The sequence below is a fragment of the Camellia sinensis genome, chromosome 7 (assembly GCF_055761805.1).
Source record: "Camellia sinensis isolate YWXY chromosome 7, ASM5576180v1, whole genome shotgun sequence".
NCBI classification, from domain to species: domain Eukaryota; kingdom Viridiplantae; phylum Streptophyta; class Magnoliopsida; order Ericales; family Theaceae; genus Camellia; species Camellia sinensis.
Genome location: NC_138967.1, coordinates 16,909,306 through 16,981,394, shown reverse-complemented (window position 1 = coordinate 16,981,394; position 72,089 = coordinate 16,909,306). Strand labels below are relative to the sequence as shown.

Sequence of the window (72,089 nt, the reverse complement as noted above, 5' to 3'; positions counted from 1 at the left end):
AACTTGGTAAAACCATTAAAATGGTTAGAAGTGATAAGGATGGTAAATATGATGCACCTTTAAATGAATTTTGTGTACAACATGGCATTATTCACCAAATTATAGCACCCTATTCTCCACCGCAAAATGGGATTGCTGAAAGGAAAAATAGAACCCTTAGAAATGATGAATGTCATGTTACTAAGCTTAGGCTTACCACAGAACTTGTGGGGGGAAGCAATATTATCTGCTAATTATGTTCTTAACAGAATACCCCAAAAGAAAACAAATAGCACTCCCTATGAATTGTGGCAAGGTCGACCACCTTCCTACAAATATTTAAAAGTGTGGGGGTGTTTGGCAAAGGTAGAAGTTCCTATTCCGAAAAAGACTAAGATAAGACAAAAAACAGTGGATTGTGTGTTTATTGGTTATGCTCAGAATAGTAGTGCATATCAGTTTCTGACTTATAAATCAAAAATACCTGATATAAATGTGAACACCATTATAGAGTCAAGGAATGTTGTGTTTTTTAACATGTTTTTCCTTACAAGAAAGGATAGGAATTAAGTTTACATAAAAGAACTTATGATTATACACAAAGTCAAAAGACTAATGACAATCAAACACAAGAGACTAGTAATGGTCTCGACCAACAGGATTTAACTTATGATAAACCAAGATGAAGTAAGAGAGCGAGAATATCGAAATCCTTTGGTCCAGATTTTCTGACATACCTGTTAGAAAATGAACCTCAAAGCTTTAAAAAAGCAATGACAGGTCTTGAAGCACCTTTGTGAAAAGAGGCTGTTAATAATGAAAGAATTCATTATGTAAAATCATACTTGGGAATTGGTGGATCTTCCACCCGGTTCTAAACCTCTTGGATATAAATAGATATTGAAGAGAAAAATGAAAGCAGATGGTTCAATAGACAAGTATAAAGCAAGACTTATGGTAAAAGGTTACAGATAAAAGGAATTTCGAGACTATTTTGACACATATTCCCCTGTGACAAGAATAACATCCATCCGCATGCTTATTGCTATAGCAGCATTGTATAATCTAGAAATACATCAAATGGATGTCAAGACAGTTTTCTTAAACGGTGATCTAAATGAAGAGATCTATATGGAGCAACCCGAAGGGGTTGTAATGCTAGGGCAAGAAAAGAAAGTTTGTCAACTTGTAAAATCTCTTTATAGATTAAAACAAGCACCTAAGCAATGGTATGAAAAATTTGATCATGCTATGCTTACTAATAGGTTTAAGATAAACGAATGTGACAAGTACGTCTATGTTAAAAACACTTGCAAAGGTTATGTCATCGTTTGTCTTTATGTGGATGGCATGCTTATCATTGGAAGTAGTCAAAACATGATCAAATCAACCAAGCAAATGTTGAATAAAAGATTTGATATGAAAGATATGGGGGTCGCATATGTTATATTAGGAATGAAAATTACTAAAATATTTGATGGGTATGCATTATCTCAATCTCATTATATTGAGGAATTTCTTGGTAAATATATCAAGGATGATATGAATGTAGCAAGAACACCTATAAACATCAGTATTTATTTATTAAAAAATAAAGGTGATGCGGTGTCTCAGTTAAAATACTCCAAAATCATTGGAAGCCTAATGTACCTAATGAATTGCACTCATCCTGATAAAACTTATGCTGTCAATAATTTGATTAGGTACATTAGTAACCTCGGAGAAGACCATTGGAAAGCGATCATTCGGGTTCTTAGATATCTAAGATTTACCCGTGATCATGGTTTGAACTTTACTCAATATCCTATGGTACTGGAAGGCTATTGTGATGCAAATTGGATATCGGATACTAAAGATTAAAAATCCACTTGTGGATATGTCTTTACTCTGGGTGGCGATGTTGTTTCTTAGAAATCCATGAAACAAACATGCATTATACGATCCACAATGGAATCTGAGTTCATTGCTTTAGACAAAGCAAGAGAAAAAATAGAATGGTTTCACCACTTCTTAGAAGACGTTCCAATGTGGCCAAAACATGTGCCAGCTATCTGTATTCATTGTGATAGTCAATCTGCAATAGGCAGGGCACAGAGTCATATATATAATGGTACGTCACGACATATTCATCGTCGACATAATACTATAAGGAAATTGCTCTCAAATAGAATAATCTCAATAGATTATATAAAATCTAAAGAGAATATTGCGGATCCGTTAACAAAATGTTTGACTAAAGATCAAGTATATAGTTCATCAAAGGGGAAGTGATTAAAGCCTATTACACAAGAGTCATCATAATGGTAACCCTACTTAGACGACTGAAGATCCCAAGAACTAAGTTCAAAGGGACAACTAAGTTTTGTGTGGCTCGCCAGAAATCACCAAGGGATTAAAATTCCATGCTCATTCCTATGGTGAGAGTGATATCTGCAACATGTGTTGTATGTAGGGGTTTAAGGATAAGCTTCACTTTTAATGATTACTTATATCTTGATTTAGGCATAAAAACCAAGACGAGTATAAGAGATACTCACAATAAGAATCACCTATATGAGTGACGAATTGGGGCCAGTTCTATGAGAATAAAGAGGCTAAATTCTCTAGAAGCACTCATGAATAACCAGGAGCGTTTAAGGCCAAAACGAACACAACTGTGAGAACCACGATGTGTCAGAAAATATTTTGTGTGAAATATATTGTCTTGGACTACACAACGGCTAAACAATATAAGGCATCACGTCCATTGGTTAGCTAGTAAGTCCGATAGGTTATCACTAGGGAAGGTTCAAGGCTGAAAGTTACCTATCCTGATGCAAGACATTTTCAATTTATACTTTTTCGACAAATTCTACATATTGTTGCATTTCCGTTGTCATCAAATTCCATTCATGTGGGGGATTGTAAGAAATGATTTTGGAAAAATAGATTTTTCCTCAACTTTGGTCTATTTTTTAGGTGGGACCCATGGGCCAAAGTTGGCAAGTCTAAGTGGTAACGCGTTCTATGCCGCGTTGTGATTCACGTAGTATATTTGGTTGCTCAAAGTCATTATCGGGTGAATGGGAGATTGAAGCCAAAGTGAGCTTAATGAAAACAGTGTTTTGGTGAAATTTCCATAGAGGTTTGAGTTAAGGTTTGTCCCACATTGGTTTGGTAGACAAACTTTGTGTGGGTTTATAAGGCTTGGGTTTGGAACTTAGGGTAGGCCCCAAGGGGCACTTAAGTTTTGTAGAGGAGGAGGTTATGGGCAAAGTAGGCTAGACCCATTAGACCCAAAATAAACACACACGCGCGCGTCACGGCCGCCATCCCTCCGATCGGTCGGGCGGGCTAGGCTGGGCCTAGACACGGGTGCCTGGTGTGAGGTTGGGCTAGACTTGTCTAGTCCAATACTAATTCTTTTTGGGCCAAAAACATTTAAATTTATTTTTTAATTTTGGAAAATAAATTTTGACCGTTTGAATTCAAATTTCGGTTAGAAAATTCAATTTTGGCTTACACCTTTCTGTACATATTTTATATTTGTCCGAACAAATTCAGTTCAAAACCCTTACTTGTTTAATTTAAATTCAAACAGATTTGTATCTATTTAATTCAAACCGAACAAGTACTATACCTATTGAATTCAAATCTAAAAATCACCATTGCACCTATAAATATACAAGTCCTTCATTTGGTTTTACACTCAATTTTTGTCCTCAAATCTGCTATTGCTCTCTGCATTTTGCTACATTTAATTTTCTGTGAGAAAGAGTGTAAACACAAAGTGTGTTCGTTGTGTAAATAATTTGTAGTGCTGCTATTATTCGTTGTTGATCATTTTATCCTGGGAGATAGACATCTACAATCTGAAAGCATCGTGGAGAGGACGAATCTGTCTTAAGGACATAGTGTTAAACACTAGACTTGATCAAAAATTTATTTGAGAACATAATAACGTAAGTGCCCTGATTACTTTTCTGTTTAATTGTTTTTTCTATTTTAGATTTTGATTTTGTTTTTGTAATAAAATAAAAATTTGTTTGTTATTTTTTATTTTTATACACTGTTTTGGTTTTTGTAATCAAACAGTCTCTCTCATTTCCTTTATTTCTTCTGTGTTCTATTTGTTGTTAAGTACACAAACAAAATTTATTCTTAATACAGTGAAGATTGTCTAACATACCCATCAAAAGACAATATATATGTATGTACATTACATCCAATCATTTGCCAATATATATATGTATATTAAATAAAAAAAATAAGGGAAATTTATTGAAAAGTCCCAATTTGACAACTCTCGTACCATTTAATCCCGCGTTTGATATGTTTGATTGTGTAGTTCTCATTATGTGGAATGTCTTACCACGAAGTCCTTTTTCAAATTATGATGGCCATTGGTTGGACATATGCACCCTCATTAGTTATTTAGGGTAGGTATGTTATATTTTTGGAATATGCGGTCAGACGTTTGCGTAGAGCCGTCGAATTCAATTTGCGAAGGGGTTTGAGGGAGAATAGGGTTTTGGGTTTTGCTGTGTGTGAGGTGGGAGTGGGGTTTCTACAGTCGACATGATCAGCTTCCGCCGTGTTCAGGTATGGCACACTGTTTCTCTGTCCTGTTTAATGTATCATTTTGGGTTGACGGGATTCTGATCGTTTTGGTTTTCCTTACATTGAACCTTCCAGTTCATTTCATGTCAATACAGTAATCATTGTTGTATACAATTCTATTTATGTTACAAATGGACTACTTTTTCATGCTTTAATGTTGTTACCAATCCATCAATGTTACATACAAACTGCAACCGCCATATAACTTTTCCAAACTTGTCGATTTCGTATGTACCAAATACAATGGCCTGTCACCGAGGAAAGTGTTGTTCTACAAGATTTCGGGGTATAACAATTTTACCTTACAGAATGACGTTGACATGCAAAACATGGTATGCCTTGCCTAGTCATTCCGATTACAACTTGTTGATGTGGTTATTGAATACCACTGGGATGAGGGGGACAGTCCTCCTGTCGCTGAACATCCCCACGTTGGAGCCAACTCCCCTGACCGGGTAACGGTACAAAGCGACATGGACGTTAATGACGAGGTGGATTTGTTGCCAACATTTTGTCCAAACAATGACAAGGTCTTCTTATCACATTCATGGGCAACTGGATTCACTCACATAGGGCAGGGGTTTAAGGGTGGAGCTTCGGAGTTCTGTAATGTATTGCTGAAATACACAATTGAATGTGGGTTTCAGTTCAAATACAAGAAAAATGATTATGTCCGTGTGACCGCTGTTTGTGCAATGCTTGAGACTAATAGATGTACATGGTCAGTTCATGCTCGCAAATTAGAGACAAACGGATTTTTTTACCTTCGAAAATGGAATAGTGAACACATTTGTGGCGTAGCCGTTCGTACTTCGAAAAATCTGTTGGTGGGCTCTGAGTTCGTGTTTGACATTATTTCACAACGGGTATGTGACCAACCACTCACACACCCCACTGAGGTCATCCTGGATTTGAAATAAGATTACGGACTGGACATTAACTACTGCGTCATGTGGCTAAGGGTCGAAAAAGTATGGGGCGAACTATTCGATGCTTATAACATTTCTTTCGATCAGTTACAATGGTATAGTGATGCTGTGATGGCACACAACCCAGGCAGTTACATCAAATTCGAGTACGATGACCACACCCACTGTTTCACCTGGTACTTCATATCATTTAAAGCATGCATTGACGGTTTTAATCATTGTCAGCCGTTGCTTTTCCTAGACGCTACTTTTCTCAAAAGATGTTTGAAAGGATTCCTACTCGCCGCCACTGCGAAGGATGGCAACCAAGGTTAGTACATCCCACTACCTAAAAATCAATGAACTATTTCATCCAACCAATTTTGATATGAACAAATGTGTCATATTAACCCACAAAGTCCTCAACATTTGGTTTCGCATTCTGTGTCAGGGTTATTCCCCCTCGCATATGCAGTCGTGGACTCTGAGAACACATCGAACTAGTCCTAGTTACTTCAACAACTTACACAAGTGGTTAATGTGGACAGGCAATTGACATTTATTTTTGACAGAAATGCTAGTTTGCTTGAAACGATGCCAACCATTTTTCCAAATGCAGAACAAGCTTTCTGTCTCCAACATTTGTAGAGGAACCTGAAGGACAGGTTACGGTATTCAAACAGTATGCCTCGGGCTGGGTTGGTTACCAAACTATGACATTGTGGGTACGCACCAACGGTCGTCACATTTAATCAGAAAGTTGAATAATTCCACAAATCAGGACGTGGCGTTGCAGCCGAATTCATAGCAAACACACATCCATAACATTGGGCAAATGCCTTTTTTAGATACGCCTCTTATGTGTTCTTACCAAATTCCATGTGGCATATGTAAAGAACCCAATCACAATACTGTGTTATAACAAGTACATTAATATTGTCTCCTCATTTAACAATTTTCAAGGGTAACCATTATGGGGAAATGTGTTCTAATGCCGTTGAATCATTCAACTTATGGATACGGGAGTCGCGCAACTTTCCAATAACCTGTATCGTTGATAGTATTAGAACCAAACTAATGCGGCAAATGGCCAAACGTCGTGTGGCATCCCAAACTTGGACCGGCGCAATTTGTCCCAAAATGGAGGCCCGCTTGGATACAGCTTTCAAAATAGGCAGGTCGTGGAATGTCAGCCAGTCAAATGCAGACGTATACGAAGTACACTCATCCCCTCAGTCACTGCTGACGTTGGGAGGCGTACATGTTCATGCTTCTAGTGGCAACTCAAAGGTTTCCCATGTGCACATGTTGTGGTCACCGTTCGAAGGAGTGGTAAGGATTTGAACGAGCTTGTAGAACCGTACTTCCATGTGTCTTAGTACCGTTCCACATGCGCACCAACCATATACCCAATACCTACAGTGGAACAACCTCCATTCAGTCCAAATGATTACTTCATTTAACCCCCTACCGTGAAACGTCCACCAGGCAGGCCAAAAAAAAAGCAAATACTTTCAAGGTGAAAGCATGTACAACAAATCCGTTGTGGCCGCTACGGTCGTATGGGCAACCATAACAGAAAGACATGCAACACACCAATATAGTCCGTTCACATCTTCAACAAATCTACTATCAAATATTTTTAAATAAGTCGTCATTATGTAACAGCACCATATGAATTTTTATTTTTCAGTATTAGTACGTTAAATTTTTGCAAACTTATGGCTTACAACGTTCTAGCAAATAATTTGTTTTACAAGCAATGTACTTTATGTTCACAATTTCACACACCAATTACTGCATTTGGTGACCACCTTAACATATGTCCTACAACACTCAACGTAACAAAGGATGCCGTTAACACCATATCGTAATCCAATCCAATTATCACACCAAGAACCAAACATCACAAATCCAACTGAACAAGAAACAACTACCACAATAACCAAAATAACATAACCCATTCACTGTTGCGGTACATCATAAATACATAATCAGTCGACTCACCTGTCACATCGTTACCAAAATAAGGTTATGTAATAGGTACCTGCAAGTCTCTACCTCCTAATTTATGCAACTTAACCACCACATCAAAACACTCATCAACACACTTCGCAATTAAATCCAAACAACACCCAGTAATAACCATTAGACCATATTATATTTCAATCAATAATCCACAGCAACAACCATGCGTGTCAAACCGAAACAAAACAATGAACAATCAACAACTTATCCAAAAAACCATCAATCCATTAGCTGTATGAACACCCAATAACAACCCTAGTGAAATTCAATCCAAACAACACCCACTGACAACCACATTCACATCACAAAGAAACTTCAAATTTAACGTAACGAAGGATGTCCTTAACACCATATCAAAATTCAATCCAATTACCACAAAAACAACCAAACATCACAAATCCAAATGACCAAAAAACCTCTACAACAATGACCAACATAACGTAACCCATTTCATTTTGGCATCCGTCATAAACCTGTCGTCATTTGACTCACATGCCACGTCGTCCAACTGAACAAAAAAACAACTACCACAATGACCAACATAATGTAACCCATTTAGTTTTAAGGTACGACACAAATGCATATTTATTAGACTCACATGCCACGACGTCACACAAATCAGTTACCGTAGTGGGTAAATGCAAGTCTCTACCACCTATATTATGCAACATACCAACCACCTCAAAACCCTCATTAACACACATCGAAACTCAATCCAAATATCCCCAAATAACAACCATATTAGCATATTATATTTCAATCAATCCTGCACGGCAACAACCATGCGTCACAAACCAAAACAAAACAGTGAATGATCAATACTTTGTCCAAAAAACCAGCGACCCATTAACTGCATGAACAAACACAACATCCTAACCACGTCTTACGCACCAAAATGTTGTAACACTCTTAATACATAGCATAATAAATACACTTGTAACACCCTTAATACATAGCATAATAAATACACTGACTACATGAAAACCATTTAGTAAACCTAATTCGGTGTCACGATGCAGTAAGTTCAACTTCCTCCTGCTCCGGGATTGCTCGCTAACCCACGATCAAGATCATTCACCAATAACTTCACCATGTCAGCTCTTAAAATGCTACAGTTGCCGCCTTGCAAACACCGTCTCACTTCCACATGATGCGCATGCTGCCTCATAACAGCGCATACAATAATTGCACAATCAAAACTGCGCTCCATTGAACACAAACAAACAAAAAACATCAACAACACAGTATGGCCAAACACACGAACAAATCGATAAATTCACATATTCACGCCTCACTTACGAGTCCAGACGTTGTTGCGGACATTCAACCACCGACTCAAGCGGAATCTCAAAATCCTGCGTCTCCACCACATCACCCTTACCACATGCATCTAACATCTGCCGCTGTATTTTGGTTACAATATTCTTCTGCAGCGGAAAAAAACCATCACACCAGGAACGATGCCAACATATACATACCATTCAGAATTTTATTATATCTATCACAAACTTACCAAGTATAACGCTTCAGCATAATGTACCCCCGCTAGGCCGTTCCTATTACGCATCGAATTAAAATGCTTCCATCGACCAGCGTCCGTGTCATACACCACAAGTGTCCAATGTAAAAGATGACAAATTGGGAAATGGATGTAACGAGCACCTTTAGCAGCCATCAAGTTACTCGTTACATAATTATAACGTGCAGAGAGGTTTTTGTTTTTCATCATGTCCTGCACACACCATATTAAATGTCACACGGTAAAAACACAAACTTCACATCAAATCGTAGCACACAAACTAAACATACTAACCAGGCATATGCTGCTGAAAAAATATGACGTTTCCAGGAATTCTTTCCCTGCGTTCAACCTAGTTTGTTCATCAGCTGGCATCTCTGCATATGCGTCAATAACCTATAACCAACCAAAAATTGACAGACAACGCACCTACGTTACAAACACCATCCACATAAATATAACATAAACATGAACTGAATATGTGGCCACTATCACTTACATTACCCCGCAGACCAGCATGGCAGACTATTGCTCTAACATCTGAGAAGTACACAACATTATCGTCCACCCGCCCAACCCACATAATTGCCTTGTCCACATAAATATAAAACAACCATTAACGTCAAATACTTTCACAATACTCACAAAAACACCATTTTGGAATAATAAATTAGAAAAAAAACCACCCATCGCCGTAACGTTCGTACGCAGAACTAACAATTTCTTTCTCCCGCTGCGTCATCATCTTCCAAACTGTATGCCGATTATTAATTCCAAACCTAGAGAATTTATTGTCACCGCCCCAACTGTGTCCACATCGATCACTTTGACACCCACAGCATGCTTGCCAACCCCATCCACTCCGTTTGCAGGTATGTTGCATCTCTCACCATTCACCTTCCGTTGTCTAACTCACAATTCCGGGTACTCAAACTCTATGAACTGTAAATTTTTCCTCACCTTCCCCTTGATATTATGCACAAACGAGTTCAGCCAATCATCACCCTTTCCACCCTCTGCCAATAGCAGACTAACAACAACCATATCACCCGCCACCCTCTCCACAACATCACCTAGGCCATTATGTTCGGTTTGTTCTGGCATAACAGGTATGCACGATACTAGGGATGCATCTACCACAATTTCCGGATGGTTAGGTATGTCACGACTACTTGCTCGACGTGTGTGACGTGCATCACCACTCATCCCACCATCAGTCGCCTCATTACCTTCTCATGACATGTTGAACCGTTGCGTGACATTGTGAACTGCTTAGTCCGCCAGTTGCTCTTCCAACACACTAACAGCCTTTCGCAACTCAGCATTTTCCTGCACCAATCTTCTTCTCTCTTCGTCTTTCACCCTCAACACACTTTCAAACCCTCCCACCAAATGTACTGCTTGCATCTCATTTTTTTTTCTTCAAATCAGTAATTTTGTCCTCCAATTTTGAAATAATTTCATCTTTGTCACGGTTATGCATTTCATCATCATTAACATCCGCCATAGCTCAGTCATTGACAACAAATTTGCCGCCTCGACCATCTGGATTTCTCACAGTTTGAGGTTCAGCAGCCAACTGATCCCCATCACGTATTTCGATGCTATGTCTACGCATGTTCAGCGTTGAACGCACATCTGCACCATCGTCACTACTCCCCCCATCTGCGTGTATGCCCCCTAACAAAATTTCCCATTCAAGATCGCAAGTTCGTGCTTACTAGTAACTAGCTTCCCCAGTCGCACCTACAATCAATAACCACGAACAAATAAGAACATGCATATCCATACATCTACAACTTTGTTTAATATTTTCACAATTAAGATTACCGTAAACATGCCACTGTCTGCCAACTTCACGCCACGTATACTCGTTGTCAACTCGCCTAGGTTCCACTTCAGGAACCTTGGAAACTTGTGCACAGATTTTGCCCCAACTATAGACGTGTGTTCACATAACCAATATTACAACACAAAAAGGAAATATCAATAAAACACTGTACATTACAATACCTCGTAGCGTACGACAATGACACAAACTTTGATTTAAAGAGGCAAACAACATATACATATGGTTCGTTTCAACTTACCAGCAAAGAAACCGCACACCCTGTCACTTTGTGTGGTGTCCGATGGAAATCCCTAACCGAACACATCAATATACTACGTATTGCACCAATCCAATCATACATCTTCATTGCATCCAGGTTGTCCACGTAACGAATAAAGGTCCAACTTACAGATTCTCCAGATGTCAAAAAAAACAATTTGACATAAGCATACAGGCAAGGCAGTTTGGCAGTGTACTCATAATCTGTGGTCGTACTTTCAATCGCTGTATCAAACAACAAGTCTCTTACAAGTTTCGTAGTTATTCGACTAACACCATCACTCATGCGTTGTACAAAATTCGATGCAGGCCTAGGCCGTGCCGTCAAATCCAGGAATGCCCCGCCACATTGTAACCCAAAAAGCAACCTCACGTCATCATCGATGAAGTCGATGCCACGACCACCAATAACGAACTTCCCTTCGCGCATGCTGTATGTTTGTATAATACTCACGACCATATCATCACCTTTTCAAAACTCGGTGTGGTCTAACTGATTAATCAGTATCGCCTCGAACAGCAACCAGAAAGGCATTTTCTGTAAATGAACAAGATGCATATCTGTCAACTTCACCGCGTACACCATTTTCACAAGCCCAGTGACGTTAGAAAGGAAGTTCAGCCTCTGTTTCGGACGTCTTGCAACACTACCTAAATGGGGTCCACTACTCTGTTGCTTAAACAAATTACGGCATCGTATAGCAGCCACAAAATTACTCGATGTCGTCCCACATTCTACTTCTTTCCGCTTTCGTTCACGTGACTAAGTCCATGGACTTAACGTCCTGCCAACTTCTACAACACAATACATGACACCATTAATTATACAAACACTCAATAGCCAGACAAACATATACATCATCAAACACTGATGTGCATGCAGTTGCATGTTTGCAAATTTATTAATACTATGCCATAATTATGCATACACTGAAAACAGGGAAACACAAACATCAGCCTATACAGAACAACTTGCACAGTGTGTAACATGCAGTTGGAGTGGTAAATATATCAAACATCATACACCCACCCACACTGTCACATCTACACCAAACAAACAACAACTACCAGTTAACGTAACAACAAACCACACATTCACTACTCACATCCATCACCCCTCACATCAAACGAAACTTTCCTCACTACGACTGCATTCAAATATATCCCAACAACAAACAAATACATACAAAAACTCCTACAAAAGTACATTTTACAACACACTTACACTGTGGCCACACTCAATACATTCACACATCCAACCCCACACAACATACATACAAAACAACTTGACCACATCTCCCCCACCCTCAACATAATACCACTCAAAATATTTTCATTTACCCTACATAGCACACCATGACACCACCAACACATATTTCAAAACTACTTACCCCACACTCCACAAAATACCAATAGGACAAACCCTACCCCCCCCCCCAATGTGTGGTCCTCTAATGTCAGTACGTGGTGTACATACAGGACCTAAAAACCCATCACACCCAACAACAAGCACATCAAATACTCGACACATAAAATCAATAAATCACGATCTACGACCCAACGTAACACCTTTCACATAATTCATAACCCAACAATAAAAACACCCTTTAGCCCAACACCACATCACGCACAAACATACAAACATAAACAACAACACAAAATACTTACTTTTGCTAGTCATTTTGTCAATCTTCAATGTCCTTGCTCTTGTTCTTCAAGTCTGCACGAAATTCACACAATGCTACCCAGTTCACCACATTTAGGGCTTCACGTACCGACAAACTCACCACCTTCAATCAACCAACGTATTAACGCTCCACCTACAAAACCACGAAATTCGCCCCGAATCTCGGAAGTGGGAATCAATCAGGGAGATTTTGAAATTTGAATTATGGCGAATTACAATGAAATTGAACCTAGGGTTCTTCTTGATGTGGCAACATTTCAACTATTCAATTTGGGCACTTTCCACACACATAACATAATGATCCTTCCGTTGTGGGTCGGGTTGGATCGAAAAGCCCTTCCGTTGAAGAAAGTATTTTATTGGCTACACTCGAACCAAATCTTCGCATCCGGATCCACGTGGGTACCACGTTACGAGGTCACTCACGCTACATTAGCTACAATTACATGACGTGGACTGTTCATACCCCCACCTTCACACACAAACAATTCATAATAACAATAAAAGTATTATAGTGCTTTTGTAGGCTGCGTGGACAACAGACACCCTCATCTCCATAAATTCAAACACAACTACAATTACCCAATGGCAAATTGGTAAAGTCCTTTTTGGTTAATAAGGAAACATTTAAGATCTAATGGATTACAAGATTAAAATTTGAGATTTATTGGTCAATCCCCCAAAAAATAATCAATGAAGTAATAACATAATCAAAAATTAAATAATAATATAAATTTTTTAAAAATATGTAAGAAAAATAATTTAGAATCAATTAAGTTTTAACATTTTTAAAATTATTTTTCTAAATTTAATTGTGTATTCTAAATTCTTACAAATAAAAAATACATATTATACTTTAATTGGAAAATTTTAAAAAATAAAATAAAATACATATCATAGTTTATTTGGCCCACTTATTTATTTAACTCTTAAATTGGTAAATATTTTTTGAATTAGAACTTTGAAAATTCAAAACCTTTTAAATTAGTATAATTATAAATATATTTTATTAAAAAATGAAATTAAAACTTTGAATCTCAAAATGGAAATAACGTTTTTGTTTATATATACATATATATTGTTTATGTAAAAAAATTTAGCTATAAAAATTTAAAAATAAAATTCATGAACATAATTTTTTTGGTCATATACAATCAAATTTATCATATGCACAATCAAATTTCTCATTGTAAAGTTCATATATACACATAAACAAATTTTCTCTTATAAAAGGGTAAAATTGTATTTTTAATTCTTATCCCATCTGATTGGATATAATATAATAGGGAGGGAGTGAGTATTGTATATCCACCCATTTTAAAAGATATACAATCCAATTATATATTATATCCTCCTTCAAAAATAATTACAAACATAAGTTATATGGAGTCCACGGTACATAATTTCTAATCCAACTTCCTATATACAAGAATCAAATAGAGCCTTAGTTGGTGGCTTTGGATTTTGAAGACGAGACTATTTCCATTAACAAATTGCATATATCAATTAAGGTAAAACTTTGCACATATAAAGTCGCGTATAAAGTCTCATTATTTGTAATTCATTGTCTCTATTTGATGAGGTTTATTTTCAGCTTATTTCAGTTTTTAGTTTAATTTAAGTTATTTTAATGTGTTTGGTTCAGCTTAACAATACAGCTTATAGCTTTTTGTAAGTCAAAAATCAACTTATTCTTTGAGTAGGGGAGAAGAAGCTTAATTTATAAGTCAAAAATCAACTTATGTTCACAGTTATAAGCTATAAGCTGTTAAGGTATAAGGTATAATCACTTTCTCACAGCTCTACCAAACGGGGCCATTCATGACTTGGTCAAGCACTTAACTACCAGCTAGAAAAGAGTGACATTTGATCTATAGCTCCAAGAAAAAGACAAAAAGAGAAGCGTCAGGCGTTCCGTCTTCACGCGATCCGAGCAGCTCAGTAGAGGATTATCTCTTCTTTTTCAATAGATATATTCTTGATGAATATATAAGATGTTCTCTGGTTGAAGAACTGATAACAGAAGAGAAGAAGAGCGAAAGAGAAGTGATTATATTTGTTATAATCAAGTGGTATTGTATTTCATTAAGTTATATTTTTTAAGAAAGAATTTGTTAAGATATTAAGCGAAAATTGTAAAAAAGTTTTCATATCCTTTTTATTATTATTGTAAAAAGAGAGAATTTTTGAGTGATTTTTGGATTTGGTGTGACTAGGTATCGGATTCAAAACTAGTCAGATATTTTTGTGAGTGATTTTTGAGATAAATCATTTGGTTAGGTGTAACTAGGCACTGAATTCTAAACTAGCCAGAATGATTGGATTTGGTCACTTGTTGTAAAGGTTCACTAATATCCGTGAAGCTAATAGTGTATTACTATTTGAAAAATAATAGAAAAATTCCCGAAGAGGATACTTGGGAAGTGAATGTAGGCTTAGGTTAAGCTGAACCATTATAAATTATTGAGTTTGTTTTCTCTTTTCTTTACTCATTTTATTTCATTACTCTATGTTATATTATTGAATAATTTTATTTATTTATTTATTATTTGAGTTTATTTTTAATTTAGCAATTTATTTCAAGACTCAATTCACCCCAGTTGAATTGCTCATCTGAAATAACATTACAGTAAACTGACGTCACACTATTGATTTCAACTTGAAATTCACCTCACGGACACCTAAATATTCTCTTTGGATCACTTAGGCTACGGCTCTAGTATGCCTAAACAATAACTAACGGCGAAAAGTTTTCAAGTAGATTCTATAATATGCTCCTTTAAAATGAGTGGCTCATATATAAGCTAAAAAAATATTTAGGAGCTTTAATTTTTGAGCTCTAAAGATAATTTTATTGAGTTGACAGTGGGTTCCATCCACAGTAATATGATGTTTTGATCTTGGTTTATTTTTATTTTATTTTTTTTATTCATTACCATGTCATTAGTGCTCCATTAGAGCACCAAAATTAGTAGTGTGAATCATTGCTGTATAAGTTATATTATTTTATAATTTTGGTATTATTTTGTGTCATAGTTTAAATGAGTTTTCGTCATTATCAATTAAAGAAACTGTAATATATCATAATCAAACACTATTTGAAATACAATAAGGCTAGGCACAATGAATACATTGAGCGAAAGCCAACGTGGTAGTGGTGGGTCCCGTTGGGTTACTTTAATTATAAAAAAAAAGGGAGAAGAAAGAAAGAAGGCACGTACAAACGTAATATATATTACGAATCAGAGAAGCTCCTGTTCTGCAAAATTCTCTCTCTCCCTCTCTCTCTCTCTCTCGTTTCGCTATTGCCGGACAAGAGGTTATCGAAACGCCAATTTACGTCACCCCCTCTTGATTCAATCATCTCGCCATCAATGTACTTACCTATTAGTTTCTGTTAAGATTTTGATTTCAATTTTAGATTTGTGTTTTTGATTTTGTTTCTATGAAGGTTTGTGTTTCTGGTTTCTGTGTTTAGGGGTTTAGGTCATTGATTTTGATTTTGATTTTGATTTGCGTTTGGTAGAGTTTTAGAATAATAATTTGATAATAGAGTTGTATTTTGAGTTTATGAATTTTGGATATGATTTAAGTGTGAAAATTTTGTTTGGTTATGAGTTTTGAAAAGAGTTTTGAATTGAGTTTGAAATAATTGTTGTGACATATGATATTTGATTAAAAAACTTACAACTTATAACCAAACACACAACCCAAAATTATATTCAAAGCTTATAATTTTTTTTAAAAAGATTAGAAAATATTTTTTATTTAATATATAAAAAATAACATGTGCCAATTGCCAAAAAATAAAATAAAATAAAATAAAATTGCTCTGTTCCAGTCAATCAGCCGGACTTCCTGGAGGACGACCGGGTAGGCCAAATTTCAAAATTCAAATCCCTCCTGAAACGAGTTTTCAAAAGTGTTATGCAATTAATTTTTAAAAGTTGTAACCAAACATCATACTTAAATATGGGTGTGGAGTCATGATTTGAACTCCACTATAGTTTTTGTCAAAATTTTTGATTTGCAATTGTGTTTTTGGTTTTTTGGTTGTGAGATGTAAAATTAGGAGTTTCGAAGATTTTGAAGATTTGGGTTGTAAAATTAGGGTCTTGAAGAATTGAGTAGTAGTTTTTGAAAATTATAATAGGCATTCAATATGCTATTATATATAATGTATATTTGTACATTTTTATATGTTTATGTTATGAATGAGTTTTGAATTTTTTTTTTTTTTTTTTTTTTTTAGATGGTGTTTGGGAAGTGAGTTTTTATGTAGATTTTATTAGATATAGGTTTTTATGAGATAAAAAATTTTTGGTGTTTGGGAAGATAGTTGGGTTTTTATGTGGTTGGATGTGATGTTTGTGAGAGAAAAAGTGAAATGATTATGGGGTTGGATGTGATATTTTGTTTGGATGTGTTTTTTTTGGTTTTGCAAAACTTTTGTCTTTTAGTGAAAAAAATGAGAAAAAAATTTGGCAACTTGCTTCCCAAACACCACCATATCAGCATCTTGTTTTTTATGCTGCTGCTCCTATCCAAGGTTTTTGTTTTCTTTTGGCTGTTGCTATTGCCTCTTGCTGATTGTTGGCTACGACTGTTGTCGGTTCCCCATTGATGTTGCAGCTGCAGCTATTGCTTCTATAGTAGGCTCTTGCTGCCCATTGCTGCTTATTAGAGGGTGTCGTGTTTGTGAGTTTGGCTTGATAGCTAAGAATGTTGGTTGCCTTGGTATTTTGTTTGTGCTTTGGCCCTATTATTTCCCCTGTTTTCTTGTCCTCTTTGGTTGATATTTTGTCAACCATCTCTTCCCTTTGTTGATGTATCCTCTCTTGATTCATTAATAAAAAGTTTCTTTGATGATCCAAAAAAAAAAAAAAGGCATGTTTGTATAATTTAATTATTCAATTTAAAATTGTTTGTTAAAGGAAACCACACTTAATTTTGTCTTCATTTGTAGACGCTGCAATGTGTTTTCCATTGTTGTGAACAATTAGATAAAAACATATAATTGATCCATGCCATAGAAAAAGTGAATTGCTGTAAACATAAAATTACATTCAATTGCAAGTTTGGACCAATAATTGATCTCTTTTAGAGCAATAGTCTCCTTGTGATTTCCATTGCTGTAAATATATAGAAAAAAACCAAGGCCAAAGAAAGAAGAATAGAGAAACATAAAAGCAAAAACAGCAGCAATAGACAGGAGCCAAAAAAAAAAAAAAAACAACAAATAAGCAGCAACAGCAACAAAGAAACAACACCAAAACAGGAGCATCTCTAGTTCGGCGATGGCGAAACGTGAGAGAGAGAGAGAGAGAATTTTGCAGAACAAGAGCTTCTCTGCTTCTTAATATATATTACATCTGTATGTATTGCCTTCTTTCTTTCTTTCTTTCTTTACTTTTTCTTTTTTAATTAAAGTAACCTAGCGGGACCCACTACTGCCACGTTGGCCTTCGCTACTGCTTTCGCTGAATGTATTCGTTGTGCCTAGTCTTATTGTTTGAAATATAACCAATGACCTCGCTGAATGTATTCGTTGTGCCTAGTCTTATTGTTTGAAATATAACCAATGACCTATTCGATTATAACAAAAACAATATGTTATAACAAAATTATAATTAGAGCAATGATTGAGACCCCTATTCCCACAAAACTTCCATAAATCTAGACCACTCATGATGTGAACTCACAAATACATGAGTGGGCCCCACACATACATGGAGGGCTAGGGTCACTTTGGAGGTGTGAGGGTCATCCCCAAAGGGGGTCCTAAACATTTCCCTTATAATTAGAGTAATGATTGAAACCCCACTCCCACAAGACCCCCATAAGACCTCCACAAATCTGGACCACTCATGATGTGGACCCACACATACATGGCGGGTTAGGATCACTTTAAGGGCGTGGGGATCATCCCTAAAGAGGGTCCCAAACATTTCCCTTATAATTAGAGCAATGATTGAGACCCCACTCTCATAAGACCTCCACAAATGTGGACCACTCATGATGTGGACTCACACATACATGAGTGAGCCCCACACATACATAGAGGGTTAGGATCAAATCAAATCATAACCAACACTACATGGATCATAATCAAATATCACAATAATTGGAGCTACACCTCTTTTTTGAGGTATGTATTATAAAAATTTTCTATATTGGATAAAGCAGCAGCGGCCTAAGAACTGGAGACTAAACATCAAAACAGAAGAGGCTTTCAATAATTTTTAAATATATATATATATATATATATATATATATTTCTAGTGAATTATAGATGACAGTCTAAATAACCTAAAAATTGAGTCATTTTTGGATCCCGTAGAAATTATCTAGAAGGTTAAGAAGACCAAGTATTCATATGCCCGACCTATGAAATATTATAATTTGTCCACTATCTCTCCATTATTAGGATTATATATTCATTTAACCCTTTATTATTAATTGGACACACAACCAACTTGAATACCTGGAGGATAGGATAATTAGGCCATAGTGAGAGATTCCAATTGATTAATTATTTCGATCATCCCTTCCATCTCCAGTCTAGCTTGACTCGGCCCAACTAGCAGTCCTAACGTAAACATATTGGTGGGCTAGGCCTAACTAGACAATAACACGCCTATACAATTCCGCAGCCCACTTGAACTACCTCATGCAGTAATTGCTTGTACGTAGGACTCACATACTCACTCACTCTACGAATATATATTTCGATTTGTACATAAGTGTGATTGTAACATTACTTATTTTCAAAATTCACATGATGTGCAGCACTAAATTACATATGGGGTGATTTTTATTTTTTATTTTTTATTTGAAATGACAAGTTTTTTAAGAGGCAAATTTATGCTATAAAAAATAAAGAACACTTTTTAATTTAAGAAAAATAATAAATTTTAAGTACTACACAGAATTAATTATAGAATCTCATTTTTTTTGTGAAATTAAATCTCATCCATACAAGAATTATTTTTAGATCATTTTCACAAAAATCACTTTATAGAATTCAAATTCATCAGTAATACCATGTGATTGTATCACTTTTCAATAAGCAATCTTAATTTGTCATATAATTTACAATATTATTGAATTAATAAAAATAAAAATTATCTACTTAATTCTATTTATTATTTTTTGTTAATCAAAAACACCACACCTTCCAACCCAACCCAAAACGGCATATATATCACTTCATTATCATCACCCACAAACAAGTCACCTAATGCTTTTAGCATTTATAGCACCAAAATTAGTGGATGACCAAGAAAACCACAATTACAAAGAGTGCTTGTTAAGCATGATTGCTATCACAATCTCAACCACAAAGTTAATCTATACGGATGCTTCAGTGATTAAAGTTTTACCTTTCTTATATTTATAATTATTTTTTATTAAACATTTTACTTTTATTTTTTTAAAAAGTAATTTCATGTTTAACGCTCACAACATATAATATATTTAGATTGGACTAATATACGTAATTTGACCGGTATTATATATGTGAGTTTTTTTTTTTATAAGATCTTCTACAGTGATGCAATTACCCTTTGAATTATTTAAAAGATAGCCACGTGTCATTCACTTAGTGGGTCCCTTTAACTAAGATATTTCTCTCCATTGAAATGAAAGGGAATTTGGCTATACCCACCTTATTATTACATTGCCAAAGTTCTCTATATATCAACTTTACAATGCAAATATTGTTCTCATTGGCATCATTCACTCTCTCTCTCTCTCTTATACATGGCTTCTCTTTGTCAAAACTCAGTCATCCTCCTTGTGATTTTGTCATTTTTGGTGGCAAGCTCCATGGTAGGTTCTGTTAACCTACAATTTGATTTTTTTATTGTATATAGTAGTTGGTAATAGCAAGTTATTGGAATGGTACATAAAGTGATTTATTAATTGTGTCAAAGATGCAAGAAGATATAGAAAGTAATCTCTAGTTTTAAATCTAAGTATTGAGCGTTTTAAATTTTGAGATTGTCTTTGAATCATGAATTTAAATAGAAATATAAAAAATGATAAAGAAAATATAAGTGAAATGTAACTAAATTTCATTAACATTTTACTCACATTTTTCATTTTTTTTTCTCTCTCCAAATCCTTATTCAAATCTATAATCTAAACAAAGTTTAAGAGTCTAGTTTTCACTGTATCAATAACCTTACTTGAGTGATATGGTATCTAGTGTTCCAATATCGTATATAAATGAACTCTTTATTTTAATTAATTAAGCAATAGTAATTTTAAGTACTCATAATTTTATCTAACAAAATAATGTGTTGTTCAGATTCGTTATAAGTGTGAATCTGGACAACATATTATTCTTTTAGATAACATTCTAAATAAATAAAAATACTATACTACAAATATATATGATTAAATGATCATATTTTCTAATGACTCTTTTCTTTTTCATGTTTGTTTTTCTCGTCTCATGACTAAGGGTCAGGATGAAGCCTCTATTCAAATAGTTTACATGGCCATATCTAAGAACTCTGCCGCCAGCCACATCCAAACGCTTGCTTCAGTAATGGGAAGGTCAGAATCGTAAATTCACATCTATTTGACTCTACTCCAGATTTATCAGTAGTGAAACTAACACAAAAACAAATAAATCATAGAGATTGACCCGAAACATAGAGATTGACATGTTTCGTGAATGGATTGGCCTTTTATTTAGTAAAAATGACAATTCAATTTATTTTTCTTCATAAACTTCTTAAAGAGAAAATACATAATTGAGTAAAGATAAAGTAAAATATATATATGTTTGTTTAGACAATATTGTCAGAGTAACATGTTACTGTGAGACAGAGTAACATGTTAGTAATTGTTAAACCGAGCAATATGTTACTGTGAGACAGAGTAACATGTTACTGTCAAATAGAGTAACACGTTACTGTTACTGTTTACATTAATTTTAACGGTAATAATTTTTCTTTTATAAAAGAATTTCATAGTTAACATGGATCTTATTTGATAGATCTTGATGAGAGAATTCTAAAAATATTAATTTTATTAAAAACTAACATCTACATCAGAAATTATATTATTTTAAAATTTAACATTTTGATAATAATGATATTTGTTAAACTTTTCAAGGAAATTTTTTTGTACTTACACTTCATGCACTAAAATTTTATTACGAGGAGATTTTGACTAAATCTCCCTTTGTGAAATATTGGGGTGGTGATGGTGTTGTGCAGTGAAATGGCAGCCAAGAAAGCCATAATTTATGATTACACAAGAACCATGAATGGCTTTGCAGCCAAGCTCACAGCTGATCAGATAACTGCTCTTCTAAGTAAGCTTTTCTTAAAATTGTAGTTTTATTTATTTATTTTTGAAATGACTGTAATATTATTATAATATGTTATTTGCAGAGCAACCTGCAGTTTTAAAGATACTTCCTGGCGGTTTTCAAAAAGTCCCAGCTACCGATATCTCATCAACCTCAATTCCGTGAAGTGTGTCACGAGTTTAATTTTGTTCACTTACTAAGTGAGTGAATAAAATTATTGACCGGATGTCCTTATATGTATAGAGAAACAGCACTCTAATCGGTTGTAGAATAACATATAATGATCTAAATGGTATAATATTAATTATAGAAATATCCTCTTTCAATCAGTAATATTATAAATTTAGAGCATCTCCAATGCACTAGGCATATAATGCTTGTTAGGTAAAATGCCTAGTATAACTCACTTTTTTCAACTCCAATGCACTAGGCATGTAATTATGCATTTTAGCTCAACTCACATTCACTAGCTACATGTAGCTAGCCTTCAAGGCTAGGCAAAATGTGTTTAATCATTAGGATTATTTCCCTCCATCTTTGTTGCTGATGTGGCATTTTATAAAATTAATAGTATTTGGATGAATAGTTAAAATAAAGAGCATGGTTGGAGCAGAAATATGAAACAGTTGATAGGCAAAATAAAATGTATACTTTATAGTAATGTTTAGATAGGTAAAATGCCTATTACCGTTGGAGATGACTTGACTATCTAAAAATCATTCAAAATTATCATCTTGTAGTTCACATTTACTCTATATGTAGACCCCACACTATACAAATTTAATTTCAATCACACAATACTCATTTAGGATAAATTCAAAATACTTAAGGTGGAGTTGATAGTATTTTTTTCCTTTATACATACAATCTCTTAATTATTATTAATATCTCTTTAGTCCTTTTCAACTTTAAAATCATATTTGAAACTTCTCAACTATAAAATTACATCGTCTTCACTCTTTCAAAGAGGGCATTTATATTGTATTGAAATTGGAAAATAAATTAATATTCAATTATAGTTGCGTGGGTGCTTGTATAATTAACCCAATGGAATTTTGCAGTAGAAGGTTGAATGTTTCAGCTTCGGATGTGGAGTTGTAAAATTTTAACACTACTGCTCCAATGGTGCACCTACCATTTCTTCTATTTTCTTCGCAAAAAGTAAAATCAAAATATTGTTTGTAAGTTGTAGAGAGAGAGAGAGAGAGAGAGAGAGAGAGAAACTCTAGTCAGATATCAAATTTGATACAATTTTGACAGTCATTTCTTGACCATCCTTTTGAGTTTTAACTGTTAGAAATAATTTTATGGTGATTTTAATATGAAATTAAGGTAGGTCTCAATCACCGATTGATGTGTGATCAAATGGATTTAGATTTTTTGTAACAAGATCTTTACACCATAAAAAGAATGACAAAAAATCATTAAGAATTGAATAAGAAATTGTCTCATAAAGTTAGCCTCATGAATGAGATATTGAGATGTGTGTAAGTTGATTATGCAAAAATTGGTTTACGTCGTCTAAAAGGATGGGCTTGCGTCAAAAGTATAATCCAAGTTGGTTATGCAAAAATTGCCTAGCGTCGCCTGCCCGGACCGGATCCGTGGGTCTTGGGACTTGGGTTTGGAGTGGACCGGATTGGTGGCCCATTAACCTAATCTTTTTGGGCCAGGTTTGTTTGGTGGCTGCAAATAAATACACGTGTATATAAAGTGTATAACTCACACACTTATTTCCCATCAGCTGGCTGCATTTGTTGCCAGCCTTCATGGCTAGGAGGCTCATCCTCTCTCCTCCATTGTGTATAAACGAAGGCCATCTTTCTTGGTTTCAACACATAAATTTTTGCTCTCATATTATAGTCAGTCTACTCCATAATATATTCTTCTTGTATGAGAAAGTGCTACCGTTATCAGTTCACCGAAGCTAACAGAAGGTGCTTCTGCGTTAGTGGGTTCTACACCGCTATATTCTGGGAGACAGACGCCGACATACCTCCAATACCCATGGTGAGGCGGCGAATCTGTTTTAAAGAGACTATGGTATCACATAAGTTTCAGTTTGCTTTCTTTTCCTTACATTTTGTTAAATATTTGTATTCATCAAAATGTAATCTCTAGCATGAGTTAGATTTATGATTTATTATTCTGTAAATCAATTTAATTAAATATGAATCTATTTGTTTATTTTATTTAAATTACACGATTTGTACAACATTAACAAGCTATTTAGTTTGTTTGATTTCGATTTTCTGAATTTAATTTTTTTTAAATTGAGTTTTTTATTTTTCATATTTTTTTATTTTTATTGAATATTTTTAAAATTTTAAACAATTTTTTTTTTTTTTTACTTTTTTAAATGCACCTTACTTAGATATATGGGTGAAGCACCAATAAATCTCAAAATGTGATCTTGTGAACTGTTTAGTCCTCTCTTTTTTGTTTATAAATCCAAAGGTCCCATTAAAGTAAAAATTATGTAAAAGGGTAATCACTTACATGTTTGGGTTTAATTTTTTAGGGATAAAAGTGATTTTTCTCAAAATGTAAAATTACACATTTGGACAATTTGAATTATAGAAGTTTTGGATTTTCCATCATTTTAGAAAAAATCCCACATTATGAATAAAAACTTAACATTCTAATGTAACACATCAATATAACATAATAAAAAACTCTTTGATGTACTTTTCCCAAATATAACGCTCCAATGTAAAGATAATAATAATAATAAATAAAAAAAAATCTATAGTATATTTTTTTTAAACGTAACACTTCAATCAGTGTAATTCCAAACGTAACACTCCAATGTTATACAAAAAAAAAAAGCTAAAAAAAAACTCCTTAGTTTACTTTTTTCAAATGCAACACTCACAGTTTGACATTATACGTTTGTTCAAAACTTACTAAGGAATATTTGTACTCATTTTGGAATGGTTTGAAGAATTTCACATTCTTTTTTCTTCTTTTTTAGTGTTACATTAGAGTGTTATGTTTAGGAAAAGTGCACTAAGAAGGTTTTTTTTTTTTTTTTTTTTTGGTATTGCATTGAAGCGTTACGTTTGGGAAAAGTATACTAAAGAGTTTTTTTTTTTTTTTTTTTTTGTTACATTAAAGTGTTACACTAAAGAATTTTTTTGGAGTATTATATTGAAGTGTTACGTTTAGAAAAAATACACTAAAGAGTTTTTTTGTGGGTTACATTAGAATGTTACACTAAGGAGTTTTTGTGTGTTATATTAAAGTGTTATACTAAGGAGTTTTTTAGAGTATTATATTAGAGTATTACATTTGAAAAAAGTACATCAAGAAGGTTTTTTGTATGTTACATTAGAGTATTATACTAAGGAGTTTTTGTGTGCGTTATATTAGAGTATTACATTAAAGAATTTTTTTTTGTCTATTATAGAGTGTTACGTTTGAGAACATTAAGGAATTTTTTTGTGTGGTACATTAGAGTGTTACAATAAGAAAATTTTTTGTGTGTTACTTTAGAGTGTTACACTAAAGAATTTTTTTGGAGTGTTGCATTTAGGAAAAGAACAGTAAAGAGTTTTTTTTATGTGTTACATTAGTGTTACGTTTGGATGTTAATTAATGTCAATGTTATAACAGGAACGAGCACCACACCAATAACACCACAAACGGGGTAACATCATCCACCTACAAATCATTCCACTAAAATCCCTACCAAAAAAAAAAAAATGCAAAAACCTACCTTACCGATGCACACCTAACATTAGGAAAAAAAAATCCTAACAAAATCACACACAAGAGCAAACAAGTAAACTTTCAAGCCCCTAAATCAAGGAAATAACATACCCAAAATAAAAAGGACTAACTGGTTTCAAAAAAAACTTCTAGGACTAAATGGAATAACTTTTCTCTAAATGGGATCTATGAGTAATTGGATAATGCACCAATAAATCCCAAATCTTTATCTTATAACCCATTTGGTCCTATATTTTATCTTATGATCCAATTAGTCCCAAGCTAATGTTAATGACAAAATACCCAGTGTTACATTATGTTTTGCGCTTTCTAGTAAGGGTAACTGAGGAAAACCCCAACGTGATATTGACTGTAATGCCCAAAACTTTGTAGATTTTTGTTTTCCCTCCAAACAAACATCAACAAAACATAATCAAAAACATCAACAACATCAAACATTAAAACATCAACAAACATCAACAAACATCAAATATCAACAAAACATCATCAAACACATCAACAACATCAAACATTAACAAAACATCATCAAACATCAACAAACATCATCAAAAAAATTGTGAACATCATCAATATCAACAAACATCATCAACAAAACATCAACAACAAAATTGTGAACATCAACCAACATCATCAAACATTTGAACATCATTTCCCTCAAATCAGATCCATGATGGCAAAGGTGTTGAGTCCGCCTTATTTCAGCATCTCATCACAGCGAGGCCACACGACAGCGGCCTCTTCCACAATCGCGCCTGCCGCCGCGGCCACCGAGGCCTCGCCAAACTGCTCTCTCCGCCTTTCTCTCTCTCTCTCTCTCTCTCTCTCTCTCTCTCTGCGTCGCTCCTCGGCCGCTACTCCTCCGCCCTTCTCCGTTGCTCCAATCGCACCCTCATCCGCTCCTCCAACCGCGAGATCCAGATCCACCACCACCGCCAGATCTCAGTTTCATATTCGATGTTGATATAATGAAATCAAAGCACTAGACTCATACACAACTCTCTGCAACTCCTTCGAATCAATGAATCTATCTAGTTACACACACACACACACACACAGAGAGAGAGAGAGAAATCACACCCTCAAAAGGGTATTGATGTAAAAATAAATGTAATCAAACCACACCCTCAAAAATCTGGCAATACATTAAGACTAAATGGTATACAAAAAAACTTAAAGGACTAAATGATTTAACTTTTTCCAGGATAGGATTTATGGATAATTTTTCCTAAATTCTATATATACACTTAAAATTTGTTGTGTTAATAGGCATAAAGTAAAATAAAATTGTGATATAAATGCAGTGACAAATATCCTTTCTCAAAGAACAAGATACTACTTAAGGTATCTAATTTTTGTTTGGCAACCCAAGGAAAAATGAATGGATACCAATAGTTAATTTTCCCATCATTTCATTTATACCAATAAATTTGAGATCCAAACATAGCTACTACAAATGTTCAATCTCTTATGTCACATTAAATATTAGCAAAAAAGAAAATGCCAACCAAAATAAACAACTACAAAATTTTCTCCCAAGATGAATAACTTCAAAATTTGCTCCCGATGTCGCACATTAAAAACATCCCTTCCCAACAAAAATTAAGGGAAAAATTAAATAAAAGATGAACCATGAAGAGAGAGTTTTACTCAACAAATAACATAGATACATAAAAATTCTTCTTCCATGTTGTGGTTTTTAGGGATAATAAAACATGGTCACCGCTCGATCCCACATGGAAAGCAATGTGAATAGATCAAAATTACCGGCAATCTGCTCCAACTGCCTCATAGACAGACTTGAAACCATCCCTTTCTAAGCATCTGGCCAGCTCAGCCTACAAAAGGAAAGCAATAAAAAACCATAATACAATCTTCCTGCATTTAGAGAGAGAGAGAGAGAGAGAGAGAGAGAGAGATCCATCTACCAAATGGAATAATGTGCATAATATCTCAATGCACAAAGTGCAATTTCATATGCATGTCTATTTAAGTACAGAAATATTTCAAATTTCATGCAAACCCAAACTTGAGTTGCAGTAATTTTTTAAAGCCATCATGATGATCAAACTAACCTGAAGAGTAACATTTGAAATCAGTACGGCAGATTTGAGTTTATGTGCATGCAATAAGAACTGTAACTTACACTCTATTGACCATTGTTTCTATGTTGTTGACCAATGTTACAAATATCCACTTGTTCAAGATACATAATTTGAAGCATATTCAATCAAGTGGTTTTGATACCTTCCCTCCATGTGGAAGTAATTCTCCATGCGACACTACATTCAATATGAATACGGTAATTACGGAAAATTACAAATTTGAATGCTGACTCTTCAAATTATACAACTTTTATCAGAAATCCAGAAAGGGAAAACAGGCCGACAGTTAGCAAAAAGGAATATCATCAATACATGCACACCTACAGGACTTGCACAGGCATGCTTAAAATACTCTCTGGGTACGATAAGCAAAATCTTATCATGATGATATAAAGGGGATTCTAGCACAAAATAGTTGTATTACAACCGAAGGAATAAATAAAAATTTCTACCCAACAATTCCCTCATCCAATGAGCGGACAAATCAAATAAATTTCAGAGTGGAGCTAAGACGATGTATGGTTTTAAATCATGGCCGGATCTTGTAAGACCTCACTAACATTGGTTTGCCTAATTAATAATGTAATGACAAAACACCAATAGGAAATAATGAACGAGAAAATGAAAACACCAGTGACCTTGCTACTATATTCCCCACCTGGAGAAGCATGATGAAAACTGACAAACACAGACAGCATGGATAGCATTTGCTCATATCTAAAGAGCTAAAACATTCAAAAGACCAACGCAATGACACGAATCACCACTCAAACTTCAAGTGAGTGATGGTAAACCAAACCAAAGCAACAGCTACTGCTTCATCAGAATTTTATGATTCAATGAGAAGGGCCTGTTTCTTTGTGACTATTTTAATTTTTGAAAATTTTCACACTGAGCCCATATTCAAGACAAGCATTCACAAAAATTTAGGCCAAGTTTGGCATATTATAAAAAAGTCAAAAAGTCAAAAAGTTACTCAAAAAGTTAAAAAGTTAACACTATTCACCAAAAGTCAACAATTACGGCTGCACAACTCCCAATCCTAATTTTTCCCTACAAATCAATTTTTACAATTTTTTATTACACATTTTTTCATAAAAAGTCAAAAAGTTAACCCAAACATTCATATTTTCTTCCTCGATTTTTTAGTCCAAAAAGACAAAAAGTGCACTTATTTAGGATACCCCAAGCAACCCCTTAGATTTTAGGCATGCACGCACAACTTTATATGTGTGCTTCAATGTGTTATGTGTAAAGGCCACAATTAAAAACCCACATTTTCATGCTTTTTAGCCTGAGGTCTTACAATTCCATCCATGCTCCTGCACACAGGCATGTACATGCACACAACATATGCATAAAGCTTCCATCCATGTGTAAAGCTCATTAAATTCAGACATACATCAGACAGTACCTTTATTTCAGGTATAAGGGCAGGTCCCCCATACGCAAATGCTGTATAGAGCTGAACAAGACTTGCTCCAGCTCGTATCTTCTTGTATGCATCCTCACCACTGAACCAAATGCTTATTCAGTCAAGACTCAAAAGGATTCAAATAATTTATAACAATGATGACAATGACAACTAAGGTTTACCTGCTGACACCTCCACAGCCAATCAAAGGAATCTTTCCCTGATCACAACAAAAGGAGGAGAGAGAGAGAGAGAGAGAGACTGAGAGCCCCAAATTGCATGAAACGAAAAAATGAAGTTTCAAATGGACCAAAATACGATGTATCAAAAATTGAACATGCAAAGGAAACCAGTCCATAGTAACGTACCAAACAGCCATACAAAACACAATGAAGAGCATAACAACAGTAAATCTGCATTTTCTTTGAAGTCTACCTTAGTAGTTTCACTTCTTTAAATTGGATCTACTCAGTTATTGGTTTGTAAAATTGAACTTTGAATTTGAAAGTTATGATATACTAAAGAATAAGAATAAGAATAAGAATAATGCTTTGCCTGTCATAAAATAAAAATAATGCTTTATTTTTCATCATTTATGATTTTTTCTGGCTTTTCTGTTCATTTATAATTTTGTCAGAAAATCAGAGACTTCATCTTAAGTGGTTTAGGGTTTTACTTGTTATAATCTTCTCTTGTTCTCCTGCTTGCAAAACTATTTCAAGGTGTGATCTCATTTTTTTTTTTTTTTTTTGGGTGTGTAAATGGAATAAACAAGGTGAGCCAGGGTTGGACAAGATAGGCTTGCAAAAGCATCAATTACGAAACATAAAATAGATACCCTCACAGTTTTCAGGGGAGGACAAGATGAGTTTCCTTCCCATGTGATCAGGGATCAGGATTCTTTTACCCTTCTAAGAGGGAAGGCAGGAAAGCAAGGCTTTCGCACTTGTCCTGCAGCCATTCATGTATTAGCCTTGTAAAAGAAAAATGATTGGAAGAAATGGCCAGGGTGTCCTTCCTTCTAGATGCACATGGCACATATTAATCCTTCTAAGACCAAAAGTTCAGTAGAAAGCCTTGACCAGAGGGTCCTTGGAACACTGAATTGATCTAACATAAAAGGGGATGATGGTTCTTGGGATGGCCTTTTCTAATACAAAACAACCCTTAGCCCTTTGCTCAAGTAATTAATATTAACCAACCAAATAATTATTAAATGTATACATAAATATCACAAAAAATTACCACTCCGTTTTGTAGATGCAAGAACAGAATATTTACATTGGTATGCACCATTATCGAACTATCCAGTGAAGAAGAGAGAGATCCTAACTCACCAGTGGTTGACTTTAAGCAGACTTTAAGCATCAATGGAAACAACATTACAGGCCTAAAGTAAGATCTAATAACAACTGGCATAGATGTCGTAAAAGTCAACAGCACCAATTCAAAGAGTTGAAAATAAGTCCATGTAAATAATTGCGAAGTTGTGAATATTAAGTACTTTTTGGTTTAACTTTCAAGTGCAATGACGTGCTAGTCTAGCTACCATTCATCAGGTCAACAATCCATATCCATGATATGACTCATAGCTAATTTAAAGAATAAAAGTTCTACCAAAGTACTAGAATAACCAACAGACCTTCGTCAGAACATACATGTCCTTCAGGATATTGGTGGACAATGGGAAGAGAGGCTTCCCACTTAATCCGCCAGCTTCTTCGGCAATAGGGTTTTTACTCACAGGATCTGGTCTTGAAATGGTTGTATTTGATATAATCTGAAAGAACATATCAAATTAAATTAAATCTAAAATTCACTACCATGCCAAATTAAATGAAAACTAAAATTCACCAAAATCTAATATATTACATAAAATCATTAGTAAGCTACAAAGGAACATTCAACGTCATCACCACACTTGCAAAATCATGGTTTTTGGAAGAAATAAAAGGTGACCTTTCTCAGCATATTAGCCATTCAGAAGATTTTATTGTTCTTTCCCCCTTCCATTTCCTCACTTCTTTGCATTTCAGAGATGAAAGGACAGTCAATGAAACAAAATTTAGCTCCAGAATTATGCTTCTGACATAATCAAGAACAAAAGAGGAACCAGAATGGTTTGCCTTGGCATTCCTTAGTAAGGATGCTTTTGTATTGGCTTCAGCTACAACTTTGATTACACAACCTTGATTAAGAAAACTGTTGCATTTATGTTTGATGCACCTTTATCTGCCTTAAGCATCTTCTTGTTTCATCCATAGGCAATACAGCCAACAGATAAGATTCGATATCAGGATAAGTTTTCAAAGAAATTGTTTTATTTTGGCTATTGACACCGATAGTTTAAGATGGTCTGATTGAAAGCTTTACTAACAGTCAGAATTACAACCAAAGCCTTTCGCATCCAGCAGCCATTAAAAAAGGAAAGAAAGAAAACAAAACAGAGAAAAAAATGGTTTTGCGATCCAGTTTCTGAATGCATGATGGCAATTTAGAGGTTTCCTTTAGTTTATCAGCATTCAATACAAAAGTGCTGGGAAAGATACAAAAGGCGCTTCTTTCATTTCAACAAGATAAACAGATTAAAATGAAAAGTTAACATTTGGCATCTGGTAATGCTAACAAACAATTAGTGCAAGATAGAAGTGGGATAACAAACAATTAGTTATGGGTAGGGCTGTTACAGGAACCAAGCCCACTTGTAAAGTAGCTTGGGTATGGCTTGTTTAACAGCTTACTTGAGCTTATTCACTAAGAAAACAAAATGTGTTTGAGCCTTTTCCATCACAATAAAGAAATAACCAGAGTTTGAGCAGCTTAATAGGCTCAGCAAGGGTTGCAAGCTTACGTGCTAGTTAATTCAGACAAGATTAAAGGCATTTGACTAAACATAAACGAAATTGTGCTATTAAAAGGTGGGAAATTTAACCAAAACCCCTCCATTGGGACCCTTGTTTAGTGAAAAGAATAACCCAATTTATTCTGTTTCATAAACCCTCTAAGGAGGAGGCACATAATTGAGTAAGGACAAAGTAAAATTTCTCTTTTTTTTCTTGGATAATATTGCCCATGCATATATATATATATATATATATATATATCTCACAGAACTCTTTTGACAATGAACACTTTTATTTTATTTTATACAAGTTTTAAAATGTTGTGTGTGTGTATTTTTTGTTAGTTCATCTAATACGTACTATGTTTTTGTAAGTAATATGTTACTGTGAATCAGAGTAACATGTTATTGTGAGATAGAGTAACATGTTACTATCAAACAGAGTAACATTATTGTTTACGTCAATTCAAAGGTATTTTATTTGTTTTTTATTTTTCAAGAATTTCATAGTCGACATAGATCTTGTTTGATAGATCTTAATGAGAGGATTCTAAAAATAATAATTTTATTAAAAACAGACATCTAGATCAAAAGTTATATTATTTTAAAGTTTAAAATATTAAATTACTTACTAAGTAAATTTTTGTAATAGTGGTATGTGTTGAACTTTTCAAGGAAAACTTTTGTGCATATCCTTAATGCATTAAAGTTTTATTATGAGGGGACTTGGATCAAATCCCCCTTAAAAGGCCAAAAGGCTGCCACTTTTAATGAAGTAAAATAGTTTTTAGTTTTTACCAGTACAGGTATGCAAGTACATGTACACCAGTAAGTTGCACTTATGTTCTCAACATCGAAGATTATAATCTATTTGCATAGTTGTGGTAACATATTTATGCAATATCAGGTGAAATTACATCACCATTTCACATTATAATATTTTACAGGAGCTGTTAACGTTCCTTCTGAAAAGTTTGCCCTATATAACATTGGGAAAAAAAAAGTGTTATATACCAAAAACTCAACAACAAAGTTTTAAATCCCTAAACAAACTGAGCAGAGCTGAGTCTGGCTTGAGCTGTTCATTGCTGTGGCAATGCAAACTCAAACAGATATCTTTTCCTAACTAGAGGTTCAGTTGAGCTTGAGCACTAGCCACTAGGCCAGTGGCCCAGTGACACTGAGCCAAGCTTGAACAATCCAAACTTGGTTCAGCTCAGCTCATTTACACCCCCATGGGACAGGTTGTTCCAAGATATATCCAGAGCCCATTTCATCTATTTTTTTACACGGTCCGATAATGCTTATGTATTAAACATTTTAACACAATTATAGATGCCGGGATCTGCCTCAAAGCAGCCTATGCATAGATTTATGTATTCAGGTGGAGTAAAGCAATGACATAAAACAATAAGGTACAGCACTAAACACTAAATAAAGCTAAAATTCTAAGCTAAACAAGTTTGTAATAGGAAAAAATTACCAATCCATCCACACGGAGAGCGAGAGCAACCTACAACCCAATGAAGGAATCATAAGAACACCAGACATGGAAGTCGCAATGGAAATATTAAAGACACAGCATTTGCATACCGCTGCAATATCTTCAAGGTCCTGTTTAGACAGATCCGGAGCAATTTTCACAAGCAATGGAGGTGGGCCTTCCTCACCCCATTGCATTTCATCACGAGCAGCTTGAACCTAATAAATAGCACAAGTTAGGACTAATTCTCTATTCCCTTTTTGGGGTCACTGACAATTAAGGTTATGCTTAGACATCCAAACCTTCTTAACAAGGTCCTTCAATTGTTTTCTTCCCTGAAGCTGGCGCAGTCCAGGGGTATTAGGTGATGAAATGTTAATTACCTAAAAAAAGAGCAAAATGCATGAGAGAAAAGATTAGCAACATATCCCCACTCATAAACCTTGCATCAACAGAGCATCATCATATGCACATCTTTGATTGCCATCCTTGTAGCCTTATAAGTTTCATTAGCCAAATTTGAGTTGAAACAAACATAACTCTAGCATTCAATATGCATATCCCCTACTGGAGAATCTATCAGATATTAACAACCACAGGGTCCCTCTAGAACAGATGTATCAATTACACACAGACAAAAAGAGACGAACAAATTAGCCGAGATAAACTTGAAGCAGAAGATGAAACCTACCAAATAATCAGCATACTGGGATAATGTATGAACCCCTTGAACATAATCTGCAGCTGCATCTTCACTTGTCTTATTCTTTCCAAGGTTCACCCCAAGTATTCCAGGACCAGCTTTCCCTCCATGTTTGACTTTTTCACTGGAGGGAGGTGAAGTGCTAGAAGTTTCATCCAACTTCCTCTTCCCATGCTGGGCACCCAAAGACTTTGCAACAGCAACAATACCTTCACTATTGAAACCACACCTATTGATTATAGCACTGCCCAAACAAAACAAAACAACAAAAAAAAACCCTCTTAGAACTCAGAAAGAGACCTTTTGCAAGTCCAAACATCTTGACAACTGTAGGGAAACTAAACTCAAGAAAATAAAATTGCATCAATTTGTCCCATTAAAATAAGTGTGAGACTAAGCTATATAGAAAAATGGTGAAAAAAAGAAGCAACATACATTCTTACCCTTCCTGCCGCAATCTGAAGATACGAGGCTTTGGATTTCCCTCCTGTGGAACAGGAGTTACAGAGCCAACTTCCACAAAACCAAAACCTAACCCAAGTAAGCCCTCAACTGCCTTGGCATTTTTATCAAAACCAGCAGCAAGACCTATAGGATTGGTGAACCTCCTTCCCCAAACTTCTAGTCCTAATATTGATGGATCTGGCCTTTTCTCCTTAGGAACCCATCCACGAGCAGCAGCTGAAACAGCTAATTGGTGAGCAACCTCTGCATCCAGAAGAGCAAAGAATGGATTCACAAGTTTTGTTGCTGAGAACAGCCAACCACTGCAGAAAATTTAACAGTGTATGTTATTCACCAAGTTTACTAGTACATGATTTTTAGGCCCTAAACTTCAATTCAAGTCCAACTTCAATGACTTCTAAACTATGTGCAGAGAATTAGTTCAACTAAGTTCAATGTAAAAATACATATACAAGGCCTTAACTTGAAGTTGAACCATTAGAGTCGGCTCAAAAATAAATAATAAACACAGTGCATTATGTTGTTCACATAACAGCATAAAGTTACAAGTGGTGCTGTCAGTATATTTGTGTGTTGTGAACTTGAAATTTGTCATGGAACACTAAAATGGAACAAAGGCCAACAGCTACACAAAAAATATAAATAAGGAAGGAAGAAGGAAAAAAAGCAGAGAGTTGCGGAAAGTACCAGAAAGTTGCTTCATCCACAGTACTCACATAAGCTCCTCCAGATATGAGTAGGCCTATTGTGGCACCTGTCAATAATCTCCCCTACAGCTCAAGATAACCAGAGACTTAAGAATTAGATGGGCATTAGCATAAGCACGAGAAAAGAAAAACACAACAGGAAGATTTGAATTTAAAACCAATAAATAAGACATTAGACAGGAACTGAGTTAACAGCTCAAATGCAAATCTTAAACGATAAGAAACTACCACTGTTTTTCAACTTCTCTATGTTAAACTTAATTACTCCTCTAATACAAACGCTCAAACTTCTGACCAAAATTTGAAACAAGGCACTGCCATTTTGCTGTACTTCTTATCAGACAAACAAAAAAGCCAAAACAACAGGCGGATTATCTTCAACTTCATCCGCATAAACTCGAAAGGACAGACATGAGTATATAACAGAAAGTTCTCTCTCAGCATTGTACGCATCTGAAATTCCATAAATGAAAACAATGAATTTTGTTCTCCTTTTGGCTTGCACATTTTCCCAACAACAAAATGGAGTGCATTAGATTCGTTGTGAACAAGTCGTTCGTACTGGACCCAAAATCTTCACTTGGGTATCATGAATTTACCTTTTTGTGTCAAATTTGGCTTACACCATTGTTCATGTAAGTCAAATTGTATAATTACATCACAAGTATATAATACATATAAACATATTTATGTGTGTGTGAATATGTAGAAAATATAAGAGAGACAGAGAGGGAGAGAGTACTTTCTTGGAAGAGTGTGGGATTTTGGGAGCAGCTTCAGCGGTAGAAGATGAAGAAGCGGTACAGTAATGTCTGGAAGCCCCAACTCCAAGAGCACCAACAGATTTAAGCTTCCGACTCAAACATTCCTTCATGAATTTGAATGTAACCTTTGCACTCATTTCTCTATTTCTAATTAATCTTCTTCAATCCTTCAAGCTTTAATAATGCACATAACATTAAAAATGATTAACCTGCTTCTTCCAAATCCTCAAACACATATATTCTCCAATCTTTTGTAGCCAAACCTACAAGTATTATTGGCACATCTAAAATTAAAGTTGACAATAAAAATTCACATATTTTAGGGTAAATTTCACTTTACATTCCTGTGGTTTTCTCATTACTCCTTGTGCGGTGACATTTGGAAATAAGTACATAAACTCTTGTAGTTTTTTGTGGAATAAAGTACACTGTCTCTGTACCATTAATAGCTTAAGCAAAAAGACTAAACCTCATTGTATAAACCATGTGAATTCTCATCATTTTATTAGAACTCAAAATGCATCTAAGCACATAAACCTTAATGCATAGGCACGTGTTGCACACTTGCGGTTGATCTTGTGCAAAATCGTGGTTCCAAACACACGCAACAAAAAGTCTTCAAAAAAGGCACCGAAGGCTCAAACTCATCCCAAGTTGGAGAATATAATTTAAAAAATAAAAAATAAAACTTTCTCAATAGGAATGCATCAAGAAAACTGTCCTTCCATATAGATCATTGTGGCATGAACTTTGACGGTACCGATACAAATATCAATTGTGATCTTCATTGTGTAAACCAAGTCAGAGCTGGAACGTATCAATAAGCTAGACGCATGCTATGACTTGTTTCATGCCATAAATAAACTCAAACACTCAATAAATCCGTTGGTTCGGCAAGATGCCTATGTCCACAGCGGAGAGAGAACAAAAAATCAACTATACGCAATAAGGATTAGAAGAGGACTCTCAATCTCCCGGCAGCTCTCTTTTTCTGTAAGACTCTAAAACTCGACCTTACAAGATGCTCCGTTTGGGAATAAACTATTTTAGTAACTTTTTAAGTTTTTATGAAATAATGTACAGAAAATTAAAAAAAGTGATGTGTAGTGTTATTAAAGGCGCACCTAAGCATGCGCCTAGGCCTAAGTCTCATCCAAACCCAAAGTTTGCGTCTTGTAGTGTCTCAGGCTAGGTGACTTCGATAAGGCGCTCCTAGGCCCAAGTCCCGTCCAGACCCAAAGTTTGCACCTTATAATATTCCAGGCTAGGCGACTTTGCTAGCACCTAACTAGCCCAAGGCTTGCGTCTTGAGGGTTTTTTTTATTGTTGCTTTAATTGATTTTGTCTAAAATCTAACCATTGATTTAATATGGTGTAGCTACAGAAGATCTCTACTCTTATTACAAATGCCAATACATTAGGCATTCAACCCCACATCAATGATAGAAGAAAAATTGGCCCTAATTCCTAATCTCCAAAAAACACTGTTTAACATTTCATTTTATTTTATATATGTTCAATCCTAAATTATTTACTTATATTAAAATTTTTTTCCCATACAAGGTGCACCTCACTTCAGTGAGGCCTGCGCCTTGGTGGGCCTATCGCCTTTAATAACACTGGTAATATGACAATTTATAGTACCGTTTTTACTTTTTAGCTAAAATTAAAAGTTGTCAAACGTGACCAGTGTACAGTAAATACAAGACAAATCACAAAAGCAATTAACTTGACGAAATGTTTGATTGTGCACTCTAATATTGAATTTGCTTCAGGTTGAAGAACTACCAGTCAAAAATCGAAACTAGTATAAAAAAGAAAAAGTTCACATCAAGTCCATTATTTTCTAGAAGATTACTGAGAATGAAGAAAAATAATAGAATACAGAACACAAAAAATAAAATAAAATAAAATAAAAAAAGTGTTAGATTGAGATGTTTTAGGCATTCCATGGCTAACCCCTCTCTCTCTTTCTCTCTCTCTCTATATATATACGTAGTATAGATGTATATGTATTGTTGCCGAGTCGAAGAAGAAAAGGAGGAGGAAGAGAAGATTACCGGCAATCGTGGTGGTCGGCGGCGGAGGGGTGGCCGTGAACGGCGGAGAGAGAGAGAGAGAGTCGCGGAGACGAAGGTCGTTGTTCTCTGCTTGTGTTGTGGTTTCGTTTCGAACTCCAGTTGGGGGAATACTGTGATCGATGACAATCACGTTTCTGGGATCGCTGACACGTCACTAAAAGTTGTAAGCAACGGCTCAGATTCTACAACAAAACAAGATGCCCTATGAAGCGTAGAAACGACGCCGTCCCTTTTGCACTCCCGTTAAGCTTAACACGCCCTTCTATGCCGAAATTTTGAAAGTAGAGTTCATGTTCATGCAAAAAGTTTTGGTATTCAGATATAAAAATTATATTAAGTATAGTTTTAATTTTTTGAATTTAATTTTTTTAAATTAATTTTTATTTTTGTATTTTTGTATTTTTTGCAAATATTTTTAAAATTTTAAGTAATTTTTATACTTTTTGTAGATATGCTTCACTTAGATGTATCTAAATATTAAAAAATTAATAAATACACAAAAATATGAAAAATATACTGAATTTTTTTTAATATATTTTTGGTATTTAGTTTATTTTTTAAAGATTTTTTTCGTAAATATTATACTTTTTAAGTATATTTATATTAGGAGTATCTAAAAATTAAAAAAATTGCTTAAAATATTAAAAAAATTCAATGAAAATAAAAAAAATATATGGAAAACGAAAAAGTATAATTTTTCTAAGAGAAATGTTTTTCTCCCCGAATGAGCCCCCCGAATGCCCCAAATCAGAGAGACAGGGAGAGAGAAAAGGAGAAAGAGAGAAGAGAGAGGAGAAGAGGAGGATCGTCGCTCGCCGTCGCTGCTCGTCACCTCGCCCACCGTCGCTACTCATCGCCTCTGCCTCGCCTCCTCCCCTCGCCCCCCGCCTTCAGCCCCATTTTTTGGGCCCCCTCCAGTCCTTCTTCCTCCTCCTCCTCCTCCTCCTTCTTCCCTTCTTCTGATTCTCTTCTTCTGAAATGAAAAAAAAAAATACAAAAACGGTGTCGTTTTTGGAATTAGGGGGATTCGGGGGAGGGGAATTCAGGCTCTCAATCACTGCTCTTTTTCTAAAAAGTGAATTCTAAAAACTGAAACCAAACAGAGTGATTTATTTTTTAGATTTAATGATGTGTTAAGAAAATTATTGATTGATAACTAAATATTTTTTAATTATCAACTAATCATCTTTCTGACACATCACTGAATTTAGAAAGTAGATTTAAAAAGTAAACTTGTATATCATTTTTCTTATTTAAATAATTTATAGTTTATTTATTTATTTATTTTAATATTAATAATTTGTGATATTAATGTAGATTTTACTTATAATTTATCAATTAAAAATAATATGAGTTGAAAATTTTAATTATTTGATAGTTACATACTTTTGATTTTTACTTTTTAATTATTAATTTTAATTTTTAATAAATTACACCATACAAATGCAAACTTTAGCATCAATTTTTTATTTTTTGTTTTAGAATCTAAAAAAAAATTGATGTTTTGGGGGTAATTTACTTAAAAAATATTTTTTATTGGTAAGAAAATTGAATAGGTGCTTAACTTTTTTTAATAATGTTATGCATATAGAAACCAAATACAGAATGAGATACAACTTAAGGATGGCAACAGGGAGAAAGAGGGCAGATATTAATTCTTCATCTCCATTTCCCTTATTATAATTTTTTTTCCATTTTCCCATCCCCTTTATTTATCCTCTCTATCTCCTAATGAGTTTGGGTTTTTCCCAACTCAACTTTATCTTTTTTTTTATAAAAAAAAAAAATCGAAACCAAAGGCCTTATTTAGGAGTTGGAGATGTTGCTGCGCGGGGCGCGCAGCATCATATCCTGTGTAGCTAACTAGGCCCATTTCGGAATCCCTTTTGATAATTCAAATCGTTCACATTTTAGAATACATAAACGAGAATATGTCTATAAAACTTCAAATTAATCGGATATCATTTACCCATTCATCTACTCATAGTTGTATCTCCAAAAATAGATAATAATTGTGATTTAAAATGTTAAAATGAATATAAACGTGTGTGGATGAATAGGTAAACGATATCCGATTAACTTTATTTTTTGCAGGCATATTCTAATTGATGTATTCTAAAATGTGAACGATTTAAATTATCAAAATGAATCCTAAAATGGATTCATTTAACTGCACAACTGATGCTGCTGCAAGGGATGCATAGCAGCATCCCCAATTCCCCTTATTTCCCCTTCAACGTAGCAATCAAAATCCATACAGATATAGTTACTGTTTGGCACGTAGCTTTTTTTAGTTGACTTTTTAATTTTTTTGCTATTTTAGCTCCGGCTAAAAAGTTTATTTGGGTTATATTTTTTTGACTTTTTTAACATTTGTGAGAAAAAAATAAAATGACTATAAAATTAAAATATAACATTTTATCTTATTAATTTTTTAATTTATTTTATCTTTTATGACTAATTTAATTCCAAAAACCAATGCAAAACGAAACCATAATATATATATTCAATTTTTATTGAAATTAAACATGTAAATATAATTATTTGTTGAGTACACATTTATGAAATCAATTAAAAAGCACAATTATCGGTGTGGTGAGAAAAGAGAGAAATTAAAAAATTTCGAACTCTCAATTACATTCTTTCATTATCATAGAATTCAAAACTCACCACGAACAAACCAAGGGTTGGTTTGGCAAGGGCTCATTGGGCTTTTTTGGCTCAATGAGCCATAAAAAACAGAATAGGCTCATGAGCCACAACAGACAAAACATCTCATCCAACCTCATAATCATTACACTCTTCTCTCACAAAAAAATCAAAAAAACCAAAAAGCCAAAAGCCCTTCCCAAACTAAGCTTTTGAGCCCAGGCTCATATAGTCAAAAAAGCCAAAAAAGCCAACCCATTTCCCAAACGGAGGAGTCAAATAGTTTTACAAAGAAAGTGGTGACAATGATCGAGAAGAGTGAAAATCTTATTCACTGTGTTTGGTTTTGAGTTTTTTAAATTTAATTTTTTGAAAATTAATTTTTTTATTTTTAGTGAATATTTTTAAAACTTTAAGCAATTTTTTTTGCTTTATTAGATGCACATTACTTAGATGTATTTAAATAGTAAAATATTTGTGAAAAAATATTTTTAAAAATTAATAAATACAAAAAAAATGAAAAATGTACTGAATTTTTTTTTTTATATATTTTTGGTATTTAGTAAATTTTTTAGAGTTTTTTTCACAAGTATTATACTTTTTAAGCGTATTAATATTAGTTGTGTCTAAATTTTTTTTAAAATTGCTTAAAATATCAAAAAAAAAATAGTGAAAACAAAAGAATACGAAAAATAAAAAAAAATATATAATTTTTTGAAAAGTGAATTCTGAAAACTGAAACTAAACAGAGTAATTTTCTTTCATTCCCTGTCTTTTCCCAGCAACCAAGCAACGTGTTCATCGTCGAAGATGAATGAAGAAACATAAAAATGACAACCTCACAAGGTACGCCCTTATGGATTCAAACAAAACGATCATTGACGACAGATTTAGAGCTTGTTTGGAAAGTGGTAAATAAGTATATTTTTTAATTTTGTATTAAAAGATGTGTAAAAAAGTATAGAAGTGATGTGACTCAAAAAAGATAAAGATAAAAAATAAAAATAAATAAATAAAAAGTATACATTTTTAATATATGCCAAACAATCCCTAATCCTCAAGGCAACGATTGTGATGAAGGACGAGATTGAGATTGAGAACCCTAGCTGTAAATAGGGTAGTCAAAACATATGAAAAAATAGGAGGGTACCATCCTTACCTATCCCCGATGGACATTTAAACAATACCACCTACTCGACCCAACAAACAAAAGAAAATAAGAAAACCCATGGCCATGTTTGGTTTGTATTGGTAAAACAATTTTGAAAAATAATTTTTTAGAAAGAGTTTACAAAATTTAAAAATTTGTTTGGTTGTATATTTTGAAAATAGCTTTGGAATTTGGGATGATAATTTTTTTTTTTTTTTTGTAGTTGAATAAATGGGTGTGAAAAAAATATGATTGATTGATGTGTAAGATGTGAGTGAAAGATAAAAGAAAGAGAAAAATTGATTGATTGATATATAGTAGAGAGAAGTAATTTTTAAAAAAATAAAAAAAATTTAACTAAACAATTTTTTGAGATTTTTTCTCAAGAATTATGGGTGTGTGTGGTTTGTGTTTTGAGATAAATTTTCAAAAAAAAAAAAATTGGGGAGAGTTTAGATTTTTTTTTTTTTATTTGTTTGGTTGTATATTTTGAAAATAATTTTGGAGTTTGGTAGTGTGGATGATTTGATATTTTGTTACAGTTAAGTAGATGTGTATAAGAGAAAAAGTGATTGAGAATAAGAGAGGAGAGAAAGAAAAAGTAATTGATTGATGTGTAAGAGAGAAAAAATGATTTTGGAAAAAAAAATTCAAAAAATTTGAACCAAACAAACTTTTAAATTTTTTTTCAAAAATTGTATCTTGAAATATAAACCAAACAAGCCCTATATCTCTAGTACATACCAAACAAAGCCCATGTATTTAGGTTGGGTCTCCATAGGTACCCACTGGGTATGTTATCCATTGTCATTCTTAATACAACCTTCTCACAATGGGTGAAGCGCACATGATATAAAGAAACACACCCCTTAGACCATCTCCAATGGTTTATCAGATGTATCACCAAATTCAAATTTGGTGAAAAAGATGGACTTTTTGTGCTTCAATGGTGTTAGACTTATTTATTTTGATGATTTATTTAATTGTGTTTTAATTTATTTGAAAAAGAAAAATAGAATCTAAAAATTATTTTGATGATTTATTTAATTATGTTTTAATTTATTTAAAAGAGAAAAATGGAATCAAAATTTATTTTATCCCATTATTGCTCACCTAAATCTTTATCCTAAATGTTGTTAGAATGTATTTAATATTTGATTAAATCAGGAGTTCAAACAGCCCAAAAACAGAGGTTCAAATAGCCCAGCACAGTAATAATTCAAAAGGTTCAAAAAGTTCAAGTGGAAGATATTTAAATTAGTAATGATGGAGTGAAAGATTTTCAAATTAGTAATGATTGAGTACAATGGCTATAAACGGTTATAAATTCAAATGAATAGTTCAAAAGGTTCAAGTGGAAGATATTCAAATTAGTAATGATAGAGTAGAAGATTTTCAAATTAGTAATGATAGAGTACAACGGTTATAAACGGCTATAAATTCAAATGAATAGTTCAAAAGGTTCAAGTAGAAGATATTCAAATTAGTAATGATGGAGTACAACGGCTATAAATTCAAATGAATAGTTCAAAAGGTTCAAAACGTTCAAGTGGAAGATATTCAAATTAGTAATGATGGAGTACAACGACTATAATTTTCATTATATATACCAAAGCCTCTAATGTAAACAAGTTACAAAAAATCAGAAAATATTCTTTGATCTATAATCACTCACATTTATTCTCTGAAAAATTATCTGTGAAGTGTTCTTCAATTTTTGTTTACATCCTCTTTCAGAAATTATACACTGAGTCGTATAGCTTTAAATCCATTTTTCCTGTGTGAGGTTTACAGAAAAACCAAAGCTTCATTTTTATATCTATCTTTGAGAGATAATTCTTACAACTTTCTGTGAAAGCAAAAACACATTCTTTTCAACATTGTAAGAGTGTAGTACACTCAGTGTTCTTGACTTAGAAAGTCTGTGTAAGATTCGTGGAGGATTGCTCCATTTGTAAAGAGGTTGCTAGCACCCCCGTAAAGCTAGAGCATAGTGAAAAATCTCAAGTTAAGCTTGAGGAATGGACGTAGGCCGAGTTGATGCCGAACCACTATAAATTTGTTTGTTTCTCTCTCTCTTATCTCTTTATTTTATTTAAATTGCTGTACGGGGAGCAAATATTCCGGCAGGCCCGTACTCCTTTCTTCCAAGCTCCGATTATGTCCGATCACCTGCGCGCAAATAATGGTGAGCTACCCGGCGGTGTGTGGCCGGAAAAACCCTCCGACGATCAAGTTAGCACACACCTTAGGATAGAGAGAAAGAGGGAGAGAGGAGTTTAAGTGTAAGAAATTCCTTACAAAGTGTTCATCCGTCGCGTATGGGGGGCGCAGACATGCTTATATACCCTCTGTGCCCCATATCTACTCCCAGTCATCTCCTGACACGTGGCTCCGCTATCCCATCTGCCAGCATAAACCTTGTTGAGCATCACCTAATCTCAACTGCCTGCCATCACAGCTAGAGTTTGGCAGCCGAGCTGCTCTATCCGTTGCTGTGCCGTGCCGTGCCGTGCTTCATACTCAAGCACTTCACTGGCTAAGACCAAGGAGGACCGGGCTAGGCGGCATCTCGGCAAAGCCTAGCTCGAGGCACCTCCTGTGGTCGGCCTTTCTGCCGGTCAAACAGTTACCTCGGCTGACCACGCCTTTCCGGGCGCCGGTCACTCAGCTTGTCTGGCTTCGGTCATCCCCTGATCGAGCAGCTCGGTCCGACCGAGCGCTGCCTTGCCGAGTAGCTTCTTTACGGTCTGGGTGGCACACACCCGGCCCAAGTTCTGCCCGGCCCAAGTTCTGGCAGCCCATCTCTGGGCGGATAGTCGATCATCTCGGCCCCATACACCGTTGGGCTCTCAAGCTGCTCGGCCGTTACCTCGGCCCAACTCCAGATCATAAATCACCCTCTCAATTGCCCCTTAATTCCGTCCGCGAAAGCGTGACTGGGATTACTCACTTCGACCGAGATAACATTTCTCCAGTCTTCAAGATGCCAAACCTCGACCAGGCTAGTTAACATAACTGTCTGCAAACTTGCCCGGTTATACTCCTCGGCTGACATCCTTTACTTCGAAAGTAGCTCGGTTGGCTCTTCGACTCTTCAACCCGTCACTTCAGTCCTGACGTCGCCATAAATGGGGACACGTGGCGGGCTGCCAATGGTCATCGAGCAGCCAACCCACCGTTTTTGCCAGAATTTAAATTTGGGTGGCCTCTCGTTCCTTCATATACAAGAACCCCCTTACACAATTTCTTCCTACTGCTTCTTTTCCATCTGACGCTTCAGAGCTCAAGCCATTTCCTCTCAGCCTCGACTGTCATTCTTCGTAATTGGAAGAACAGCTCCTGCCCTTCACAGGTAAGACCTTCGATCCCTCATTCCCACAGATGGCGCCAATTGTACGGGGAGCAAATATTCCGGCAGACCCGTACTCCTTTCTTCCAAGCTCCGATTATGTCCGATCACCTACGCGCAAATAATGGTGAGCTACCCGGCGGTGTGTGGCCGGAAAAACCCTCCGACGATCAAGTTAGCACACACCTTAGGATAGAGAGAAAGAGGGAGAGAGGAGTTTAAGTGTAAGAAATTCCTTACAAAGTGTTCATCCGTCGCTTATGGGGGGCGCAGACATGCTTATATACCCTCTGTGCCCCATATCTACTCCTAGTCATCTCCTAACACGTGGCTCCGCTATCCCATCTGCTAGCATAAACCTTGCTGAGAATCACCTAATCTCAACTGCTTGCCATCACAGTAAGAGCTTGGCAGCCGAGCTGCTCTATCCGTTGCTGTGCCGCGCCGTGCTTCATACCCAAGCACTTCACTGGCTAAGACCAAGGAGGACCGGGCTAGGCGGCATCTCGGCAAAGCCTAGCTCGAGGCACCTCCTGTGGTCGGCCTTTCTGCCGGTCAAACAGTTACCTCGGCTGACCACGTCTTTCCAGGCGCCGGTCACTCAGCTTGTCTGGCTTCGGTCATCCCCTGATCGAGCAGCTCGGTCCGACCGAGCGCTGCCTTGCCGAGCAGCTTCTTTACGGTCTGGGTGGCACACACTCGGCCCAAGTTCTGGCAGCCAATCTCTGGGCGGATAGTCGATCATCTCAGCCCCATACACCGTTGGGCTCTCAAGCTGCTCGGCCGTTACCTCGGCCCAACTCCAGATCATAAATCACCCTCTCAATTGCTGTAGCTATATTTCATATTTTTATTGTGCTAAAATTAGTAATTGACATAGTTGTTAGAACACTTGTTTTAATTATTTTTATTTCATCAACTATATTTATCTATTATGCTAGTTATAATTTTTATTAGGGTATTATTATTTTTAATTGTAAAAACCTAATTCATCCCCCCTCTTAGGTTCTCTTTTAGGTAACAAATGGTTTAACCAAAATGATATCAAATTGAGAAAATAGCAAATGTTTCACCAAACTGAAGATTTGGGTAACTTTCACCAATTTACTGTGCAAGGACCGTTGTGAGCTAACATACCGGACGACCGGCGGAACGTCTAGCCGGTTGTCTCTCCAGTCATCCGATTACTTCAATAATTCCCACAACATCATACCAGATCTGAAGGAAGGAGATGAAGATGAGGAAGAACAAAGAAAGACGATCTAATCCCTCTCTTACTCAACACAACCCAACCATTCATATCTGCTCAACCATTCATATTTGCTCTTCTTTGCTTCTCTCTCTTCTATCATATCCCTCTCTCACTCATGATGTTGAGATTCGCACAGATAAAAGATTCGATGCTCATCCTCCAATCTCCCATTACTCAATCGATCTAATCCTTTCTTGCAGTTTACGATCCATTCTGTGTGTTTCGTCTCTCGCAGATCGCGTTGGAATTACACTTTCCACTCTATGATTCGGCTAAACCTTCAATTTCTCGAAAATTCGTCATCCGAAGGTTTAAAATTTGTCTAATTCGATTAGATTTTGATTGCTAGATCGTTGTTGTTGTTGTTATTATTATTATTATTATTTATTTTTATTTTTTTTGTGATTGGTGTATGCAATTTAGATCTTTTGGAGTTGAATTATTTGATTGTTATGGAGGATAGCAGCTACTGGGTCATTCTCACAACCACCTCAGCCTCTCTCTTTCTCTCTCATTTCACCTCCTCCTCTGTTCAAGATTTGTGTTGGATTTTGTTTTTCAAATTGCCTTGCTGGTCAACCAGTCGGACGTCTGGCCAGTCGTCCCCTCGATCGATCGAAATTTGTTGATAGTCAAAAATACACCGTTGGAACGCTGAATATCAAATAGAGAAATTCTTCAATTTTTTATTCAAATTTGGTGAAATATTTGATTCATCATTGGAGATGCTCTTATAAAAGGTGTTTAATTTCTTTTTTTGTAGTTGAATAGATGGTGTGAGAGAAAAAAATGATTGATTAATGTGTAGGATGTGAAAGAGAAAAAATGATTAATTAATGCAGTAGAGAGAAGTAATTTTTTTAAAAAAAAATTCAAAAAATTTTAACCAAACAATTTTTTGAGATTTTTTCTCAAAAATTGTATCTTTAGATACAAACCAAACAAGGCCATATATTCAGGTCGGGTCTCCATGGGTACTTACTGAGTAGATTATCCATTGTCATTCTTAACACAACTCTCTCACAAAGAGTGAAACGCACATAATAATTATGAAATCCACCCCTTATAAAATGTATTTAATTTCTATGCACGTAAACTTACTTAACTTTTTTAAGTACATAATAAATAGGTTTTTGGCCTTTAAATTTCGACCCTTTTAGCAAAATTCCTATTTCGTTGGTTAGCAAAAAATCTTATTTATTTCGTTGGTTGTCAAATGCATCATTAGATGTGATGCTCGCATTTATTTATAATGGTGTGAAGTACTCCAAATTATGTCAATTATTAATTAATTTAAAAATCAATCAGTTAAGATCCAAAATTTCTATTATATAATCTACAAGACCGTTGGGGGTAGGGTTGGGTATAAGGTTATCTAAATTGAATAGCCCGTCAAATCCAAACCAATCCACATACAAATGGACGATTTCTCAGACATAATATCGGTAGATGCGGTTTGGAATATGACATGATTGCGGATTGCGGATTTATCCGCACTCACAAGAACCTGCCCGCACTTAGACTCTTTTTTTTTTTTTTTTTTTTTTTTAACCTGGACCATTGTTATTTTATTATTGCATTTTGAATGAATGTAAAAGTTAATGAAGAGTTACTTTAAATAAGTTTAGGATTTTGAATGATTTTACTTGAATTGTATTGTTGGGTAGTAGATAGTGAATGCGATTAATGATCTAATTTAAGATTTTGAAAGATGTGCTTGTGTTAGTTTATGATTTTATTTAAAAGTTTAGGATTTTGAATGATTTGTTTGTGTTAGGAATTGATTTTGTTGTATTTTTTATTTTATAAGTTTTAATTCATTAATTATTAATGTTGGAGTATTTTAGAAAATGAAGAGAACAGAAATGATAGAGATTCCCTTTTTTCTTGACCCCACAACCCTTACAGACACATGTCATTGAGTGATAGGATAGAGATTCCCTTTTTCTTTGACCCCACAACCCTTACAGACACATGTCACTGAGTGATAGGAGGGGAAAAAAAATAAAATAAAATAAAACAAAATACAAAAAATGAAAAGTTGGCCAATCCCAATATATTAGGGATGGTGGGAGTCAAGAAAAAAATGAGGTCTCAACATTTTTCCAAATAATTATTCCATTATAAAGGTTAAATTACAATGTATTTGTTAGTCTTCCCTCTATTTGCTTGGCTCGGCTAGGTTATGAAATGGTGATGCACAAAACATTGAAAGTGATTTAAATTTCTCTAAAATAGTGTCTCAAGCCTCTTTACAGGGAACAAGAAATGGAGGTTTTTGTTTGGGGTATACTATATAAGTACATTTTTTATCTTTTTATTTTTTTGAGTCACATCACATCACCTCTTTACTTTTCTGTATATTTTTTTCGTAAAAAGTCAAAAAATACACTTTAGATCATCTCAAACAAACAATTAATAGGTGAATAGGCAACTAATATAGTGATTCCAAGGGCAATTATGTCTGTTAGAGAAGTGGATTTAGAATTATGAGGTTGTGTTTGGATCATAAATTTGGGTAGAGATTTAGAAGGGAAAAGAAAAATGCAAGGGGAATGTTTAGGTAGAGATTTAAAAAAAGAAGGAAAAAGATAAAGGCTATGTAAATGAAATATAAGCTAGTTTTTTTTTTTTGTTTTGTTTTCTTCTTCTTCTTCAAATCTTTACCTAAATACATGATTCAAACACATGCTTAGGAACTTGATCATAAAGGAGAGGGCAAGAAGAATTTGTTAAAGCCTAGATAAGACAGACCTTACAGGAGCAGAATCATCTATAACAGCTTTCACTTTTCAACGTTTGCTTGGGGCATTCTATATAGGAGAACATGCTTAGCAAATAACAATGCTAAACAGACCTCTAGTTGCCATTACAACACTATCTGACCATGAACAGTTGATAAATTCTAAAAAAATAAACCTTGTGTGAAGAAAGCTAGCTGAGCTTGTCAAATCAACATTTACACAATACTCGTTGGACCCCACACACGGTTATTTGCTAGGAATAATAGAGCAAGGCAAAAGACACTGTAAGCTGTCATTAAGTTTTATAAATCTTATTGTATGAATTGAAATTACAAGTAAAATTGGTTAAATATTGAACCACAGAACATGATTTAAGAATTGTGGATCATTCATAGGCAATAATAAAGAAAATACATTGACCATCTTGATTATACATGCTAATATGCCAGTTATTTGCACGGGAGGATGAGGTTTTTGAGCATTTGAACTTCATTGTAGTGGTAACTGTCTCTCAATTCTTTGAGGCACATTCACTAAAACAATCCATCTCCTGCATTAGTGCTCAAAATAGGGTGCTCAAGTTTTGTTGTATCAATCAAATATGATTCCCCTCCTGCAATTTCATAGGTTGTTAATAATAAAATGATCATTCTATTGGAATGTCCATTCTTACGTTTGGTTCACTACAAAAAATATGAAAAATAAATTGTAAATAGAATCACCATTTATGATTATAAGATAATGATCATTCCATAAGGATGATAAGGAATGACCATTCTATTCCAATTTACCTTTATTTCAGTGAACCAAACACTTCCTAAATTTTTAAGCTTACATGTTCCATTCCATTCCTTTGTATGACAAAATCCTGCACAAAGAATTCAATATTAGAAGCTGCAATTTGCCACAGGAAAAGGAGAAAAAAGAAAAAGACAATAAAAGGCAACTCTTAATAAAAGCCAAAATGCATAAGTGGTGGCCAATAGTTCAATTTTAGGAGAATGGTATAGAAATCCATTATAGTGGAAATTGAAGTAGCCTATGAAATTCCAGCTTTAATACCACAAGCAATTTTACATTCTCAGTTCTTAGCAGGTTACACATGCTACCTAGGAGAATTCAGTAGCAATTTAGGATTGAAAGACGAGTACTCCGTTTAAACTCATTGAATTTTCCCCTTTCCTTTTTTCCTTTCCATTTTCAAATGTCTTTGGCAAAGTGCATTTTGAGCTGAAAGGAAAGAAGGATTTTATATTAAAAGTTGCATTTTCCATGTTTGGCATGAATGGAAAGGATAATGAAAGGCAATAGAGTCAACGTTTTGTTCAAAAAATGAAGCCATCTAAAAGTGATAGGATTTGATAGGAAAGAAAAACAATGAAGTACATAAGATTTTATTTGTCATCTCATTCCAATTCTACCCTTCCATCGTAACAAACATATCATTAACAAGGATATAGTAATGTAATGGATTCCATTCCATTAGTAAATGGTGTGTGAACACAAGAATAATCATTCTAGAACAGGTCAAATATTTATCATAAAAGGCAAACAAGCATGCTTAACTGGATGACATTTAAAACCACTAACAAAAAATGAGAAGTATAATGCATCTTCCACCCAGAATTGCCCACTAATTTTATAACTTCATGCATGATACATGCAATTCAAAGGCATAAGCTTCTACTGACCATTGATTGAAAACAGAACTGTTATTAAAAGTGCAACATGGACATAAGAAAATTAAATAAATTAAGGGAACGTAGTGAACAATGACCTGTCAAGTTAACCAGACCTTCATCATCAATCCTACATGAATCCAGGTTTAAGCTCTCCAGATTCATTAAACCTGCTTGAAGCAAAAGAAAAACTATATAAATGACAAGCTTCTCAAAAAGCAAAGACTTGTATACTTTTGTAATGAACAGAATATCGAATAATGGCAAAAACCAGGTATGTAGCAACATAATGCATTGTTGCATGAAATGAGAAGTCTCTATGAGAAAATATTTTCAGTGAACCCCAAAAAAATTCTGCATTCCATGCTTTTGATTATTTGATTTAATGACCTTTCCAAAAATAATCACATCGGAAGGCAAACCCACAAGAATGAATTTTGAAAAACAAGGGGGGAAAAATTCTACATATTGTATATTCAACAGCTAGAGGAATAATCATTCCCTAGGTACAGCTATGAGGTGATGCACAAGACCCATCTATTATCCCTCTTGGGTATCTTCTTCAAAAGTGAGAAACTCTATAATTTTTGCCCTAATTTTTTATACTGTTATTGAACTTGCATAAATATAAGAAGGAAAAACCACCTCTCGTGTGTACCAAACAAGCATCTGAGATATCATTGAATCCCAAGTTTAGTACTTTCAGATTCTGTAGCCCTGCAGCAAACATGACATGAAAAAGTATACTTTTTGTTGTGGAGGTTGCTTTCAATGTTTTCCTGATGCTATTAGAAAGTGTAGTATGAATCTCAATTTAAAACAGTCCATTATTCTTACACCCGGAGGGATACAAAGTGAAGTTCACTTGTAATCTGCTTGAAAACTTTTCACACTCATCATCAGACAAATTACATCTGCTTAGGTTGAAATATAGCAGGGCAGGAATAGCTGCAAAGAACAAGTGGCAATGAGATTGTAAGAGAAGCTAATTTAAGCCCACTAAATTATTTAGGCCCAATAGCCCAAGATTAGTGGGCCCGAATTTATCGCAAGTCCAAGATTGGTGGGCTTGGATTTATCGCCGTCAAACGGGCTGAATGGCTCTAAGCCTCGAAAGGGTTCGGATCCACGAACCTAGAGACTTACTCGAGCCCGGACTCGAAAGGGTATTAAGAACGCCTAGAGATCCGAGGCACTCGGACTCGAAAGGGTTCGGATCCACGAACCTAGAGACTTACTCGAGCCCGGACTCGAAAGGGTATTAAGCAAGCCTAGAGATCCGAGGCACTCGGACTCGAAAGGGTTCGGATCCACGAACCTAGAGGTCCGAAACACTTGGCTTCGAACGGATTCAGACGCAATCTAGAAGTTGCTCCGTTAATGAGTCCCAGAACACTTGCGGGCTCGGAGCTTTCCGGGATCTACGCACCAGAACCATGGGCGTAATGGAGTTCGAACAAAGGACCCGATCCCGATGACGGTGAGTGGAGATAAATTCACTCTTCGGTTAAACTAGCCTATACCCGGGTCGAGGTGGCACGATCTAGGGGGTCCCTGGGACTCGGCAATATTTTGCGGCAGGACGTCCTCTGGGACTACCCCTGACCCTTTGGGATGATTGGGGATCATTGGTTAGGTGTGGCTAAGAAGAAGGGTTCGCTGAGGGATTGATCTCCTCTTCGAGGTTTTCTCCTCCTCGGAGAAGTCACCTCCTCGGAGAGGTCACCTCCTCGGACAAGGTGGTTAGAGAAAATATCCCCCATGTGCCTTGCACATGGGCTCCATCCTACATCATGAGGTGCCTATAAATAGCACCCACCCATAGCTTTACAAGGGATGAATTTTGGAGATTTTTCAACTCTTGGGAAAGAACTAATTTCCCATCTCCATTATCAACCTTGAGAGTGAAAGTGGGAGATCCCTGGGAGAGCCTTGCCATTATTCTCTCTCTAGCCATTTTGCCTTTTTCTTCACCCAATCTCTTATCTCCATCATCTCCTTTCTTTTGTGTTTCTTAAGTTGAGACCGTTGAAGAATCTAAGCCTCTCACATTTCTTCTAGAGAATTCGAAGTTGTTCTTCAAGGATCTTCGAAGATTTTCGAATTTTCCAACTCCTTTCTTGAACCCTCTCCTACATTTTGGCGACTCTGCTGGGGAGGCGGATTGGTTAATGGTCTCAACGAGATCTGGAATCCACACAACTCCAACAAGGATGGCGGGAGAAGATGAAGTTCACCAACAAGGATCCTCTAATGGTGGTGATGACAGAACCATGGCTCCAGATCAACCACTTTTACTTGAAGCCATTCAAGGACTTCAAAATACTCAACAAGAGATTCTTACCACTCTTCAGAATCTCACTCACACCATGATGGTGATGAGTTCTAACTTTGCACCGGCGCCAGACGGAAATCAAACTGTTGGTGGAGTTATTCTCGCCGGAACGCAAAATCAAATCCAAGGAGAAGTAGGCCCCAATCAGCCTATGGCTCATGGCAACACGGCCACAGTAACACATGCTCAAACCACAGTAGGCGACAGCAGTTTGCCCATGCCCGGTCTCCATGGCGTGCCAAGCCAAGATCCAATGGTGACTAGGGGAGTTTCTGGTGTAATGAATGGCGCTCCGGCGACTGTTGGTGTCCAGGAAAACATAAGGAGCATGATGGCGCAAAAGGGAGCTCTGCCCGTACCTAATCTTGTTACGCCACCAATAAATGTTACCCAAGCACCAAGCGGGCCTCCTTTGGTGCCGACAACAAATCTGCAAGCACAACCCGGTATAGCGGCGCCATACGGTGGACTTTACGGGCCTCAATTCAATGTCCCATCACCAACTGGCTTGTCTATAGGCGCTGATGGCCAATACCGTCAAATGTCCTCACCAATGATGAATTCGCAGCACCAGAATGGCCAAGTCGCCCCTAGCTCAGTCTTCGGGTCCATAAGCCAAGTCCCGGGAATACCACCATCAAACTCTCTCCCTCAGCAGTTTCTCACTCTCGCCGATGTGCAGGCCATGTTCGATCTCGAACGGGGCAAGAGGACCTTACCCTCTTTGCCTGATCCAGACGTCAAGCCGCCTTACCCCATTGAGATGCTGAACTATCCATACCCCGAGGGGTATACAGTGCCAAAGTTCATCAAGTTCGACGGCAAACAAGGAAATGCCCGAGAACATGTTGTGCGATTCATCGAGACTCTGGGTATTCACGGTTCAAACCACGTCCTCCGACTGAGAGAATTCTCTAAGTCCCTCACCGACCGAGCATATAGTTGGTATGTTAATTTGGCCCCAAACTCTGTCCGAAGTTGGGAGGAAATGGTTAACAAATTCCACTCCAAGTTCTTTCAAGTGGCGGAGAGGGTGACCACACTTACATTGTGTAAAGAGAAGCAACAAGAAAGTGAAGACATCCTTGACTACGTCAAAAGGTTTCAGGACAAGGCCGTGGATTGTCATGAAGCAGTTGAGGAGAGTTATTTGGTTCAAATTTGTCTAGAAGGGGCATTGAGCAGGTACAAAATGTTTCTAGTTAACCACAAGCTACCCACCTTCTCGGCATTAATAGAAGCAACTCGGAACATTAGCATTCCTCAGGCTCAGGAGTCCGGATTTAAAGCCAGTTACAAGACTAGTTTCAAGTCATCTCGTGGACCTATCGTTGCTGCTGCCTCTGCCCCGGATACCCGAAATTCACAAGGAGGAGGTCATAGAGGCCAGAAAAGAAAGCAATATAATGGTGAAAAGGGGAATGTTTCTTATCCATGTGGAATCGAGGAAGTAAAAGCTCTAGTTAAGGAATGGGTGGCTGACGGAGAGCTAAAATTGCCTTATGTTGAAGAAATGCCATCAAAAAAGGACCGTGAGAGCACTGAATTCTGTGTCTACCATCGTACATTGAAACATCCGACAGAGAAGTGTTGGACTCTCAGGAAAATCTTCAGAGATAAAGTCGAGGCAGACGAATTGAGGTTTAAAAAGCAAGGGACTCAAGACATCCGAGAACAACCATATCCTCAACACCGAGACAAGGGCAAGAATGTTGCTATGATAGCTTATGAAGGCCCGATGATCGAGGCTATCGCCAATCTCGATGATGATGATTGTTATCTGGACGACATCCTCGAGCCAGAGGGTGAGCAAGTTTACTATGGAAGTGCTTTCGATCCAGAGGGCAGAACATTTATGACTCATGGCGAGGATCCCTTCGATCCAGAAGGAGGAGAAGAGTACTACGGAAGAGGAGGACACCATGTTTATGTGGCATCTTATTTTGAGGAGACCGAGGAAATGGTTAACTACGAGCCTCCAACAGTGGAAAAAGATCCGGATCACTATGCCAAAACCCTGCAAGACTGTGTAAAGTTCAAGCAGTTCTTTGACCAGCTTGGACTTTCCAGGGAGGCAAGAACAGAAATCACCAAGTCTATCATTAATATAGCCGAGGCACACCATGAGGAATGCATGTCGACTGAGGGATCTATCCCGAGGAAGGCAAAAGAGCAATCTAGTGCCATTACTTTCTCCGAGGTTGATCGGAAGTATCCTTTTTCTCACAATTGCCCGCTTTATGTGACTGCTTTTATTAACGGGGTTGAGTTCAAAAGGGCCTTTCTAGATAGTGGAGCCTCTATCAACATTATGACTCGCGCTACTCTAGAAAAGGCCGGAATCTCTGAAGAACGCATTGTGAAGCAGCCGATAGTCATCACTGGCTTCGGTGGAGAAAGGAGAGTTACTATCGGATGCGTAACAGTTGATTTAGCCGTTGGAGAGATTCGCTCGGCCACCAAGTTCCATATTATCGATTCTGAGGCAAATTATCACATCATTCTAGGGAGGACCTGGATGCATAGATATGAGGCTGTACCATCAAGTTATCATCAGTGCGTTAAGGCTAAATGGGGAAAGAAGACGGTGACAATTCAAGCTACAGAAAGGCCTTTCGAGATCCATGAAGCTCATTATTCTGATGCCATCTACTTCACTGAATTGGCTGTCGAAGAAGTTCCCACCACCTCTAAGCCTCGGGGGGTCAAAATTCCTCGTTGGGAGGATATCAAAGATGACAAGGAGCCGATGGCAGAATCAAGTAAGCGGGCGATGTCTAGACCAGAAAGTCCGCCTATTCCTCGGAAGGTGATGAAAGTTCGAGAAGGAGGCAAGATGGTGTACTATTTATGAAGGTGCGGGGAGTCGGTTTCTTCAGTCACCGACTCCGAGTCAAAAGAAGAGCCTCCTAACAATGATATAGTAATAAAGCCTGAAGTGGCTCCAGAATGCATGCAAGATGGGCCGAAGCCTCAGCCCGAACAACTTATTGAAATAGATTTGAGTGATGGACAAGATGCACCGAGGCCGGTATTCGTAAGTTCGAGCCTTAGCCCAGAGAAGCGGGAACAGTTGTTAAAGTTGATAAGCCGATACTCAGATGTGTTTGCTTGGTCATATAAGGAAATGCCTGGACTAGATCCTGACCTAGTCTCCCACTATCTTGATGTGTTCCCAAACTCCAACCCAATTAAGCAAGCTGCTCGAAAATATCATCCAGATCTCGAAGAGAAGATTAAGGAGGAGATTGAAAAACTTCAACAGGCTGGTTTCATCCGGCCAATACAGTACCCCACGTGGTTAGCAAACATCGTGCCAGTAAAGAAGAAGAATGGCCAAATCAGAGTATGTGTAGACTTTCGAGATTTGAACAAATCTTGCCCGAAGGATGAATTCCCTCTTCCTCACATCGACACCCTCGTGGATACTACCTCGGGACACCAGATGTTCTCATTCATGGATGGATTTAGTGGATACAATCAGATTAAGATGGCTGAAGAGGACGCAGAAAAGACTGCTTTTAGAACACCTCTCGGAAACTTCTTCTATACAGTCATGCCTTTCGGACTCAAGAATGCCGGTGCAACTTACCAAAGGGCTATGACTGTAATCTTTCATGACATGATCCATCATGAGGTGGAAGATTATGTTGATGATCTAGTGGTGAAATCCAAGAAAGAAGAAGACCATCTTCGAGACCTTGAGAAGGTATTCAAGAGGTGCCAGAAATTCAAAATGAGGATGAATCCTCTCAAATGTGCTTTCGGGGTGACGGCCGGGAAGTTCCTCGGGTTTCTTGTACATAGGCATGGTATCGAGGCAGATGAAGACAAGGTCAAATCTATCAGAGCAATGCCTCCCCCGCATTCTCAGAAGGAGTTAAAGAAGTTCCTCGGGAAGGTGTCTTATATTCGGAGGTTTATCCCAGCACTAGCAGAGATCTCTGCGCCTTTTGGCTCTTTGTTAAAAGGAGATGCCAAGTTCGAGTGGAACCAAGAGCACCAAAAGGCCTTTGAGAGAATCAAGGCGGCCTTGACCTCGCCTCAGACCATGATAGCCCCGCAGCCCGGGGTGCCTCTAATGTTGTACCTAACTTCAACCCCCAAGTCCATAGGGGCATTATTGGTCCAAGATGTAGATGGAGTAGAACGCCCGGTGTATTACATCAGTCGGAAGATTCGAGGAGCAGAAGTCCGATATACTCCAGTAGAGAGACATTGTTTAGCTTTGGTATTCACTGCCCAAAAGCTCAGACATTACTTCCTAGCACATCAGATTCAGATTGTTACTAGAAGTGATCCAATCCGATACCTCCTCAGCAAGCCTGCTCTAACCGGGAAGGTGGCAAGATGGTTGTTAGCACTGGGTGAATTCGAGATCACATGTGTAGCCCCCAAGGCGATCAAAAGCCAAGCCTTAGCTGACCTTCTTGCTCAAATTCCAAGTGGTGACTATGAACCAGTGAATGAAGAAGTAAGAGGAGAGGTGCATGCAGCTATGGCTTCCGAGGAAAGCTTTTGGACATTGAGCTTTGACGGAGCAGCAGCCGGAGGTAAAGGAGGAACCGGGATAGTTCTTACAAGCAAAAGTGGGGAAAAGTTATATTTGTCTTATAAACTGGATTTCCATTGTTCGAATAATGAAGCCGAGTATGAGGCTCTTATGTTAGGCTTGATAGCAGCTGAGAAGCACAGTATCAAGAAGATTCGGATTCGGGGAGACTCAAAGTTGATAGTGAAGCAAGTTTCAGGACAATTCGTCTTAAAGGAGCCTGCCTTGGCCACATATCGAACAACAGTCCGAAGGCTTCTTGACAAATTTCAGAAGGTCGAAATAGAGCATGTGCCTCGTTCCGACAACAGGTTTTCAGATGCCCTCGCTACATTAGGGGCAGGAGTTGATATCCCAGAGGAGGAGGCGACAATTATTATCAAGAAGAGAATAGAGCCTTCGATAATACCTGAAGACAAAGGCCTTCCGGAGGACTGGAGAGGAGAAGTCCTCGAACAACTCAGAAGCAAAGTTGGAAAATTGTCTATGGCTAAGCTTGCCCAACTCATAATCATTCAAGGTGAACTTTACTTCCGAGAAGGTACCAGATTCCTAGCCCGGTGTGTTGGCCAACAAGAAGCAAGTTTCCGACTACAACAGATTCATGAAAAATCCTGTGGGGATGAGGATATCAGTCTGTACAGAAAGATCCAAAGACATAGCTATAATGGTATATGACGGCCACAACCCGAGCAGCTGGTGAAAGCTTTCCAAATGATCTTGCAACTCTAGGGGCAAATTTCAACATTCCGTGGAAGAAGTCTATCTATGACATTTACAGTTTGCATTTACTACATTGTCCAAGAAGTTCTATCTTTCTTAGGTTATGAAGAAATTTATTTCCTCCATATTATGTATCTCCATTAGAAGTTATTTTCTCTACATTGTATATCTTCATTGTGTTATGTTGCTTGAAACAGTTCTCAATTTTTTGTTGCCCCTCAAAGAAGAAAGATGAATAGTAGACTCGGTTACCAACCTGAAGAGACCTTTCTTGACATAGTAGAAGTATACTCCCACTCAGACCTCCGAAGAACAGACCTTGATTTCATCAATACGAGCTCTGAGGATCTTTCTTTTCAAAGTAGAGTGGACTCTTACCCGAACTCCCAAGGGACAACCTTTGCTTCCATTAGCTGCCAAAGTAGAAGTGCACATCCACTCGGACTTCCGAGGGACAGCCTTGTTTCTGCTCGGACTTCTGAGGGAGAGCCTTGTTTCTGCTCGAACTTCAGAGGGACAGCCTTGCTTCTGCTCGGACTTCTGGGAGACAATCTTTATTTCTGTTGGTGCAAGCTTGGTAGACTCGGTTATCTTCCAGAGGAATCTTTCTTGCCAAAGTAGGGTGTGTGCTACCTTCGGACTCCCGAGGGACAGTCTTGCTTCTGTTCGGACTTCCGAGGAAGAGCCCTTGCTCTCATTAGTGCGGGTTCCAAGGGCCCCGAGATCGTGGATTTCAATCAAGAATTCATTTGCCTGAAATAGCAAAGCCGACAACTGAGACAAACAATATCAATTTCAGATCATGATTCAGGCATTATCAGAATGGGGCAATATCAACAAATAATAATGATCTATTTAAGTTACAACAATTTTGTTACTCTGAGCAAGTTTATGAAAATGCAACAATCAAGTTTTTTGTCTCTCCGGGCCGATTCCTCTCAAGCCGACGTAAAGCTACAACGGTCACACAAAATTTTGGCATCAGCTATGTATTTCCCAAGCATCCACAAGTTAAACAAGCCACAATATATCATCTTTATTATTCAACGAGGTTCAACCCCAGAAGTCATCAACAATTCTTTTTCTCGGGTATTCTTCAAGCTCAACAAATTGCAGTACCAATATGTGTATCAACATACAGATTTTCAGTTTCTATCATCGATAAGAGGTGCAATATCATAGGTCGTTTTGTGATAAAGTTCAATTGGGTCAATTTCTCAAAGTCACTATGTTCCATATTAAAGGTCCAATTTATATGGGACTCAAAATTTGGACAGAGTGAAGTTCAATAGCAAATTTTAAGCCCGAGATCCGAAGCATATTACATTGCTCATCAGTAGCGAGATTCAATGGATCATTATGCAAATTACAAGAATGTCCTTTCCAAAGTCCATATTCATAAGCCCAGGGTTTTTCTCTCTCCATGTCAAAAATGGAGCTCAAATACTAGTCAACAAGTTATATTCGGCCTTTTCTCGGTAATAAAGTTCAACAAATTATGTTCAAGCCAAGCACCTCAACAAGGTTTCAAGTGCTAATATTGCTTGAGCCCTCTACATTGCCACAAAAATATATTTATATATTCAACAAGAGGAAGAGGGAACCGAATTTCATACTCACAAATTTGGGACTGTTAGAGGGGTGAAATCCGAAGCCGATGTTGGAAATTCAAGTTGAAATCAGAAAGGTTTTACAGACTGTAATCAACAAGACTGGGCTAGGCTTGGCAAGACCACACACGTTGCGTTGAGTGGGCGAACGTGCGTGGTCGGCGTCAGATAAGTTGAAGCCGGAAGCAACGCTGGTACCACAGAAGAGTCAGCAACCACACACGTTGCGTTGAGAGGGCGAACATGTGTGGTGTGCGTTGGAACCGTCGAAGTCAACAGTGATCGGAGCTGGAGCCAGTGAGTGTAAAGCAAGGCCAAGATCTATGTATTCGGAGCTTTGAAAAATGTTGCTAAGCCAGGAGGGCACACCAACGACGATCTGAACAGCGTTAGGCAAGACCACACACGACGCGTTGAACGGGCGACGTGTGTGGTTTGCATTGGACCGTCGAAGCCGGAGGAAGAGTTTCAGCAAGGAGAGGCCGATGGTAGGCTGGTTCGGTCTTGGCGCAAGGTATCAAGCGTGACATCATTCCTATCACATCTCCACCCTTGACATCAATATTTCAATGCAAGCATCAAGTATTCTATTAATATTAGAATGGTCAACACAAGTGCCTAAAAAAAAAATGAAGCTCAATATTCAACGTAGTCCCATCGTGCCTTCTCTCAAATGATAAAAGCCAACAAGCCATATTCAAGTCTAGTTCATCACTAGAATTTCGTAGCTCAGACATGGATTTGAAATCTGTTTTCTTCAAGTTATATAAATCAGGGCAGGGTCAAGAGATTATTACCTATCTCAAGTAAAAAAAATTGCAAATTCTCAGAGTATTAAATCTAGTTATACAAGGGCCAAAACTTACCCAGATTTTTTTTTGAAACCCAAAATCAAGAGAAAAAGGTTTTGAAAATGAATGAGATTAGTTGAAAGGAAGACCAAGGCCCACCCAAAATGAAGGTCCAAAAATGGGTTTCAGAGCAGGTCAATGTCGGACAATCCGAAGCCGGAGGCAGCAGTGGTGTCGCAGAGGAGTTGGCAACCACACGCGTCACGTTGAATGGGTAACGGTGTGGTCGGCTCTGGGCAGTCGGGATCAATGGCGAAGTTGCAGCAGAGAGGCCAACAGTGGTCGATCTCGGCAGTCGAAGGCCAGAAGCGGCAGTGACGTCGCTGAGGAGTCGGCGTTGGCGCTGGTCAGTGAGCTCCGGAGTGTCTGGATCTGGGTTGCGACGTCCGCGATGGTTGGAGCTAGGACAGGTCGGTGGCGCTGCTTGAAGCTACGATGGCCAACATGCACATTGTGGTAGCCTCTGTTTTGTTGAAAAAAAAAAAAGAATAGTAGCCTGCCTACGTTGGTCTCTCTTTTAGAGAGAGAAGGCTAAGAATAGGGTTTTAAAAAAATCTATAATAAAAGAGGATAAGGACAAAATTTATTTGGCCTAAAAAATGAGGGGTTTGATTCTATAGTCCTGGTGTGCTATAAGATGTATATTTATATATATAATAAGTCTCCGAATATTCTGGAGCATCTTTGGATTTGGATTTGAATTTTTTATAAATTGTTGAAGGAAATGCAAAGTCAAGTTTGACCAAAAAAAATGGGCCTTATTTTTTCAGAATAAAAAAACGGTGATGGGTGTTTTATTTTTGCTTGGAATGAAAAAATAGCATATATATATTCAGATGTATAAAAATAAAAAAAAAAAAAGTTCAAAAAAAAAAAAAAAAAAAAAAAAAAGGAGATGTTTATTTATTTATTTATTTATTTTAATGTTACTTGTCGATTTTATCTGTAAATTACGGTGAATCACCAGCTTTATCCTTAGACTCTGTCAAGACCAAATATTTCTGAAGACATAATGTGAAGCATGGCTGATAAGGTGAAATTATGCATGTCCGAGAAAATTACAATTTCTCATACACACAAGGGGCAAATGTAAGAGAAGCTAATTTAAGCCCACTAAATTATTTAGGCCCAATAGCCCAAGATTAGTGGGCCCGAATTTATCGCAAGTCCAAGATTGGTGGGCTTGGATTTATCGCCGTCAAACGGGCTGAATGGCTCTAAGCCTCGAAAGGGTTCGGATCCACGAACCTAGAGACTTACTCGAGCCCGGACTCAAAAGGGTATTAAGAACGCCTAGAGATCCGAGGCACTCGGACTCGAAAGGGTTCGGATCCACGAACCTAGAGACTTACTCGAGCCCGGACTCGAAAGGGTATTAAGCAAGCCTAGAGATCCGAGGCACTCGGACTCGAAAGGGTTCGGATCCACGAAACTAGAGGTCCGAAACACTTGGCTTCGAACGGATTCAGACGCAATCTAGAAGTTGCTCCGTTAATGAGTCCCAGAACACTTGCGGGCTCGGAGCTTTCCGGGATCTACGCACCAGAACCATGGGCGTAATGGAGTTCGAACAAAGGACCCGATCCCGATGACGGTGAGTGGAGATAAATTCACTCTTCGGTTAAACTAGCCTATACCCGGGTCGAGGTGGCACGATCTAGGGGGTCCCTGGGACTCGGCAATATTTTGCGGCAGGACGTCCTCTGGGACTACCCCTGACCCTTTGGGATGATTGGGGATCATTGGTTAGGTGTGGCTAAGAAGAAGGGTTCGCCGAGGGATTGATCTCCTCTTCGAGGTTTTCTCCTCCTCGGAGAAGTCACCTCCTCGGAGAGGTCACCTCCTCGGAGAAGTCACCTCCTCGGAGAGGTCACCTCCTCGGACAAGGTGGTTAGAGAAAATATCCCCCATGTGCCTTGCACATGGGCTCCATCCTACATCATGAGGTGCCTATAAATAGCACCCACCCATAGCTTTACAAGGGATGAATTTTGGAGATTTTTCAACTCTTGGGAAAGAACTAATTTCCCATCTCCATTATCAACCTTGAGAGTGAAAGTGGGAGATCCCTGGGAGAGCCTTGCCATTATTCTCTCTCTAGCCATTTTGCCTTTTTCTTCACCCAATCTCTTATCTCCATCATCTCCTTTCTTTTGTGTTTCTTAAGTTGAGACCGTTGAAGAATCTAAGCCTCTCACATTTCTTCTAGAGAATTCGAAGTTGTTCTTCAAGGATCTTCGAAGATTTTCGAATTTTCCAACTCCTTTCTTGAACCCTCTTCTACAATACCCAACATGAACAACTTATAATATTATTAACCATAGTATCTCACAAGAAATCCTTCATTCATCACCAGCATTTACCATGTCCAGTCAAAAAATTTTAAGTAGTTAGTAGTTACATCATGCATGATTAACAATCCACTCCTTTGAAAATCAGAAGTCAGCTTACAAATAGAAAACATTCCTGAGAAAGTATTTTTTCATTTTACCATTTATCCTATTCATCACACAGCCAAATAATTTTATTGTGCTTTGATCCACAAAATTTTTAAATTTTCAAATGGAAATCCTCGATTTGCAATAAACTGCTAGTCTCCTACAAATCCAAAATCATATCTTTGAGTTACCTTTGTCAAGATATTTTCTAGTTTAGACCATGTACGGGAAGTAGCTAAACTCAAGTCCATAGACATAACATGCAAAAGCTTGCTTCTTTCTTGCCATAAAACAATTAATACTCTTGGAATATTTCTTGTTCCATAGCCCATACCCTTCTCTCAAAATGCAATATTTATCACAATATCAAGTAACATAACTACAATGGTGATATGACTCAGGGGAGAAGAAAAGGCAAAAAGTGAACCTGGAACTGCAAGAGAATCCAAGCATGCTGTACTACCAGGGCAACCTTCCATGTTCAATATAGAGAGCTTGTGCAAACCTGAAATGAATGAACACAGATACCAAATATTTCAGTGGAAAAGCTTATAGAATTTGTCATGCCAAGAAGAACATGGAACCAAAACTGACCATGACAAAATGCTGAACTACTTCCTAAGGGAAGCATTATCAAACCATTTAACGAAAAAATCAAGGATGATGTATCTACATTACTACGCTTCCAGTATATAATGAAAATAGACTTAGCAAGTCTGATCATTTTAATGACACTACCAGGTACCCATGGGAATGCATGGGAGAAAGTGGTACTTGCACTATGGTGTTAATAATAACACGGTAAATAATCTAAATCTTATTATTAACCTCATCCAACTTGATATCTGATTGCAAACCATTTCCAATACATTAAATACACTTGATTAGACATATAAAGAAATGTATTAGTAAATATGTTCACAAGCAAACAGACAGAAAGGGATAGGCAGATAGATAGGCAACCAAACAGACTGATGTGTGTGTGTGTATATATATATAGAGGGAGAGAGAGAGAGCAAGAAATTTCAACAAAATTCTTCAAATTAGTTTGGAAAATGAGTAGTGTTGATTAAGCATTGAAATTTCAACTACATTTTATACACATAGACTACCTCTCAAAACTGCACATATGATGTGGGTGTGGACCACGTCTCAGAAACTATACTACTGTTGACATAATTGAGTATCTACAGCAAGATATTAGCTTAAAGGCCAAAATAAGTGCCTGACACCATAATCTGAGACCTTGCTGCAGGAAATTTGTAGCTCTTTCAAGTTGGTAAGCCTTGAAAAATAATGAAATATAAAATTTTACGACATCTGATTGCACAATAAAAGCGCATGCATCTATTCAGCTCACATGATCTCACGAAAATGACATTCTTTTTTTTTTGTTGTTGATTGAGATGTGTTGTAGTTGCCTAACAGTCAATTGTTTCCTTGCGTTTAGCTATCAGTTTTGGTGTTTGTGGCCGATGTTAACAATTACACAATACAACAGTAGAAGCCAAAATGATCGGCAACAAAAACAAGCAAGCTATCAAAGAACATACATACACCAGTCAAAAGCGGGAAAGAAGAGCAAAATGAACATTAGAATTAAAAAATACATTAACTATCATGCAAAAGTTTATAATTGTAACTCCATTATCAAATATCAGAGAACTACACAGTCTGAAATTAATATCAAATGAAACAAGCAAAGTCATGAAGAACAATTCGAAAACATGATCAATCTTCATACAGATTTTGGCCCCAAGAACTTGCATCCGCGAGACAAGGATGTTAGAGGCGAAAAGCCGCTGCATAGTCATCAATTTTGTGAGCATGATCACAAACAATCTGACAAAATCAAATATAATCAAGGCCTACATCTGCTATTGATTGTACATTGTTTGTCTAGGTAAAAAACACATAATGTTTAGTAACAGACATTTTTTGGTTACAATGAATCACTTCAAAATTTTGTGTTTCAATTTGGTAATTAAATTGGTGCGTCTCATACATAATAGCTTATCTTCATTTGGGTAATACATGAACTAAGAAAAGTGAGCTCTAAACTGATCAAAAAAATATTTATATATAACGAACAATTTCCTAAGAAAAAAACAAATTAAAAATCATAGCAACTTTTTAGCATAAACAAAAACAGCACTACTTGGTCTGCATATCCAGGCATATTATCAAACAGGTGGTGTGCCTAATTTGTCCATGCAGTAACAGACACCCATGCACATTTGAAATTAATTTGCCTTGTGTTCGTCATCATCTACGCATTCTGCTGCCAATTCATACTTGAAAAATCCAAAATAACATCAACGCCTTATCCACTCTCAATACAGATTCATATACATAAAAATTGAGAGAGAGAGAGAGAGGAGAGAAGTTAACTTACACTTGGATAAAAGCTGTGTAGTTGTAGCATAAATTGATGAAAAGCTTGCTGGAGAAGCACGAAGTGATGACGACGACAATGGCTTCCTGGAGAAGCCCAGCTCGCAGCTTGCCCATCAATCTCCAAGGAGGGTGAATTGGCCATTTCCAGTTTGTTAGATGCACCGTGTTGTTAGACTCATTTTTCTTGCTTTTATAGATAGGTTATAGACAAGCACAAAGAATATTCACTGTTTTAATTCATTAAACAAACTTGGTAGAATTCTTGTAATGCTTGATGTTAGAACCATTTTCTCTGCTTAGAACTACTGCAGGAAAAGGAACAATAACAGAATAATATATTCAATTAAGAAAAACAAACCATCCATTTAGATCATTGAAGTTTAAGGTTAAAATCAATTGCATTGAACAAATTGACAGCCCATATCCATGATGTATCTTTGCTTTTGATAGAACTATTATAACCATAAAAAAAAGTAAGCTCAACTTTTCCTTATCAATTGTCATAGAAATGAAACCTCATTTCTGTCATCATTCAGATTCAACTTTTCCTCCAGATGTGAGGTCAATATCTCTTTTTCATTCTTCCAACATGATACAAACCAAAAGTGAAATCAATCTCACTTTATCAGTAATTTTAAATCTTGTTACTTCCCTCTTAGGCTTACGCTCTTCCGCTTTTGATTCAATGCGAAACGTCGTGCCATAGCAGGATTGTAGAATTTCCTCATATGCTCCGAGACTCTGTGGATAGCTTGGAGATCGCCAATATCTGAAAGCTGCTTCAGGAATGAATCAAACTTCCGATATGGTAACTTCATTCCCCTATTTACAACTTCTTCCAAAAGTATACAGGCAGCCTCTGTATTATTGCAGCCAAAAAGCCCGTCAACCATCGAACAATAAGTATCAGTATCATGTGCACAGCCCCTCTTATCCATCTCATGCCATGTCTCAAAGGCCCCGTCAGGATCACCCATCTCAAAAAACATTTGAATTAGCATATTAAAAGTGTGTACACTAGGCTTGCAATCCACATCAATCATTTTTCCATAAAGCCTAAGTGCTTCGTCACTGTTTTTTTGGTCACAAAGAACTTTAAGAAAACAGTTGTATGTGACTACATCAGGGGGATAACCTTTGTTTCCCATCTCTTCCAAGAGTTTGTAAGCTGCTTCAACCTTTCCAGCCAAACACATGCCTTCAATCAATTCCTTGTATGTTGATACATCAGGAAGGCATCCACTGTTTATCATATCCCCAAGAAGTTTAAAGCATTCCTCCATTTTATTGTTTTGAACAAGTGCCACAATCATGATTGCATAAGTTTTTGCAGTGGGAGAAGACAAGGTGGAGCTGTGCTTTCTCATGAACTCCAAAAGTTCAGCTGCCTCCGTCACCATACCTGCTTTGCAGAAGGTATCAAGGGCAGTGTTGTAGGTGAAATTGTCAGGCGCATGACCCATTTTGATCATCTCTTCGAGTATGCTCATACCTCTAATCGGGTTTCTAACCCTACACCACCCAAAAAACAAAATATTGTATGTATAAGCATTGGGTTTAACCCTGCTCTTTATCTTTGCAAACATGGCTTCAGCATCCTCAACAAGACAGCACTTGCACAGAGCATCCAAAAGCAAATTGAAAGCATTGATCTCCGGCGTTGTCTTCACCCTTATCTTCTTCTTCCTGGCAAAATTCTGAAGATGGGTTAGGTGCTTTTCCGCGTACTGTCTCAAAGTGGTTAAAATAACCTGAACAGGAACCGATTTTTTGTTGTTTCTCTTCATGTAATCCAGAAGGTCACAAATTATCCGAAACTGTTTCACCTTGTATTTAGTACTAGATAATATGTCAATCATCTCATTATACACCTGGGGTTCATGAGCATAACATTCTTGGTGTGCTGCCCAGGTAAAGAACCTAAAGGCCAATTTTTCCTCGAAACCAAGCCTGTGGAGGACCTCAACGACCAATTCAGTTGTCAGTTTTATGCCAAGTTGGTCAAGAGCTCTCTCCATATTGCTATTATTGGGATCAGAAGTATCGGTAATAGTTTGGTACAGCTTGTCGACATCATTTGTACTACTGTCAGATGCTTGTTCTGTTGCAACAGTTTCTGAAGAATACAAATGTGCACCCACATGGACTGCAACAGGTGAAGAATTCAAGGAAATTGAAGATTTATGATATGGGTGTGTTGATTTTTCAGCTAAATTCAAACTTGGTGGCATGGAAAATGAAGTTCGACTAAACAACGGGGAGATTTGTGTCATGGGTGTCTTGTAAAAACCATGACAAGGACTGACTTTAGCTGAAAATGGCAATACATGATCATGATGATGACAACGATAGCAGTGAATTGAGAACTGATAACCCACAATATTTGTTAGAGAAGACACATTTCTAAGCCTAATAGATGAAACAAGGAAAACCCGCAACATTGGACAAACAAAAATATGGCAATATATCGATATCTATATATCTACAAAGCTGAAAAAACAAATAAATTCAAAGAAAAAGGAGGTTCTAAGACACAGAAATGATAAATGTATTTCTAAGGGGCAATTTATCAAACAGGTGGAGGGCTTTGAAACAAACACATCAAATACATTCCACAACAAAGAGAGAACAATTGAACTGTGATTCACAATCAAGAACTCAACTGGGTATTTATTCAACAATAGGAATGTAGGACCCAGAACCCATATCTCACATCCATTACCGAGTGAACACATCCTGCTCAGTGCTCATATGTGTGCTCAATAACGTAAATTCTTACTGATTTTAGTTGGGCTAATCACAGCGACCCCCTGATGATTATACAATTATCAATTACAGTCAACTCTCATAGTATAAGAATATAGCAGTCTTTAGTTGCATAATCTTGGTAATTGAATCAATTGTGAATCAAATTATCAATTTTACCTTTATATATTTTAACTTTCAACACTAACACCCAAAAAAAAAAAAAAAAAAAAAAAAAAAAAAAAAAAAAAAAAAAAAAGGGCAAAATGCATTTGTCAGTTGTGTTTGTATGTTTTGTAAATTTAATCCAAGTTAGTTAGGATGAAAATTGGAAAATGGGAAAAAGTGAAAAAAATAACATTTTTTTTTTAAAGTTTGTTTAGTATGAAAATAGTAAAAATAAAAATAAAAAAATTAATTTTTTTGTACAATTTATAATATCATGGTAACTAAGCTTTCAATTTTTTGCAAAACATGTAGAAAAATACAAAAAAAAATTAAATTTGTTATAAAAATAGTTACTTATAATTAGAATTTTTATTTTCTTGCAAAATTTTCATCCTAATTAAGTTCATATAAAAAATATATATTTTCTTCTTTTTTTTATTTTATTTTTTACTATTTTCACTTTCCATCATTTATTTCTTTTTAATCAATCGAAAAATATAAGAAGAAGAAAATATCTTTTTTTCATATGAATTTGATTAGGATAAAAAAAAATTGTAAGAAAATAATTTTTTTAATTATAACCAGTTCATAAGATATTTTTATATTTTAATAAGTCCTATTATTTTAGACATTTGATTCATCAAATCTTTATTTTTATATTTAAGATATTTTATGAACAATTTTACCTTTACAAATATTTTTTGAACCTTAACAATTTGGTGATGTGAACATTCACATTAAATAAATTTAATAGTATGAATGTTAATATTAAGGCACACTTCACCCTATTATTATTTAGGGTATTTTGGTAATTATACTTATTAAAATATAAAAAAATAATTTAAAGTAAGTGAAATATAAGTAGGTGAAGAGAAATTTATAAATAAATGCCTAAAAAATATACAACCAAATAATTTTGTTTCTCACAAAATCTTATCAATGAAACACATAATTAACAAGGGAGTTCTATTTCTCTCTGTTTCTTATAATTTTTACCTAACCTGTGAACCATATATGATAAAAGCATCCACACCAGCCCCATCAAACTTATTTCATGACCAAAATATAGAGCAAAAGTAAGAAAATCAAATTTTAAGAGCCTTCATGAGCTTCGCTATATATTTGTAAAATTTATAATTATTACAATATATCGCTTGATGTAGTAATGTACTATTCATAAATTATACATTATTTTATTATTTTTTTTTTACCAAGTGGCCAACCACCCAAAGGCAAATTGACAACTTTCACCCGATCATCCACTCGGTCAATCACAATTTTTTACATTTATTATTTTTTATGAAACTGATATATACGATACAAATCCTATCACTCTAGATTAAAAATTTATTTTTTTTATTTTTTCTTCTTCTGAGGAACGTATGCAACATGCGGTTGTCCGGACAACCGCTGTTGGCACAATTTTTAATATTTTTTTTTAAGAAATATAACACTACATATATGTAGATAAATAATATAAAATTAATAATTTTTCCTATTGCTTTTTAATAATAAAAAATAAATATTTTATAAAATTTAATTTTAAAATAGAGAGGATGATGTAGGTGTACATACAAAAAATATTAGATAAAATAAAAAAAAAAAACATTTTGAGATTAATTTAACTCAAAATTTATTGAGCTGATATTGATGCTCTAAAGGAGTCATATTTTTCTTAATTTTTTTTATTATTCTGGCCAAATCACCGGATCCCAAATGATTGTTAACTTCTTTTTTTATTTACTGTACGGGAAATAAATAAACCTTCTCGTATAATCCTGTTGATCAAGTCTGCGCTCCTCCGTACGTCGTCGCTTTACTCCCTGAAAACACAAATGTAAGCTAGCCGGCGGGTGTGTGCCGGATACCTCTCCGATGCCTAAGTCAGCAAAAATAGACAAATAGACAAAGCTCTGTGTATTTGAGAATCAAAGTTGTGTTGCCTCTCCTTAGGTGATGTTATGAGTTTTTATAGGTTCTGCGTGGCACAATTCTCGTAGGACTCTTACTCCTCCATGTAGAGTCCTCCTAGGAATCACATTCCTGAAAAATAATACTTATCCTTCAACACCTCCCTCACTGCTTAAACCAAGTGAGATGGCTTTACCTAGGTCGGATATCAATACGACCGGGATAACGTGGCCATGCTAAAGCCGTAGACTAGACCGAGCTCCACCTAGCTCGGTTCTTCCTTTCGCAGCGTGTACCTCGGTTCGTCGTACTTCAACCAGGCTATTGAGATCATGCTAACCATACTGAGCTAGGACTGAATTAACCCATAGCATGGTTATGAGGAAGGCTTAACATACTTGGGCTCAATATGGTATGACCGAGCTAACTGTTACCGCGCCGACCGAGCTAACCACCAAGCTCTTTCGGACTGAGCTAACTGCAAGGCTCCTTTAGACTGGGATAACAATAAGGCGTTCTCAGGACCGGGCTAACTCCAAGCCCCTGTTTTATCCAGCCCTTCTTACCGTGACCCAATGAACGGCCCATTACCCAGCTCGGCCTAATTTATATATAAATTACCCTCTTAATTGCCCCTTAATTCCATCTGCATAGCATGATAGGGATTACCTGTTACCAGCCGAGCTAAAAACTTACTATCGAGCTAAACTCTTTAGCCTTTCCAACCGAGCTTAAAAACCCTTTAGCCTTTCCGGCCGAGCTAAAACTCTTTAGCCTTTCCACCCGAGCTAAAACTCTTTAGCCTTTCCACCCGAGCTAAATTTACACTGGGTTCTATCTGTCCGGTCAAAGTGTCTCTGCAATCGCTTTTTATTCCAAGGACACGTGGCATGCTCTCATTGGCTGAAGGCAGCTGTCACGCCGTCTTCGTACCTCGTGTTTTTTGAACAGTTCCTGCCTTTTTGTTCTTCCTTCTACACAAAACAGACCCTTGTTTTGAATCACTCTCATACTATTCATCTCCTTCTCTCTCTCTCGTCTCTGAGCTTCTTTTGTTCTTCAATCTTGTAACTGCGAAGCTCTTG

General features: G+C 36.4%; 4 protein-coding genes across 11 annotated transcripts; 1 reads left to right on the top strand and 3 right to left on the bottom strand.

The window, feature by feature from the left end:
- The first annotated feature begins 20,482 nt into the window (after positions 1-20,482).
- LOC114278557 (subtilisin-like protease SBT3.3) lies at positions 20,483-22,468 on the top strand. 2 transcript variants are annotated; one of them, XM_028220631.2, is made up of 4 exons: positions 20,483-20,660; positions 21,298-21,392; positions 22,061-22,158; positions 22,238-22,468. In XM_028220631.2, exons 1-4 carry the CDS (start codon positions 20,592-20,594, stop codon positions 22,318-22,320), a joined length of 345 nt encoding a protein of 114 aa, XP_028076432.1. In that variant the 5' UTR covers positions 20,483-20,591; the 3' UTR covers positions 22,321-22,468. The 2 variants fall into 2 exon arrangements, with proteins under 2 accessions (XP_028076432.1, XP_028076433.1); XM_028220632.2 differs by having other exon boundaries at positions 20,517-20,660; positions 21,304-21,392.
- A 4,800-nt stretch (positions 22,469-27,268) lies between these two features.
- Positions 27,269-38,740, bottom strand: LOC114278558 (pyrimidine d). Of its 2 annotated transcripts, none has more exons than XM_028220633.2 (12): positions 38,428-38,740; positions 36,346-36,630; positions 35,584-35,666; positions 34,875-35,198; positions 34,420-34,675; positions 34,031-34,111; positions 33,839-33,946; positions 33,729-33,758; positions 31,046-31,183; positions 29,586-29,623; positions 29,404-29,503; positions 27,269-27,722 (listed from the first exon to the last, which is right to left on the bottom strand). In XM_028220633.2, the coding sequence occupies exons 2-12, from the start codon at positions 36,502-36,504 to the stop codon at positions 27,648-27,650; spliced, it is 1,392 nt and encodes a 463-aa protein (XP_028076434.1). In that variant the 5' UTR covers positions 36,505-36,630; positions 38,428-38,740; the 3' UTR covers positions 27,269-27,647. The 2 variants fall into 2 exon arrangements, with proteins under 2 accessions (XP_028076434.1, XP_028076435.1); XM_028220634.2 differs by having other exon boundaries at positions 36,346-36,541; positions 38,428-38,583.
- An 11,118-nt stretch (positions 38,741-49,858) lies between these two features.
- LOC114278559 (uncharacterized) lies at positions 49,859-66,365 on the bottom strand. Of its 6 annotated transcripts, none has more exons than XM_082877528.1 (7): positions 66,179-66,365; positions 64,211-64,288; positions 52,112-52,222; positions 51,920-51,991; positions 51,373-51,444; positions 50,387-50,463; positions 49,859-50,208 (listed from the first exon to the last, which is right to left on the bottom strand). In XM_082877528.1, the coding sequence occupies exons 2-7, from the start codon at positions 64,260-64,262 to the stop codon at positions 50,191-50,193; spliced, it is 402 nt and encodes a 133-aa protein (XP_082733654.1). In that variant the 5' UTR covers positions 64,263-64,288; positions 66,179-66,365; the 3' UTR covers positions 49,859-50,190. The 6 variants fall into 6 exon arrangements, with proteins under 6 accessions (XP_082733654.1, XP_082733656.1, XP_082733655.1 ...); XM_082877530.1 differs by having other exon boundaries at positions 50,431-50,463; XM_082877529.1 differs by having other exon boundaries at positions 51,391-51,444.
- A 151-nt stretch (positions 66,366-66,516) lies between these two features.
- On the bottom strand, positions 66,517-69,197 carry LOC114278534 (Pentatricopeptide repeat (PPR) superfamily protein). The gene has a single exon (XM_028220605.2). The coding sequence runs from the start codon at positions 68,619-68,621 to the stop codon at positions 66,825-66,827; it is 1,797 nt and encodes a 598-aa protein (XP_028076406.2). The 5' UTR covers positions 68,622-69,197; the 3' UTR covers positions 66,517-66,824.
- Positions 69,198-72,089: the final 2,892 nt, after the last annotated feature.

What these genes read in the sequence shown, in the direction of transcription:
- LOC114278557 (XM_028220631.2), top strand. Translation starts at nt 20,592, where the DNA reads ATGGCTTCTCTTTGTCAAAACTCAGTCATCCTCCTTGTGATTTTGTCA. An exon ending in TTTTGGTGGCAAGCTCCATG is followed by an intron (nt 20,661 to 21,297) that starts GTAGGTTCTGTT and finishes CTCATGACTAAG; the next exon opens with GGTCAGGATGAAGCCTCTAT. An exon ending in CTTGCTTCAGTAATGGGAAG is followed by an intron (nt 21,393 to 22,060) that starts GTCAGAATCGTA and finishes GGTGTTGTGCAG; the next exon opens with TGAAATGGCAGCCAAGAAAG.
- LOC114278558 (XM_028220633.2), bottom strand. Translation starts at nt 36,504, where the DNA reads ATGAGTGCAAAGGTTACATTCAAATTCATGAAGGAATGTTTGAGTCGG. An exon ending in GTGGATGAAGCAACTTTCTG is followed by an intron (nt 35,199 to 35,583) that starts GTACTTTCCGCA and finishes AATTTTCTGCAG; the next exon opens with TGGTTGGCTGTTCTCAGCAA. An exon ending in CTCTCCGTGTGGATGGATTG is followed by an intron (nt 31,184 to 33,728) that starts GTAATTTTTTCC and finishes ATGTTCTTTCAG; the next exon opens with ATTATATCAAATACAACCAT.
- LOC114278559 (XM_082877526.1), bottom strand. Translation starts at nt 64,262, where the DNA reads ATGGAAGGTTGCCCTGGTAGTACAGCATGCTTGGATTCTCTTGCAGTT. An exon ending in CACTTTGTATCCCTCCGGGT is followed by an intron (nt 51,992 to 52,111) that starts GTAAGAATAATG and finishes TGTTTGCTGCAG; the next exon opens with GGCTACAGAATCTGAAAGTA. An exon ending in AGGTCTGGTTAACTTGACAG is followed by an intron (nt 50,464 to 51,372) that starts GTCATTGTTCAC and finishes TTCTTTGTGCAG; the next exon opens with GATTTTGTCATACAAAGGAA.
- LOC114278534 (XM_028220605.2), bottom strand. Translation starts at nt 68,621, where the DNA reads ATGTTGCGGGTTTTCCTTGTTTCATCTATTAGGCTTAGAAATGTGTCT.